Raw genomic sequence first — 64,270 nt, forward strand, 5'->3', positions numbered from 1 at the left:
ACGAGTTTCGGCATGAACGTGGTACTTCTATTGATACAAGTATTCACTGTCACTGATCCAAAAACACACCGGAATGGTCTACTGTACTGTGCTACAATATCGTAGGGGCACTGTATGTGAATTATAAGTAGACTCTCTCTCAAATGGGCATTTGGGGCCATCCGGATGGATGTCATCCGGTTTATCAATAGATTTGAGCGTCAAAGCCTTTGTAAATTCCACAAAAGGCACTCAGTTATAAAGAATCACGATAAAATAGGAAGAACTACAGTGAATTTGAGCAAATTAGCTTCATAATTAAGCGGCAAAATTGTCAACAAAATTTTTCGCCCGATTGAAAAAGAGCCGATTGAGCGAGAGGCTACTGTATGTAAAATGCCTTACAGAAAAGCTGTCATATGGAGGGGCTACTTGCATTGGGGGATAAGATAGAGTAGGAGTGGGGGAGCATAAGGGGCCAAATTGTGACTTGAGTACGTTGGTAATCCGAAATGAAGAACTAACCCCGGGAAAATCTTATCAACATCGTATTAACATTGAAAGCTGTTACAACAATTTCTATGTTTTCTATGTTTTTTTTTTAAATCGCAAATTCTCTATTGCGAAAGACTTCATTTTAAGACAAGTTTAACTTAAAACACGTGTTTTGTTTTCATTGCTTCTTTCAAGGCTTCTTTATAGAAATTAAACACTGAATATTTCTATCTTTTCTATGTTTTGATTCGATTCCTTTTAGTCTTAAATGCAATCAATTTTAAATCATAGTAATTTCTTCCGTATTACTTTTAAAATTACACAGTCATATCTTTCAATTTATAGATCAAAATAACAATTGCACAATTTATGACTTATCAAAGAGAAAAAAAACATAGAAAACTATTGTGAGTTTATTCAAATCATGCATTGACGAGCTCTGACTTATTAAAGTGTCCTACTAATGTAATCAAACTAGAGAGAGAAATCATGAATTCTATCTATGTTTTTCGATATTTATTTTTTAAAGCTGATAACATTAAATTAAACTAACTTGAAATGTTTTTTTTTAATTAAGGTCTAATGTAACTTTTTAATGAACTCTCCTTTAAAAATTAAAATGCAAAAAAAAACATCGAATAAAATGAAAGTTTTGTAGGTTAAGTTTTCAAGCTGATATGACTCAAATAACTTTCCATACCGTCTCATAAACAGCATCAAAAGCCTCCTATAAATATTTCAAAGCCCATAACTCTCATATTCTATAGAAATAGTCGATACAAATGGGTCTCCAATGAGCATTTTCTTTTGTCGCTCTGTGGAAAATTCCCGAGAGAGCGACTCTGGTGCCCGTTTCAATACCTTTCTTTGCTCACACACGCATCGTCGCTCAACTTGTTTGCTGCTTTGCACGATAAATGTGTGCTAAGACCTAAGAGGCATTTCATATGGAAGGCACATCTAAAACCTATTTCCAATTGGTCAGCTTTTCCGAGCTCACAAATTTTCACTCGGTTTTTTTTCTGCCAATTTCCATCGACAATTGACCATAAAAAAATTGAGCATACGCTGAAATTCGATTTAAATTTTAACATAGTAACACACACAAAAAGCCTTTTAAATAAATTGAATGTCACATACATTCACAGTTGTAGAGCAGTACGTATAGATTGGCTGTTGAATGGGTGAGAGTGAGATGGGATGTACTTAGAATGAACGGTTTACAACTAATTTTGTTTATTATTTAACTCCTGTTTGTGTTGCCTTCTCTGTTGTACGCATGGCACGCGCCAATCTTGCATCGCACGCACTGCGGGGTCATATTAAATCAAAGTATGCTGTTTTGGAAAATGTAAAATGATGCTGGGGGAGCATCTCTCTCGCCCTGGTAATTGGCCCCATAATCCAGAGAGAGTGAGAGTTTATGGGAGCGGATGAACATAGGAAAATTGGTGTTTCCTGGCATGCGGAGACAAAATCACATTTCCGCGCAAATTGTCACCATCGGAGTTCTAAGATATCCGATTTCCATATTCATAAAAAAAATGTCGAATTATTGGTTTATCGCTTGTGCCAAAAAAAAGACCTTCCATCAGCAGTTAATCTTGCCAATTGATCAATTTAAATGCGCAAAAATTCAACAATCGAACATCAAATGAGAAGATGCCTTTAATCGAGATCTATGCCAGTCTTCATGCTCGACTTATTCTCCAGATGCCACACTTCTGATCTTGATGTTTGTTTTCTCCCCATTTGCACCTCTTCATCAGACGTACCATCAGACGTTAAGGGAAAGGTAGCACGAAGAGGAAGACTGTAATACGCATTATCCACTCTAGGGGACTTGGGATTCTCTTGTGTCCAACCCGGTTTCGTACGATTTTGAATGCATACTAACAAAGTCGCAATACAAAAATACCGTGATAGGCTTTTGAAGACCTTGACAATTCTCAGTTGAATTTTGGCAAATTTTGAGAAAAGCTTCAAGCAAAAATTACCTTTTTTACAGAAAAATAACTTTTCAACTTGTAACTGATTGAGAGGTTTCAAGGTCAGCAATAACATACTAAAATTCCATAAAAAATAGAGTAAAATTTTGAATTCCGGGCAACGTGGGATTTTGGACCAACTACAGTAGACTCTCGCTAATTCGGCTCTGCTCCTTTAACAACAGGCTACTTTTTAATTCGGGCAGCAGTTAAATTTGAAAAAAGTTTGTTGACATTTTTCAAGTTCGATTATGAATATCGAATGAAGCAAATTTGCTTAAATTTGCCATATTTTGTCTCAGTTGTGATTGGATTTTGCATTATAAAGGGGCTTTCATAAAATTTACAATTAATATGAGTATGTAAACTTAATATGAGTATGTACAAGGGCATGACGTTTCCTATGTCTCCCATGTATTCCTAGCGCAGAGGTGTGCAAGTACCGTTAATAACCGAATAAACGTCAAAATAAGTTTGTTCTGGTAGAGTTTTGACCATTGACGTACATGTTTCATTTGACGTTTATGCGGTTTCAACGGCCCTTGCACGCCTCTATTCTAGCGTGCCGAAAAAACTTTTCAGTTTATTGGCTGTTTTCTGTTATTGTAGAATGATTTAGAAAATAATACAAATATAAAATAAAAGTCAATTTAATATAGAATAGGCAACCGAAAACCCCAAATTGGCAACCTACGTAGTTTTGGAGATATCTTGTGAAATGTGTACGAAAACAGGAAAAAATGTACACTAAAACTGATCGCATTTTACAGAGCTAATGTCACCCCCCTGAGTATGTAGGTAAACAAAAGATCGTTGGATTTCAAACAATGTGATGCTCGAATTTCTCTCTAGTTCGGGTGACATTTCGGTCCCAAATGCTCGAATTTAGAGGGAGTGTAGGGGAGACTGGGGCAAACAAATTTTAAAATTCAATATCTTCCAAGATAAATAAGATAGAGGCTTAAATTTTTTTCCATAGATAGCCTCCATAGGTCTTCTTCAATGTCGTAAGTTTGTTAGAATTTGAACAAGAAATTTAGATAATAAAAAATATCGAAATTTTTAGCCTTATTTTTAAAATATTTTTCGTGCAGAAGATATCAATTATTAACCACATTAAATTTGATGCACGGGTGAATATTTCCCAAATTATCTGGATATTCTTTGAATACGAATCCGCTATCTATTTCAGAATTTTACAAAGATTCTTTTCTCCAGAAATCCTATTATTAAAAACGACCACTTGGGGTAAAAAGTAACAAAAGCTATGGAGCAAAAAGTAACAAAAACCGAAACAATTTCTGATGTCTCACGGCGAAAAGAAACGTCAATGCTATGTGTCGCCGCTTATTGTTTGCATTGGTCAAACGATTTGCAGTTTTTTGTGTGTTTTTTGTAAAATAGCTTAAATGCGCTTTTCTCGCTCAGATAGAGAAAACGGTGTTTTACAGAGGTGTAAAAGAATAAATTTCCTAAGAAAATATGCAATCTAGGTGTTTTACTTAAATTTACAGAATCCCGTAATGAAGCGAATCAAAATGTGATAGTATCTTATGCCTGATACTATTAGCCCCAGCATTTTTGAGAATGATCACAAAATTACTTTTTACAAAACGGCTCGATAAATATATTTCCTTACAAAATAGAAGAAAATGACTTTCACAGAGTTGTAGAGCGGTAAATTTCCCATAAAACTGCGCTAATTAGAAATTTTGAAGGTGCTCGGGTAGCTTGTAAAAAAATAAAATATCCGTTTTGTTACTTTTTGCCCCAGTCTCCCCTACTGTAATATTAACCCTCTAACGGGTAAGACCGCCTCCAGGCGGTCTTCACAAATATCACATTTACAGCGACAATAAAGGTTTTATTTATTTAAAAGTGCTATAGTGTCCTCGGTAATAGTCTTATAAACATCTCTTGAAAGTTTGGACTCATTTTGACTCTTCGTTTTGTTTCTATTCCCAGTTTTGTGTGACAGGTCAGAGAAAAAGCAACAAAAAATATTAGTGCAAAAAAACTCATTTCCAATTTCCATAAAAATACCGATTTAAAGTTATCTGATTAAAATAAATTTATTTTTTACTGAAAGACATGTCATTCTACTTTGTATATTTTATTTAAAAAATTTGAAAAAACTAAAAATGTAAATTTTAGAAGCATAAAGAGTTTGAAAAAAATTTTATATTTCCTCACCTAGCGCTTAAACTAAAAGAGATAATGAAGAATGGATGGTTTTTTCGACTTTATTGGATCATAGTTATCCTAGAAAACATTGTTTTAGAACTTTTTTTCGCATATTAAAGAAAACACCGTTAGAGGGTTAAGTGTCCCGACAAATATCTCAAAACTTCATAAAGATCACTTATAAAAAATAATAATAACGTTTATGTTGCTAGAGTCCACCCCTGTCCAACAAATACAAAATGCAATTTAGATTAGATTTCAGTTTATTTCCTGCCTTTTGGATCCAACGATCCTTTCTTAAGACTATATGTATACTATACTATTCTTAAGACTATATGTAATTTAGCAAATTTTTAAAAACAAAAATTTTCCAAAATGAATATAAAAACGTGATTTTTAAACTTATCTCACATGATAAAATGGATTTCGGAAATTTTAATTCTAAAATTCGTTACGAGTTACGTTGATGAATAATTCTTCTTAGCTACGATAATATATATATTTAATAATAATTATGTTGCAAATAAAAATTTTTAAAAAATGTTGCAATTCTCTGAAATGCCATGTTTTTGAAAATATTTTTCATATTTGAGGCAATCATTAAGCTTAATCTTAAGCTTTGCATTAATCAAAGTAGTTTCTGAAGTCATTCATGAATAACTGACATAGCGATACTTACCTATAATGCCCAGAATTTATGAATACTGTATTAGAATATTCATCAATATCGGCGCTTGGATCAAGAACTATCGCAATTTACTCCTCATTTTTAAGTTAGAAATTCATTTAAAAAATGTTTGATACCCTATTAAGGTAAGACAATTGCTGATTCAAGCGACGAAATATGAAATATGAATTTTATGCCGATCACCCAATAATTCCCTTAATTTAAAAGGATTTTCAAAACTACCAATGTGTGTGAGCGAGATGACTGGATGTAAATTTAACTCCCTCTCACTCTAAAAAACAAAAGTTATGTATTGGCATTCTGACAGCCATTTTTTCTTAGAAAAAATCTTAAACATATCATTTCCCCTAAAGCGTTTTTATAGATTTTTGAGTTTGATATCATTTTGGAAAGGTCTTGCGAAGCAATTAAACGTACTAAAATATTAGAAATAATTAATTAAATGTGTTATAAATTCATTTAATTTTGGTTCACCTTCAAGAACATTTTTTGTTATAATATTAAGCTGATTACATAAGCCGTGACTATATGGAGAAATCCAAGCTTTAAACGATGGTAATCGCAGTAAAAAAAACTGCTATTGATATGCGATAACACGTAAAAAGATGAGCACGTGAACTTTGCTAAAAGAGGACATTAAAATTTGGCAAATCCACCGTGATAATTCATCACCTAAGACCTAACAAAAATAGCCTAGCAAATTTATCAAATACATTAGCATAAATTGCCTGTAACAATACCCTCGAGCCCAACAAAATTGCTTTAGCTATTGTTTTGCAATGAGACAAGTGTACGTAATTTTTTAAGAGAAATTCATAAGCACAACTCCAACTCAAACATCATTTTTGCACTTGAACAGTAAGTGAACGATGGGCATAAAGAAATTGCGTGGAAAATTGCTCGAGAACCTAACAGAATTTGTCGAGGAAATTTGAGAAAACTTAAAAGAGAAGATAATGTTTTTATGGAACATAAGGGATAATCTCACAGAAGCATAAAGCTTACTACACATTGTGAGAAATTTATGTCAATATTTTCAATCAATATTTAGTGGTAAAAATAAAAGAATCAAATTGATTCAAATTTGATCTTTTTGCAGAATATGGATCAAATTAACGTGTTTCATTATGCAAAAAGTGCATTCAAAGTTTGAAATTTGATCCATCCTTTGCAAAAGGATCAAATTTGGATCAATTTGATCCTTTTATTTTTACCAGTGTTCCATTTTTGATATAAATTACTCACATAATGACATTTAGAAGTTTTATCAATATGTTTGGCATATTGAAGCAAATTACTTAATTGAAGAAAACTGTCAAATAGCCGTCAAAATTCTAAATATTGATAGAAATTTCTTATATTACCTCTACACACTAGAGAAGTTTTTGTCCAAACTGAAGCAAATTTCCTATGCTTCTTTAGGAAAAACTCTTCAATATGGACACTGAGTGAGAGAAATCCGAAAAAGTTAAAATAACATTCCGGAAATGTTAATTTTACCCTACATTATTGATTAGTGAAAATCGGTGGTAATATTATGCTTTTTAGGTGTATTGTGGGTTAAAGTTACCCTTTTTATGTTAATTTTACACATAAAATTCTGTAAAATTAACATTAAAAATGTTGATATATTTTTACACCTGAAAAGTGTTAAAGTTGCGAGGAAAAAAAGTTAATCGCACTCTTTTTTTTCTCAGTGGACATAAATTTCTCTAGTGTGAGAGGCCAATAATAATGTATAGAAGGTACAGATCCTATAATGGCCTCTACATACTAGAGAAATTTATGTCAATATTGTCAATATTATTGCAAATGTTTGGATTATGGAAAGAATTATTTCAATATTTGAATCAATATTTCTTACTATGTAGAAATATTGAAGTATTTGGCTCAATAATTTTATTTCCATATTAAAAAGCACCTTCATTATTGAGACAAAATTTATAAATATTCTTTAACTCTGCTTTTAAATATTGTATTGATATATTAATTTCCACAGTAGTGTGTAGGCAGCTTAATGCTCAGAGTATTGAAAGAGGAGATTTGAGGTGTTATTTTTGAGTTCCAAGAAAAACCCAAAATTCTGTGGTTATACTTTGAAATTCTGTATACAAGAAAGTTTGGTGAAAAACAGAGAAAAAGTGATAAGATATTTAAATGATTGCGGAGATCACAACACATGGATTTGGCGTATTGTCATTGATTTATTGTTCACGAGAGGTGTTTTGGGTGATTCTAAAAATATACCCAAAAGTTTATCATACTTTTTTTTGCACCATTCCTGTTATTTGTTATGAAAATGTATTTAAGTATTACACAATTCGTATACTTAAAGCCAAATATAACTGTTGCTCAAGTCTTATCACTTCTGTAATGCCCCTTTTTAGTCTCCAACTTATCGACGCGACGTCAGCAATCCCAAAGCGTTTCCACCTTTTCACAAGTTAAAAATTAAACAATTTTCCCTATTTTTAGAACAATCTATTTGTAAACAAACAATTGGCGTTTTATTATTTTCTAGTATTCCAATATTTTAGACATGCAGAATAGTGTTTAAAGAAACAATACATCAAGTATATATAACAAGTTTTCTCGATTTATTTTTCTCTCCTTGTAAACAACAACAAAAAACTCACATCCATAATTTTTCCACTTTGGCATTTTATAGACAACCAGAAACTTTGGTGTGCAATTCTGGTCGTATCTCAAAATTAAGTAAGCATTTTATTACATTTGTTGAAAATATAAGCTTGATAATGACTTGTTGATAAGTTTTTTCTCAGCAGCTGCTGTCAGAAATTTAGAAGACCGATCGACTAAATTTAAATTTGAGAAATTCTACTGCGAAAGTATAATTAAAACAAGCTTATGACAAGTCACGAAGCGCTAATACGAAACATAAGTATTAATGTTTATTTAGATGCATGATGCTACTATTCCAATGAAACAATAAAAGGGAATATCTTTCTCATGAACATTTTTTTAGTACATGACTGTTCTTAAATATTTCATAATCGATCTTTCTTTGTGTTGGTTCCTATCATGTCTTAGGGGAATTCTGTAATTTTCGTGGCATTGTCACGCGTGAGTTCGAAACCTGACAATGTCATTCGAGCTTTTTTTGTCATATCATATGAGTTCGAAAATGCAATTCATTGATTTTTTTAATGAAATCCTTTTACTTGATGATTTTATGAAAATACAGTTGCGTTTTGGTTGACTTGTTTAACAAAATTCATTGTCATTTGAATTGCCAGAAATCTCAAGTATGTGGCTTCTGACAATACCACGTGAGCTGAAATGGCAATGTCACGGCTACAGAATCGCATTTTCGAAAAAACTCTCCTAAGATTCGAATCCAATTTGTCATATGGCATTGCCAGAGCATTACAGAATTCCCCTCCTGGTGAATTTGAAACTTGATCAAAATTTGAAAGCAGTCGAGATATAGGAACGGAACCAACAAAAAGAAAAATCGATTATACAGAAGCATGTGAAAACAGTCGCATATACTAAAAACATTCAGTAAAAAATGAACGGAAACTAATTAACTTTGAAATTTTAGAACAGATATCATTGGGATCACAAAGATACTTATAATGCCATTGCTAACCCTCTAAGTCGAAACCCTGGCTCAGCTATTAGCGTCTTTGAGATGTACTCGCGTCTTGTGACTATAAATTTTAACAATTTTATGTATATACTGTAGGGATTTCCCAACAAATTTGGAAATTAATGACGCAGATTTATTCCAGCAGTATCTCTAGATGATTTACTTTTTTTCAATTTTTTGTAACTTGCCATTTTAACAAAATTAATAAATAAATAAATTAACAAAAATACATTATTTATTATGTCTTTTATATTCATATTAGGCCATTGAAAATTTTGGGAATGTGTTATACGTCCATTTAGTTCTCAAATAACATAACTTCATAATATAACTGGTAACAGAATGTTGATTGCACGTTTTTGACCATTTCTTAGCCACTTTTTTCAAATTTGTCAAGAAACTTTTGGCAGATGAAAAATGATCAACTTTTAGAACAGAATTATTTTTTATATGAAATAAAATTAATTAATTTTCTTGAAATATATAAATAACATCTATGGATTAGAAGCAACTCATTTGCAAAAAGAAAAAAAAAATAAAAGATTATTTTTTCTATATTTTTTCCACTTGATTTCTCGTACAGACCTTTGTAAAGAAACTTTTGGCTGATACTGTATAATTAAAATGTCGTGCTATGATGCAAGTGTCCCAGGTTCAAATCCTTTTTACGCTTCTTTATATTAATAATTGGGTAATATTTAAAAAAAAGTATTCTCCTTTAAAAAAAAAAAGAGATGGGAAAGCGGTCCAACTTTGCAGAGCGCTTGAACTCACGAGAAAGAGCTATCCGTGTATTACCTTTTCGCATGCTTTTGGGTGCATACCGCTTTATGGTGCTATTCCAATGAAAAAGTGACCATGCTTGTTTTAGCACATTACTGTTCTCAAGTACTAAAAAAGACCATGTCTGTTCTCATACGTCATTTCAAGGAAAATAATAAGTAGAGAATTTTAATGCTGCTCGCCGACTTTTCACCCTTGAGAACTCACGGGGAAACTCATGGAAAACCTGGGAAAACCCGCGATTGAAGCTAAAGTTGCCAAATCTCGGCCATCCAACTGCATCACGCCGCCAAGCTGACATTACAGGCTACTCCACACTGACTGAATGTCGGATGGCATTGTGATCGGGTAAAAGCTTGCTCGGAGGGAATATTCGAATTCGGATTTCGGTTGAACTTTTCTTTTGTGTCGGTTCCTGTCATGACTATTTGGTGATTTTGAAACACGACGAGGACTGGGGCAAATATGAAGTTTTTGTGCAGACAGAAGAACCTTACATCTTGTCAATCATGATAAAGAAATTGTGGAAAATACTATGAAAGTGAAAACATTAAATTAATCTTTTTGATTTCCTAACCAAAATCCGAATTCGAATATTCCCGCCGAGCAAACTTTCACCCGATCACAATGCCATCTAACATTAATTGAAATGATATGTGGGAACAGTCATGGTCTTTTTAGTACTTGAGAACAGTAATGTGCTAAAAAGCATGGTCATTTTTTCATTGGAATAGCACCCTACCGATTAAGGTGATTTATAAATTAAAAATAAAACCATTACGACATAAGAAATTGCTGAAGAAAAGCAGCATAACAGCATTTTAGCATAACAAGTATACGGATAAATAAAAAAGTAAATCCAAGAAAAGTGTATCATTTATGGATACATTACTGAGTCATGACCGATTAAGTCCGATGCAGTCGGGTAGGAAATTTCAAGATCTTTCAAAAAATTCGAAATTAGAGCAAATCGGTTGAGTAATAGATCCTCCAAAGTGGTTAAACTTTGTTCTTCAAAAATTCCATATCGAAATGATTTTCGAAAATAGGTGTTTAAGGACGATTTATTCAACTTGACTACATCTGACATATCCGAAAATTAATTAAAAAGCTTGGGATAATTTTGAGAAAAACTTGGAAAACCTGGTTTTGGTTGGCTTTGTACGGTTTGTAGGGGGGGGGGACGTGAGGAGAAAAAGAAAAAACTCTGGAGATAATGTTGTTTTATTGTGGGTCACCGAAGACCAAATTTGATATCTTTTACCGTTTAAGCTCCAGACAAGGCTCCAGAGGTGTGACAAGTTGTAAAAAAAAAACATTATTTTGTGATCTTTCTTCGAGTTCGAGCAGTAAATGCATTTTTGTAAGTAATAGCAAGTCTCAAGGCCTTTCCAACGATACTACTAGGGTACAGATTAAGTAAGCCGATTTAGAGAAAATTGGAAAAATTATTTTTAGAAAAAAAAATTATGAACTTAGCTATTTATGTTGATTTTTAGGGGAGGAATATTCAAATATTCATATAACCTGAGCCATTTAATATATGCATCTTTCAATATCTTATGCAAAAAAAAATCACATAAAGAACTTAAACTTGCAAATTACCGGCAGTAAGATAATAAAGAGCATAAATTCGTGTAAAATATCACTTGAGAATTTTAATTTAAAATTGCATGAATGCGCAAAGACGTTTAATATGCGGCAGCACAATCTTATCTCTCAAAATTGAAGCAAAAGTGCTAAAGACAGCAAGGCATAGTGCGTATCTTGTGAGTGATAAAAATATCAAGTCATTGATCTCCTGCTTTTTTAGTGTTAAATAGACATGAATTTCTTCATAACAAACTGCAAGTGTATTATAAATTTTCTTATCAGGCTTTCAGCGTCACATAAGAATTAAGTTAATGGATGGTGTTTGTGTATGTTTCACTTTGCAAAAGGTTTTTGCTAAGTTTGTTTTATTTTAAGCGACAGACAACATTTCACTTTCAACTGCGAATGGCATTTTGCTGTAAATAGCCATGAATACTTTACTATACCACTAATAGGATTAATATTTAGCTTAAATAAATAATGATACATAAATTTAAGAAGATTTCGAGTAATCCGCGAAAGCTCCTGACCTTTCTCTATTTTCTTTTTTTTTTTGAGCTTCAAGGTCAAAGTTTAAAGAGTTCCAGAGAAAATGAAATGGGAATAATAGTTTAAATTGAATTAATTTTAAAATAAATTCATTGAATAATCCCGTTATCAATGAAAATGCATAATAATGAAAGTGTTTGATCAAATCGAAAACATCAAGACAATAATTCCGTTTACTCTATTGTGAGTGAGTAAACGTCTTTTGGAGTCAAAGTTGGTTTTGTGCAATCTTAAGTTGAATTTCCAGTTTGTACAGAGCATCTCTAAAAAAGAAACTGATCCCATCGAAAGAGAGGCGCGAATAGTGGAAATGCTGCAATTTTATCGTCAAACACTCCTCAAAAGGTCTTTTTTTTGCATTTTACCGCGAATCCACCGTTGATGGCCCTTCATTTTATTGGGAGACTCTCTTAGTCGGATTCGATAGGCTTCTTTGTCTATTTTGCTGAGAGAGAGAGAGGGGTACCTAATGTAGGTCAATTTTGTGAGAGAGAGCGTCACACTGCAGCGTCTCTCTCTCTTTGATAATCGCGGATTAGACGTCACAATGTGGATACTTTGGGAGAAAAAAAAGGGTTTGGAGGAAGGGGAATGTACCGCCTCCCCTCCAATGGATGGATTCTCCCTCAAAGAAAAACTCTCTCTCTGGGCGCACATGCAGTTATGCACGGTTAAAAACGGTTAACTTACACTTTTAACTCTTTCCGGACCACAACATATCCAGCGAACGAATTTCAGTCAAACTCACTTTATTGTAAGTCTTAGTGGTCAAATATGATACTTTTGTAGAGAAAGAATTTTCTCCGCCTCTGGGAAATTGGAAAACTCATGGGAACTCTCGTCCCCTACAGAACGCAAAAGATAGAAACTTGGACAAACTTCAATTTTCCAAAAGCCAATAATATCAATTTTGTGAACTATTTTTGCATGTCAAATGACTCCTTTACAATGTTGATCACTAAAACAAGAAGAATTATTGACCAGTATCTTGTGGGATGTCCAGGAAGTGCTGAAAAGGACACCCAGCTCCTGCTTGCCAACAGATTCCTCAAAATATTTCACAGAATAGCACTTTAACACACATTTCTCTCAACAGGATGTTATTGCAGACACATTAAGCTTTCTCAAGAGCCAAAAAAACACTTCCTGGACAATCAGAATTCACTAAAATCTGGAAGAATAGGAAAAACTTCCCCGAAAGCAATCTCTTTCGCTGCCAAATGTCAAAATTATCGGCCATATTGACAAAAATTTCGCTCCCGCTTGAATTTTCTTACAAGGTTGGTGTCAAAAAGCAAATGGCGGGCACTGGCGGGATAACCTTACATTTGACCTCAAGATTTTTGGGGACGAGAGTACCCATCAACTTTGAACAAGTTTTTTGAAAATTTATGAAAAAATTGTTTTTCGAATTTATGTAATCTGTAATTGTTAGTTATCATACTTATTGGCCCCGAGAGGTTTTTCCTTATTCGGGTCTAGAAATATGAAAAAAGTCACAATATGTGCAAGGAAGCAGAAAATCGAAAATTCACGATTTTTGACCAAGAATATCTTAGCTCAGGAGTTAATTGGGATGCTGCAAAAAATATCCTAGATTTGGACATCCTTATAGTTTGTAATCATCCACAAGAATCGGAATTTTATCGATTCTAAATAGTCTAAAAAAATTATTTTTTCCATGGGTACCCAGAGTCCCAAAGGAGACGAAAGAGTTAACATCTTTTAGATCGGTAAAATTTCATGAAATCAAAATTTGTTACCCTTTCTTTCTCAAACGATTTGTGTAACTCTATCCTGCTCTTTCGGTCTCAAAAGTAGATTGAACTAAATTGAATTTGTTACAACGTTCTAAAGAAGAAGAGTCCGAAAGAGTGAGACAGTCATATGCAAAGCTTTTAACTCTGCCCCCTGACCCGAGCTATAAGGGTACAAAAAAATTTCTTAAAATGGCCTTAACTCCGGTTCTAATTGTCAGAATATAAAAAGTGAGGGCGTTTTGGAAAACTCTCATGAAATGCCACTTTATTTTTGACATCAAAAGTTCGTAAAACCATCGCTAGGGCCGTTATTATTGAAGACTTTTTTTTTTAATTTTCTAAGTGGAATAACTCAAAAGCTCCATTATGCATCGGGCTCAAGTTTGAATTTGTTGAGCTGCAGATTATATCTATCCAACAAAAAAACTTTTTAATTCGATAGATAATCCCTAACCCGAGCTATAAGGGGTCAAAGTTCAAAAATTGACTGGCCTCAATCTCCGGTTCTAATTAACATTTTGACCTTTTTGGGTTTTTGGTTTCGTCTCGATGAGCACTTACAGATGAAAGATCAGAAAGTCACCACAGCTGGCGCTGCGACAGCGTAAAAATTCAAACATATTTTTCTCAAAAACTGGACATTTTGATCAAATTTAAGAGTGTTGTAGTGTAGGCAATGAAGTTTCGAAAAAGTGGTGTGGGTTCGCTGTGGTTACAATATAACCGGAGATATAAGGGGTCAAAGTTCATGAAATTCAAAACGCCATATCTCCTGTTCTATTTGACCGATTTTGACAAGTGCAATCGCAAATTAAAGGTCTCGCAAAGCGCAATACCTTTTTATAACATTTGAACTTCATAGGACCAACGATAGGGGCACCACGGTCGAAAAACCAATTTTCATATTTCGTAAACTGACATATCTAGACTCTTGCCCAACCGATTTTGATGATTATTTCGTCATAATTGTACAGTAGAGTCCCGCTATAGGCCATCGCTCTATAGTCCACAATTTATCGACTGTTGATTTCAAAACACTGATTTTAAGTTAGGTTATGTTTTTTAGTACGCGGCATGAAATTTTGTCATAATTATTTTAATATTTTTGGCAAACTTTATGGAGTAGTTGTGATAATTGTGATCCATAATGAAGAGAGCGAGGACGAGTACCACAAACGCAAAGAAAGTGGAAGTCGTCGAGCAATTTCAATACTAAAAGTCGTTGATAATTTAAAAAAAAATGACATGGACTATAGTGTGATCCAAGTGTCAAATCTGGAACCAAATATGGACTATAGCGAGACTCTACTTTAAATCAATATAATTGAAGTTTGACTTCAATTTTGGTAAAAAAAAAACAATTAAATGCCATACCAAACAAAATTACTGTTGACGTACGATAACGCTTCCAAATCTCGTAACCTCGAGAGTGATTTATTGAAGTGCTACTTGCAATTGGTTAAAATCGCATGGAAAATCGCATTTGGCATTGTTATTAATGAGTTGAAATGACAATTATTTGATGACTAATTAAATGAAATAATCTTTTTTAATGGTTCTGACCAAAACGACCGTAAAGATTCTTACACTTTTTACGTTAAAAAAAAACTCAATATATTTCCTTTTCTCATTTACGCATTCTCAAGATACTTAAAGGCTTACGTGGGCCAAGAAGACTATAAAAATATAATATTTTCTAATCTTTTTCAGCATATTAAAAAATTTATGTGATTTAAGCTCTTAGGCATATAAAAGTGCAACTAACATAAACTATATTTTCTAAATTTTTCATTCAAAAATTTTAAAAATGTAGTCCATTGCAGTCTGATTTTTGGAAACTTTTTTAAGACAAAAACATACTTTTCGGTGGAGAAGTGTTCTCGGAATTGGTTCAACTAAAATGCAAAAATCAAATATTTCCTTTTAGATGATAAGTAAAACGTATCCTTGAACGAAGGATTTTATGTTTACTTGATCAAAAATTATTCTATATCCTACAAGACGTAACGTAGTGTAAAACACGTCAAAACTGGTATTTTTGTCTATGAAATTTTCTTAAAAACTCAAATTTCAGTTTTTGAAAAATACTTCGTTCAAAGACTAGTTGAACTCATCAGGCAACAAGAATTGGTCTATGGTTTTCATTCCGAGTTTCAATTCCGAGAAATTTTGTTCACCGGAAAAGTATGTTTTTTTTTTGTTGAAAAATCTCTCCAAAAATCAAGTCCCACAGGATAAATTTTTAAATGAAAATTTCAGAAAATATAGTTTAAATGTTGTACTTTTATATGCCTAATATCTTTAATTAATTATATATTTATGTTATGTTAAAAAGAAATTAGAACAAAATATGCTATTTCTTTTGTCAGTTTTGACCCATGTAACCCTTTAAGTGTGTGTATCGAATAATCGGAATAATTTGTTTTATTTTTAAAATTTGTCTTAATTAAATTTTTTTTTGTTTTACCTCATTCACTTACATTGAATTGAAGTGGGAGTGATATCGATTAACTAAAATAGATTAATCAAAATTTTAACTAATGTCCTACCTTTAACTACTGATACCCTACCTTAAATTCAACTCTAGCTACGACTCTGATAGAGTTACAGCTAGGATTCGAAATAATACAAAAATCATTATAGATGGGATGGAGATTTTATAAGGAATGGACAATCAGGTAAGTTTTTTCAAACCTTAAGTTTAAGTTTACAGTGCTGTCTCGTTATATGCACAGTTTGGGTACTTTTTTTGACAGTTCTCTCTGCACAACTTTTTTTGAAATTCCCAACGGTTTTTTTCTTTCTTTTAAAACATTATTTTTTTATTGTTCTAGAATTCCCCGTGTTATTTTAACTATAATATAAGACAGAAAAAATAAAATTAAGATAATTAAAAACGAGAAAAATTAGTTACCAAGAAAATAATTTTCTTTATTACTTTGTCAAAATGTAAACAAATTGATTTTGAATGCAACCGACACAAAAGCTGTGCATATAGAGAGTGTGCATATAAAGAGACAGAACTGTAATTGTTTTTCTTAACGTTTTTATTTCTGATTAAATAAATTGTAAAGTAACGGTTATTATTTTCCTAAAAACCATACTAGAATATACTCTTTTGTACCCAATAAGTAGGGGAAAATACTCTCTCTTCGAACGTTCATGCCTTCGAATAATGTGAATTTTCTTTTATTTTTCCTTACAGACTTACACATAATTGTCACATAGAAATGTGTTAAGTCTCTTAGGAAAACTGAATGAAAATTCACATTATTCGAAGGCATGAACGTTCGAATGGAGAGTACTTTCCCCTACTGGTTAATAAGTTTCTTGTATTTGTTTTATTGGTCCAGTAAAATAACTAACTTAGTTGCTATCTCTACAATTTCTAACAGTGTAAAGTGCTAAAAGAAATTACACATTTCTCCCTTTCTCATACTCTGGAATTGAATTGTTCATCGTAAGGCCTTCATCATCTTTATTTCTCTTTTCCTCTTATTCAATTGGTATGGTAGCTTCTCTTTCTTTCGCGGAGAGAGTTAGGCATAGTCGGCATGGTACTAGATTGTAGTCTAAGAAATCTAAATAAAGGTAATTGTGAATGTAATTTGATCTCTTTTTCTCCACAATGGATTAAGTTCATTTTGGGCTGCGTCCAAAACTCAGGAAAATTTATGCAAATCGAGAAAATAGAGTCAACTTAATTTGAAGCACTCACGCAAATCGTCGCGTTGGGAAAGTTATCGAGTACAATTTCCCGTGCAATTACGTAATTTAATTGATATGCTGGACTTTATGTGCTCTTTTTCACTCTCTCTCTTTCGTGTTCAACGGGAAAATTGAGAGAAAATAGCGAAAGAAGAGGGAAAAATATTTTGGCGCGAAAATGATAAGTTGCCAAAAAAAATCACTCCAGACATTTTTCTAATCTTTTCATTGGCTGGGTGATCTCTGAAAAGTTGAAACAGAAGAAAAAAAAGCAACTTGAAACCATTAAAATGTGATTAAAAACATGTTAAATCTTCTGAAATATTTGAAGATATTGTGACTTCACTCTGGCTTGTTTACATTTAATCATAAACAATAATAACAAGACAGGGTCGGAAGTGGGAATGATGTTTCACTGAAATACGTCGTAGTATTCTTCATTCTTGCGTTAAACGCTTTTGGCCTGTTGAATTGTATCATAATTTCATCAAGGTTAAAGCATCACTGAGAGAAATACGGGTGTGAAATGTGCACAAATCGGGGGTTATTTTTCACACCGAATTCTAACCCCGAATCAACCAAACCTCTCCGGTAGTAAATTTGGTAATAGGCGGGGGTTAAAAAAATTGAGTAGAAAAATCAAACCCCATCGGGTGTGGATTTCACACCGACGCTCTAAAATAATTTAGAAACCCCATCAAGGGTTATTTTCACACCAATGGTATTTAAAATATTCAAACCTCGTCAAACAAAATTTTAGCACCTTTAGGTGTAAAAGTTGGTAACCCCGCCAAGGTTTACAGTAACACCATCCACAGAAGAAATATTTGTACCCCCTTCGAGTGTACATATTACCCTCTTCATAAACACCTTTTTAAATAAAAAAAACTGAAATGTTTGTTTTGAAAATTAACTTTTATTTTTCAAATTCTTTCAAATATCATATAATGAATATATAACTTTTGTTTTATAAACATGTTATCTAATATAATCTAGTCATCTCACTCACTCTTATAGGAAATTTTGAAATATGTTTACCAGCAATAATTATTGTGTGTTGGGCATTATTATTTTCCATGTAGTTATTCATTTTTGTAAATAATTGAAAAGAAAAATATTTCAAAAAAATTATAAGTAAATATTTTAAAGTACTGATCAAAAGCAAAAATCATAATATCGAAACAACTGTCTATATTACGTGCACAAACAGTGAATGAAAGCTTTATCAAGTAATACACCATATAAATCTAATGAATTGCGCCAAAAATTAAGTGAGAGTGCTTAATTTTTAAATAGTTTAACATTAATAAAGATATAATAGGTATATATGCAACGTCTGTGATTAAGTAAAAGAAAATTTACTTATCGCGAAAATTCAAACAATAATGCAAATTTTATAATTTTTCTAAAGCAGCTTTTTTGAGTAAAATCTATGTATTGAATTAAAAATCATCACGTTTAACTTTAATATGCGTTTACATATTTTTCAAAAATAATCACATTTGTAAAGTTGCATACACCTATATATAAAAAATGTGAAAATATTTTACTTTTACTTTCCGAGGTAAAAAGTTGCTCGATCTCTCCTGCCAACCTATCAATTAAAAGTAGGCTAGGACGAATGTCTCGTTCCAGAAAATACTCCGAAATGGCAGTCACCAGAAGCCCTTGAGATTTGCGATCCAGTCGTTTTTCTTCCTTGAATTTATCAATTATGACTCTTCCCGCTTTTGACTTTTCCAAAATATGTTCAAGCCCCTATATGCAATCAATCCAATGCAACATTCAATTTAAAACGCATGAACGCATAATAAATGAAAAAGAACATCTAATCCAGCATATTAGTTCCATTTTGCAATAAAAATTAATCAGAAATTTAAAAAAAATTAACATAAACTTGGCATATAGAAAATTAATACAGACTATTATTTTCAAAATATTCTAACAATGAAGGAAAAATGTTACCTCTAGCAAGGGTGGATCGGTAGTAGCAGATATTTCGTCACAAAGGTTCTTTTGAGCAAACTTTGATTGCCAAGCGCGCAGGTGTGTTCGGAAATTAATTTTTTCCTTTAATTCCTCGGGCATAAAAATGGTGTGCAGATCACTGTCCACTACATTTTTTAATTCTGCAATGGTTAGACGGAATCCTAAAAAGATATACAAAAATCAAATAATAAGAGGGAAAAAATAAATGAGCAGTAAAAATTTTAAAAGTGGTCAGCAAAAAATTAAAATTGATTAGCAAATAATTCGAAAAAATCAGTAAAAATATTCAATTTTGTCAGTAAAAAGTAAAATTTTGTCAGTGAAAAATTAAATTTTTTCAGTAAAAAGTTAAAATTGTTCAGTAAAAACTTCGAATCGATCAGTAGAAATATTAGAGTTGATCACTAAAAAATTAAAAAATGATCAGCAATAAAATTAAAAATAGGCAATAGAAAATAAGAAGTGGTCAGCAGAAAGTTAAACTTGGGATTTAGAAACTTCGTATTTTACATGTTCGTATTGCACATTTCGTATTGCGCAAACTTCGTATTCTAAGATATTTCGTATTTTATATTTAATTCTTCATACATTTTGTTCAAAAATTGAACATTTCGTCTGCCATGCATTTCACATAAGCATTTCAACCAATAAAAAATATAATTACAGTTTTATGAAGTCAAGGGCACAGAAAATTTACCTTTGCCCCAACAGGCGATACTGATAACTTCCTAAATAACCAATTTTTAATATTTACGGACCAGATTTTATTTTTTATTGCTGATTTTTAATTTTTTACTTTTTACTACTAATTTTTAATTCTTTACTGATCACTTTTTGATTTTTCACTGATTAACTCGAATATTTCTACTGCTATTTTCTAATTCTTAACTTTTTTTTTAAAGTTTTTTTACTGCTCATATTTAATTTTCTATTGATCTACTCGAAAAGTTTTACAGCTCATTTTTAATTTTTGCTGACCACTTTTTATTTTTCATTGCTCATTTTTAATTTTTTACTTTTTAGTTTTTACTGATCATCTTTTACTTTTTATTGATCATGTTTTATTTTTTACTGACCACTTTTAATAAAATACTGCTCTTTTTTAATTTTTTACTGCCTTTCTTAACTTTTTGCTGTCCTGTTTTATTTTTTACTAACCATTTTTTATTTTTTACTGATTGTTTCGAATTTTTTGCTGACCAAATTTGACTTTTTACTGCTCGTTTATTCAATGGCATAATAAGAAAGGAAATATTCACTCACAGCGATGCATTTGCAATTCATGCATATCTAATGAATTACTGTATAGAGGACTGTCAGTCCTATTAATAAAACAAAGAAAAAAATCAACAAAATTGTATCGCATGTACATACCCACAAGGATTTTCTCTGTTATATAATCAGGTGTATCCCACAATTGCAGCAGCTCCAGGGTATTTTTGTCCACATCTACTACCGCTACAATTCCAATTTCATGTTCTGCATTAGTTGTAGCTGCAGAGGTAGAAGCTTCACCGGTTTCCGACATCAAAAAATTCTCTCAAATGGCGATTTTTTCCTCAAAACTGTAAATTAAATTGTACAATAAGATAAAAAAGAACTTACAAAAAAGATTACAGAAACTGCGTAAAATTGAGATTGCTATGCTGCTTCAATGAGATTTAGTTGCTTTTTTTGTTTCCCCTTCCCTAACCCCCCCTTTTACCAAGGTCTTAGGTCATGCGACCTTTTTGACCAATTCCTATTAACAAATAGATTTAGTTACAATTTCTGCAGATTTTTAGGTAACGCAGTCACAACACATGTTTTTATATAGCCGGTTTTACTCTCCTTCTACGAAGACAATATGAAGAGCGATAGTAGATGATGATAATTGACTTTTATCTCGGAATTGAATTAAGAATATTGCGTAATGATTGCTAAAGCACACGAACAAAAAATCTGCAAAACGCATAGCATCAACACTTCCTCAGAAAACCGCAAAGAATTCCTTTTTCTTGCAAATTATTCACTTTTTTCACAACATTTTAAAGAAATTTGTAGACTTACCGTTCTTTTTACGCAGAAATATATCCTCTAGATGCTAATTTATCACTGAAAATCACCAAGAAAAGTTCACACTGGTACACGACACTTTTTCAAATGGACGCTCTTGAAAGACTGGTAGCAAAAGAGGAGGACGACAAATTAATGGCGTCTTTCTATTCTATAAACCCGAGGAAGTGTTAAAAATACACTATGTAAGTGTACTTTGCACACTCGTCTTGGATTTGCTTACTTTGGTTCCTAGTGGTGTAAATTTAGCACTCGATGGGGTTTAAATATTCTATAGCAATTCATTTCCTAAAAAAAATATATTTTATACATTTTTTTAATATCACAATGAAACGAAAGTGTATTAAATTCATCTAAGTCATATTTCTGACTATCCTGAGTGACACAAAAATACTTTTTAATGTGCTTTTTACAGATTATATGAACAGCGTAATTGTAACACTCGACAGAGTTAATTTTTATAAAGCAAAGGTGGTGTGAAATTCACTTTTTTCTCCCTATTTTTGGTGTGAATCCAAACCCCGATTGCTATGGTGCAAATTCAACCCCTCTTTCTAACCCCGGCTTCCAGATTCATTTCCCTCAGTGATGGGAATCTATTAAGATTCCGCAATTTATTGTATTGCATAAATGCTGACACTTTCACTTAAATCGGGGATTGTTCTAAAGAATTTTACAGCTTTTAAATCCTTTTAGAACAATAAGACATCTAAAGAAGCTAAAGAACCTATCTATTTATTTGTTTTTAAATAATGTTATTTGCAGATTTTTGACACAAATTTTAGAATAAATAAAAACGATTTCTTATTTTGATGAAAGTATTATAACAGAAATAGGTTTATCTTTAGGGAAATAAAATGGTTCTATTCTTTGGATAAAAAATATTTTCTGTTTTACAGTAATTTTCCGAAATTCCAAGTAAGTAAAGGTAAGTTCATGGAAATTTTCCCTTGTAGTAAATACCCGTATCAATCAATTTTTGTCTCTTCCCAAGTTACAAAATATAGTCGTTTTAACGTTATTTTTTTTCGGGTGGTCATAAATTCGAAATGGAGATGATTTTTAAGGCATAAAGATAGTTAAACACAACGAAAAACTTTTAAAAATTTTAATTTTGAAATTTAAAAAAAAAGTTTTATAATGATAGTACAGTGCCCGCTCTCTAATCCGGATCGTCGTAATCCGGACGAGTTATCGACGGTTACCTTTAAAATCATTTTGAGGTTATGTATGCATGTGTGTTCAGCAATGAGAATTTATTATCCTGTGAAGTTTTTGTTCAATAAATGAAGTATAATAGCATAGAATTCTCTAATTTTGTCTTTTTAAACTTCTTTAAAACTTTTATTCTAATTCTCGGAAAAAAACCTTGTATTATATTTTCAAGACGTTGAACAAATTCAAAAAATCCATCCGGATTACGAAGCGGACATCTGTCAAATTGTCTCCCAATCATCCGGATTACGAAGCGGGCACTGTATAACGTTAGTTTACCGTCATTTTTTGACCTTTTTTACGCATCTTGCGGGGTATGCGAGTCAATTTCTCTCGTCCACTGAAGAGCTCGTGGGTGCGAGTGAGAGTTTTAAAAATTGGCCCTCAGTTCTAATCGGTTATGAACCGGTAAAGATTCGATTAATAACCGATAATTAATTTTTAATCTGAAACCAAATTGTATTAGGGGAGGTCCGTCATGTTTTCAGACATTTTTTTTAATCATTTATCATTGAAATAATCATTTACCATTATTCATTATCTTGAAATTTCTTATAACACTTGACTCTATTGAAATAACTCGATTAGTATTTTATCATATTTATTAAAATAATCAAAAGAATAATCCACCGCGTCTCAAACTACCCGAGTCTTAAACCTGCAGGATCTTCCCTACTCCTTAGCTATTTTAGGCAAGGATTTGTGTGATTTATAAATCGGTTTAAATCGGTTTTGAACCGGTAATCAATCGTTTATGAACTGATGAGTAATTTTTGTCAGAAAATCAATTTTATTACTCTTAAAACTGTTTTGTCGGATTTTTGCCACTCCTGTAATACAATCGAAAATTAAGTGTATCGTTTTAAACCGATTATCGTTTTTTTTTTGTAAAAGCTTCTTTTCTTGAACTTTTTTTGATAAAATGTAAAAAAAATTGTTTTTTCAAAAATCCGATTCTCAAAAATTTTGATTTTTTACTATTGATTAGTAAGATTGAGTATTACATTTCCTGAAAAGATAGTTTTCCACACTTTTGCACTTATGTTTTTTTTTAATAATTTATATTTTGCAATATTTTTGAAATTGAATAAAACCGGTTAAAATGTTCAGGGAATAGACTACTCCATAATATTTATGAACAGTTAAAAAAATCAAAATTTTTTTAACTCGCGTTTTTAAATTTATTTATTTATTTTTAAATCGTTTAACCCTTTTAAGGACGATTGGGTCACCGGTGACCCAAAAATGAAATTTTTCCTACGTCCTCCTAAAGTTTTTTGCTCTAAAAACTCAGAAAAAATGATTTTTCTGACCCTCAATTTTTGACCCTCTCGTCTTTAAAGGGTTAAAGAAAAATGTTTTTGATTGACGAAGAAAAAAACAGCATGCGCAGCAAACCAATTTCACATTTTTTTGATCAAAAATATCTTCACTTAGAAATCAATCGAGGTCCTTCAAAAAATTTCTAGATTTGGGTATTCTTAAAGTTTGTAATTATCTCCAAAAGTTAGATTTTGATCTGTTCTAAATAATACAAAAAAAAAATTGTTGTCCCATTATTTATATTTTTCAGTTCTAAAAGAACAAAAGAGTTAAAACCAAAAAATTACAAAAGCGTTACGAAAGAAGCCATGTCTTCTATGTGCGATCGATGAATGTGAGTCAAGTTTGTGAATTTTCTTCCACCCACAAAAAGTGCCTCTTCAGCCGAAAAGATTTTTACACAAATCTGAACCCTAATAACCCCTCTACCCTCTGTGATAGTAGTTTTTCAGAAAATTGATATTAATTGTGCACAATCGTCTGAAGTATTGCACAGCAAAATTACAGTTTCGGACCTGTTTTTATTTTTTGCTTCCTAAATCTAGGAAAAAAGGATTAGACTCTCAATTTTTTCAGGAAAGATGGGATTTAAGGCTAGCTATTACAATATATAGCCATATGTGTGATTCATAAAGGAATATGGGAGAAATATGAAGTGTTTGAAGGTAGCGTATGTGCGAAAGATCAAAGCCTTCCCCTATTGTAATTTTGTGCACACATTTTTAAAAATCACTTTTCTTGTCCAAATATTACCGGAAAAATTGTGAAATTTTTTATTTGAGATCGTAAAACATAAAATAATTAAACAATTTTATAATAATTAATGTTCATGTAGAAAAAATATATTTTTTTATCCATCAATTGGAAGAAAAGTTGATATTACAAAGATTACAAGCATCGCTTGATCGATATTAGGAGCGTTTTGGTAATACTAGCGCCTATCCTAGTAAGGAAAGTATATCTTTTAGAATAAAGAGTGGTTTCCCCAATATTCTTTCGAAGGCAAACTATAAGATACCACTATCGCCACTATCTAATACAGTGGCCGCTCTCTAATCCGAATCGCCGTAATCCGGACGAGTTATCGACGGTTACATTTAAAATCTTTTTGAGGTTATTTAGGCACGAATATTCAGCAATGAAAATGAATTATTCTGTGATCTTTTTGTTTAATAAATGAAGTATAATAGCATCAGGGTGGAGCATTCTCATACATTTTCTGTACAAAAGTATGGTATATTTTTAAGTGATTTTTTAGTTTTGGTATAAAACCAAATTCGTCGGTTCCGAAGAAGACTATTGTAAGTCCAAAATGTAAACTTTACAGGAAAGAGGTTTAAAGTTTGACAGCTAAAATTTATTTTCATTAATTTCACTGCAATTAGTATACTTTCAGTTTTTGAAACTATTTTATTATACTTACGCATTGAATTTCTGCTAGTTAACACTACTTTTAAATTAATTATAGCAAAATTGTGGGCAAAAGACTCAATAATTGGGCACGCTGATTTTCAGTTTTTTTCTTGTAACTTTTGCAGGAATATCTTAATCAACATAAAATTTTGTGGGGATGTAGATCTAAGGTTTCTGCATCCAATGATGCCATCTTTTTATACTATTGTAAGTAGACTTACAATAGTCTTCTTCGGAACCGACGAAATGCAATCATTTTAAAACTTTGCTGCCCTGGCCTCCCCTATTATAATTTGTTTTTTTTTCAAGCTCTTAGAGTGATTTGAACTGAATATAAGGTAAGGGGCTGTATGTCGGCCACTTAAGGATGGGTTTTATGAAAAACTTATGTAAAAGGACATTTAATTTGCCTGTTTTGATCAAATTTTCACCCTAAGTTGTAGTATAGATCTTTGTCCATCTGATTGTACACTTTATTTGGAGATAAAATAATTTTAGATTATTAAAAAATTAAAATGTTTTAAAAATGTAGAGTGTTCCTCAATTCGGCCACTTCAATATAAGCGTTTCTCTACTCGGCCACCTGGGGTTCCTCTAGTCGGCCACCCATTTTTCAAATTTTAAAAGCCCGTAACGTTTTTACGGACTAGAAAAGGATATTGAGAAAGAAAGAAAGAAAACCTTTAAAGAATAGTAATTTTAAGAAAACAAAAAATTGTAAGGGAAAAATTCTTTTTATTCTTTTATTTAGCCGGCCGAATTGAGGAACATGGCTTTAAAATTTCACACCTTCACATTTAAGACAGAAAATTAATATTTTTATCAATAATGAAAATAAATTTATTGCACAGTGAGTTAGTTAAAGTTCTCAACTTGCGGTTTGACTCAAAATTTGACTGCTAAAGTAATCTCTACAGGTAATAAATCGAATAACTCTTTGTGAAAAAATGTCGTGAATATTATAAAGAACATCAAAATATGCTGAAAAATGACGAATATTGCTTAAGGTAAATTTGAATCCTCTGACTCTTAATAATTTTTTTTAATGTTTTGTGTCTAATTTCATTTGTATTCTCGGTCATTTGTGTTATTTATACAATTATTGACCTTATGATGTTATAAAACTCCTGGAATATTAGTGCAAAATTATATAATATGAATAAATAATTCCACCGGCCGACTTGAAGAACACATAGTGGCCGACTTGTTAAACGGCCGACTAGAGAGTACCTTACCTTACTAAAAGCTTTTCCAGATTTGGCGTAAGAAAAAAAAAACTATAATAATTTTAGAAAAAAAATGTTTTTATTAGTAATATTTTTTTGTGAGGTCATTCCGAATTTTCAAAAGCGCGCTAAAAATTCATGCAGCAAAATTCCGTAAGATGGCTAATGAGAATGAAGTTGGCTTCGATAAAAAATTTCCGGAGAATTTTAGCTGTCAGATCGCTGCCATTTTCGCTGCGTATTTTTGTCATTTGATTTTGTGTGTGAAAAAAATTGCAAAATTCACCCATAAATCCCCCAAATTGGCTATTTATTTGTTAAGTGTGGTGTCCCTTGGCATCTTAAGATTAGCCCTGGTGCATGAGTTAGTGGAAAAAATTGCAGATTGCGTGGAAAATCGTGTTGGCGTCTTGTAGCGGTGATTGTGTAACTGTGGTAGTGAAACCCCGTTTTCCATCAGTGAACTCCCGTGAAAAATCTCACCCAGCACTTTTCCTGCTTGGAATATGCGTAGCTGATTATCAATAAACATCGCCCAATTCATCACCCTTTGATTGTCAGTGCAAAAATTCGACCTCTGTCAATGACAAAGCCGTAATTTTGGGAGGTTTTTCTGTGGCGGATGGGGCACAAAGATTAATTGGCAGCTGTCAAAAAAATCACACTGCAAAAGCCTTCTTGACACTCCATCGCAGATTTCTGCAAATACCCCAAGATTTTCCAGGGATAGACTGCCCTTTGTCGTGGAGTAGGAACTGCAGGGGTATCTGTAGGGGTTAAGGAAGGGATTTACTGGAGATTTTGGGCGGGAAGGTTGGCAGAATCCGGGAGATTGTTGTGTCAGTGAGACTCCGCCCCAGACCGAGAAGCAAATCAACAAGAATGAGTTGCTAGCTGCGATTCCTCGCAAAAAGGCAGAAAGAGGTAATTGCGAGTTATTGATTTCCTCCGACAGTCCGTTGCATTGCGCTGCGGGAAGAGAATGAAATGAGGAAATAACAATGGGCTTGTTGGAAAAAGCTCAAAAAAACAATAGAAACAAAATACACACTTGAGTTCCCTTTCACTGGGCCCCAAACCACATTCAGAGACTTTTTCTCTGTGTTGTTGTGGGGAAAGAATGTGGGATTCTGCGGAGGTTGATCATTTTGTGCCTCTGTGGCATTTTCTTTTTCTCGGCTTCTTTTTTCACTTACACGGGACTTTTTTCTTGCTCCCCTTTCCACCCAGACTCGAGAGAACTCCCTCCCCAGAGACTTGTCAGCTTCCTCTCGCCAACGCAGCGGAAAAGCTAAGAGTGGTCATGTCATGTCAGCAAGCTGCAGAACTTCCCGATGATCCGTACACTTTCACGGAACCACCAGCAACAACCATCTTCACAACTCCGGTGAGTAACTATCTTTCAAGTCTCTTTACACGATTCCATTCCCAATTGCTTTCAATTCAGATCAGTGGCATAACTATTATTCCCTTACTGACGTTCTTCAAAGTACAGTAGACTCTCACTCAATCGGCTCTTTCTCAATCGGGCGTCAAATTTTGTTGACAGTTTTCACGCTTAATTATGAAGCTAATTCACTCAAATTCGCTGTAGTTCTTCCTATTTTATCGTGATTCTTTATAAATGAGCACTTTTTGTGGAATTTACAAAGGCTTTGACGCTCAATTCTATCGCTAAACCGGATGACATTTCGCCCCATATTGCCGATTGAGAGAGAGTCTACTGTATCAGATCACATGAATTCTGGGAAGAACCCTGGAGAATTCGTGAATGACATTGCTAGCAGTTGTCTTTGCCTAATCTCTTTAATTTCATTTAAATAAAATCCATTTGGGATTATTGAAATCGAAACTAAAAAGACTCCTTTAATCCTTTGTTAAGTTCATAAGCCCCCTTCTACAGATTCCCAGAATTTATATTTCGCTAAATATCTTTTAGAATGCAATGGATGGAAGAGAAAAGATCAATCATTCGATTTCTTTTTAGCTAAATTTATAATAAAATCAAAATTAACCCTTTAAGAACGAGAAGAAATTTAGTTAGGGTAAGTGTGCCAAATTCCGGCCAGCTTGCAATTTCGGCCACCTTTTTTGTTCCTCGAATTTCCATGAATTTTTAGTTTTTTACATACTCTAGAGATTATACAATGCAAAAGAATAACAAAAATGTAACTTTGACAAACGAGATGACGTTGAAAATTACATTCCCGAAGGGCAAGGAACTATGAGAATGAAAGTGGCCGAAATAGGGCACCAAAACTATGTCTACATTTTTATTCATTTTAAAATGTATTAAGAATGATTTTAGAGTAAATATAGACGATAAACTGTCTACAAGATTCCAAGCAACACTTATAAAAAAGTAACAAAATATTCAATTTGTATTAAAGATATTAGGGTGGAATCACCACTTCTCGCCAGTGCCCCACTTTTCGCCACTTATATTGAAATCGCTATTTTTCGCGATTTGTGAAATAAATGAGCCGCAAAATTCTTTGTATTTTTACTGCTGCTACGTATAGAGTCGAAAAATAATTGTTATTCGTTTTGGATTCACGATTTTGAGGATTTTTTAAAGTAATATTTTAAGCAAGTGCTTCGAATCCAATATTTCTTACCAAATATACTACGTGTCATCAAATTTTTATCAAGCAAAATATATCTTTTTAAATAAATAATTTGTCTATTGAATATTTAATTACACTTGTGGAATACATGAAATTTGTATTTAGTTAATTAATATTTCATTTTATATTACTTTTATATAAAAATTAGGCATGGCGAGAAGTGGTTATATTCTGGAATTGATTTTACCACCTGTCGCCATCTCTTTTCAATAGGCGACGCTAACTTCACTTCGTACATTCTCAGTTGTCAAATTTGCATTGTTTACTTTCTGAAATAGACCTATAATTTGATATCTCAAATAAAAGTGAAGAAAAATCGTTTAGTGAGTAGTAATAATGTGATCATCATGAAAAAGAAATGCTGAATGTATTCTTTTTAAAACATTACGTAAAATAATCGAGTTTGGACCTTTTCAAGTGGGTGGCGAGAAGTGGTTACAAAACTGGCGAAAAGTGGCGACGAAGTGGTTATTTTTGCATTGTTAATAAAAATCAGTTTTTTAAGTAGTCCAGCGTTAAATTCTAGGACTATTGTTTTCACGAATCTAGAGCCAATACATCTAAGTAACTTTGTGTCAAATTTGAATTATCTTGTAATAAAAGTTCAAAAGTTGTAATAAAATTAACTCCTCTTTTTCCTAAACATGGCGATAAGTGGTTACTCCACCCTACATTTCAAACTTGAGACTTTGGCGCTTGCATGCAACTATGCCGATATTTGGCACACTTACCCTAATAGCTAAAAAAGGCAATTTTCCTAGATGGCGCTTTAGTAGCCTTCACGGGGCTAGTAACCAAAAGGCCCTTGGTTTGATTCTCTTAACAAGCGTTCGAGCCTTTAGGACACTGAGAGAAAAAAAAAAGATTAAAATTTAATTTTTTCTTCATAATTTCAAGTCTTTTTAGGGCTTAAAAATATTAAGATTTTTTTATTCTTAATATTAGTCCTGTAAAGAATAAAATTAAGTCGGAATTAAAAATAAGATTTTTTCGAATAACTTTAAATCTGTTTTTTTTTAGAAGTTAGCAAATTAAATTTAAGACCGCAGAAGATTAATTTCAAGATTTATTTCAACTGATTTTAAGAATAAATATGAAAAAAGTCAGAATTTTAAGATTTTTTTTTTAATTAAAAATAAGTCTGTCACTGTTTTCAAAATTCACTTATTCTACCCAGCGAGCACAATGATATGCTGAAAATGCTAACTCTTTTACCTAACTGTGCTCGCTGAGTAACAGCTCCTGGGATATCCTTTTTGAACTTCTCACGGTCTGAGAAAATCGAAATATTCAGCAAAAGAAGCAGGATACAATTTGCGTATGAGTCTGAAACAAATAAAAAGAAATTGAATTTTAGGATAAAAGAATACAATAAAATGATCGTAGTATTACCTTCTGTTATAAGGAGATCATAGATTTTCTTCAATAGTCGCTTATTGGATTTATCTTTACTATCAATCGCCATGATGAACAGGAGCCTAGTGACAATCCAAGCAAAATTGCTTATAAATTATGCACTTTCACTGACGTTTGGGTTTTCAGTCTTAAAAAACCATCATCTGAAATGGTTGAAACTTCATTAAAAATATCTAACAAATGTGATGACTATAAAAAAGACAATTTGTAAGAAAGTATGAATTGATAAAAATATTTCTGATTGCAACAGAAAAGCGTTAAATATAGGGCAGAGTAAATATTTATCCAATAAAATAAATGGAATTTTGAAGTATCAAAAACCTATTCTATTCCATGGGAAAGTCCTATAACTGGTACTCTTAGACCTTTTAACGCATCTTGCATACATATACACAAACTGAAAGTTATTGATCTTCTTTTACTAACTAAGATAAGATAAGTAAGATACCTAAGGCCGTAGCGGTTCCTATATGCTTCTCCTCTTTGAGCTACTAAGAGGGGAGGAGATGGGAAAGAGAAGACATTACAGTACATACCTTACCTTAAAATAACTTAACAAGCCTCAGGTTCATCTTGTACCGCGAAATTTAAATCCTCCAAATATATTTATTAACTTTTTCCGGACCACAACATATCCAGCGAACGAATTTCACTAAAACTTACTTTATAAGTATAGTCCCATTTGTATAGTCCCAACTTGTTGCATTCAACCGGGGCATTAACCAAATAAATATTCTATTCTATTCTAGGGTAAGTTGCATAAATTGGAACAATTTCCAGAGGCTCGAACTTTGATACAAGATTAAAGACATTATAAATACATTTTTCCCTGATGACATACATAAATGTGCTCCTTGATTCTTCTAGAATATTACCGTTTCATGGAAATTCTTGAAAAACAGTTTGAAAAGTTCTTAAATACAAGAAAAATACGTGAGTGCAAAACAATATAATTTGGACAGGGTGGGACAAGTTGGACGTTGGAATTTGGACAATGCGTAGGGGAAGGTTGTGCAAGTTTCAAGATTTTTTACTGAATGCCATACACACTGAATCAATTGTACCACTAGGGTAAAGTGTATAATTAAAAAGTAAAAAACATTAAGGCTTAGATATATATTATTTATTAAATCTTTTTCTTGGATATTTTAATTTTCTTGCTTTGCTCCTTTTCTTCTTTTATTTTGAACCTTTCTTCCTGTTTCTGAAGTCTAATTCTTTTTTTTTTCTTGCATAGCCTCTTCTTTTAGTTTTCTTTAATCATACGAATTGTCACAAAGAACTTCAAACATGAATTTAAAAACTCCATAGAATAATAATAGATACCTGCCCACCTTTGGGCGAAAGCATTACACCCGTTTCGTCAAGATTAAAGACTCGATCAGGAGGAAGTTCCAGAAGATTTTTGGATTTTAAATATTCATGAGTTTTCTCAAACCACTCAGTGGTAATACCAGCTCTTTGGGTTGTATATGCTTCTGGTGTACGAAGTCTCAATTCTGGGTATCTGTTCAAAAAGCTCTTGAACCAAGAGTATCCTGGCCTTCCATCGGTGAACTCGTTGACAATCTTGAACTTCTTACAAATAATTTGCACAGTGTTGAGGACTTGATCTTTTGTTATAGGATGCCACTTGTCACTGCATCCTAAAATCCATTCAACGAGCTCATCTTCTATATCTTTTGGCAGCGTAGGAGGCCTTCCCCCAGAGCATTCTTCCGGACATTTCCCGGTCAGCTTATTAAAAAGTGTTGTTCTTGGCACCCCAAATAATACTGACACCTGACTTAGTGACTTTCCTTGACGAAAAGCTTCCAGTGCTTTGTTCACTTGGTCTAGAGTATAGGATTTGTACTTTTTCAATTTATTTGCCTTTTTACCCATCTGAAATAAAAAGAAAACCCCTGCAATACAATCGTATCTCCGGATGTCCAACTTGTCACTTTTGCTCACGCTTCAAATAAGCACTTTTTCTTCATACAGTTAGTAATTATATCAAATAAAACCATTACGTACCGTTAACTATCGAGATTAAACACTTTATTCCACTAAAATTTGCCAGAAATATTGAGAAATGTCAACAGAACCGAAAAACCAAAGTCACTCTTCTTGTGTTTTTATTAGGAAAAAATGGCCGATCGATGTATTTTTTCGACGGTGAAAAGTTACACTGTCAATTGAGGTGAGAATTTTATACGTTAAATCTTATTCATATGAATGGATTTTCACTTTATTTGCAGCACAAGGAACCAAATAATTAAACTATAACATAGAAAAATATACTAATTAAAATTTAGTACTGTATTTATCAAGAAAAAATTGCCTGTCCAACTTGTCCCAGCGAAATTTTCCAACTTTTGCCATTGTCCAACTTGTACCAATTTACCCTATTATTGTAAGTCTTAGTGGTCAAATATGATACTTTTACAGAGAAAGAATTTTTTCCTCCTCTGGGAAATTGGAAAACTCATGGGTACTCTCGTCCCCAAAAGAACGAAAAGGAGACAAACTTCAATTTTACCAAAGTCAATATTATCGATTTTGTAAACTATTTGTGCGTGTCAAAGGACTCCTGTACGATGGTGATAACTAAAACAAGGTGAATTATTGACCAGTATCTTGTGGGATGTCCAGGAAATGCTAAAAAAGACACCCAGCTCCTGCTTGTAAACAGATTTCTCATAATATTTTACACATAATACTTTAAAACACATTTCTTTCAACACGATGTTATTGTAGACTCATTAAGCTTTCTCAAGAGCCAAAAAAAAAACACTTCCTGGACAATCAGAATTCACCAAAATCCATAAGAATAGGAAAAACTTCCTTGAAAGCAATCTCCCTCGCTGCCAAATGTCAAAATTATTGGCCATATTGGCAAAAATGTCGCTCCCGCTTGGAATTTTCTTACAAAGTTGGTGTCAAAAAGCAAATGGCGGGTATTGGCGGGAGAACCTTACATTTGACCTCTGGATTTTTGAAGACGAGCGTACCCATAAAGTTTGAACAAGTTTTTTGAACATTTAAGAAATAATTGTTTTTTGAATTTATGCAATCTGTAATTGTTAGTTATCAATTATCATACTTATTGGCCCCGAGAGGTTTTTCCTTATTCTGGTCTAGAAATATCAAAAAAAAAAAATCACAATATCTCCAAGGAAGCAGAAAATCGAAAATTCACGATTTTTGACCAAAAATATCTAAGCTCAGGAGTTAATTGGGATCCTGCAAAAAATATCCTAGATTTGGACATCCTTATAGTTTGTAATCATCCACAAGAATCGGATTTTTATCGATTCTGAATAGTCTAAAAAAATTATTTTTTCCATGGGTACCCATAGTCCCAAAGGAGACGAAAGAGTTAAAGGACACTTTTGTAGAGAGACTAAATGGTCGCTTAGCTTAGACAATCTCTGATCCGAAAATGAAAGAAATCTTTTGATACATTTTCGAAAAATTTCCAGTAAACAGAGTTTGGGATTATGTTAATAAATGCACTGGTCGTCCTTAAGCGAGAATGTTTAAATTTTACAACTGTATGGGATTTTTCGACATTGACACTGTTGAGAAGTATTAGAAGGTGGAAAGTAGAATGAAGTGAAAAGATGTCAGACCCTTGAATCGATCTTGGAAACATATTCTATCTTTTCTAAATGGCAAAAGACAGTCGAATTATTGTTTTCAAGTTTACGGAAACAATATCATCATTAATGTTAGGGTTTATCCAAAATGGAATTGATCTTTTCCAAGAGAAAATATCACTATTGCAAAATTTTTTCAGCCAGTTTTTAATGGTCCTCCTGAGATCAAGAACCCGATTTAGATAAGCACCCAAATCGGTCTTTTACATTTCCGTAAGTAGTAGGATGCCTGAAAGTTCCCACTGTAGGGCAATTTCCGGGTATAAATACCTCAGTTTCCGAGAAGAAAAAATGGGTATTATAAATCTTGGCAAAATAAAATTGATTTAAATTTATGTATAAAATATAAAGTATTCATATTCACTGATTCATATTTGTACTGAATGATATATGATTATTGTTTTTTTTTTCTTAAATTCATTAAATTGTACAAATTATGTAACGGCCTATACGACTAATGATTCGGGATTTTCTGCCGACTTGCCCGTTGAAGTCTGTTGTGAAGTCGGCGGCAGCCGCAGATGATAAAAGAGAAATAAATTATTATTATTATTATTATTATTTCTAAATTTTTGAAAGATAAAAGAATAATTAAAAAAAAAAAATTTTACAAAATTTTATTTTCAGATTCGTAAATAAAAGTTTTGGTCATATCCTTTATAATTTACCCAATTTTAAACAAGCTTATATCATTTTGTAGGAAATTGCCCGATTATAGGCTATTAAATAATGGTGATTATAAACTAGAAAACATTTAAAGTTAATGTAATTATCAAATGTTCATTAAATATGCTTTATAAGAATACCAAACGCTTCAAAAAAAAAAAAAAACTGAAAAGTTGACTTCTGATTCCCATTGTAAAAAATCCTTCAAATAATCCTGAATGTTAAACGAATTAAAAAGAAACATCTATAAAAACAATATTCGTAATTTATTACACTGTGTTTGTTTAGTCCAATAAAACCTGCAGAAACAAAGTACATATATGATAAAAATCGCGAAAATGTGTGAAAATAAACACTGGGCTTTTTTTCTTCAATTTCACGTTCAGTGTTGCAAAAATACGCAATTTTCAGAATGGAGAACACAAAAGGCACAAAATCAGAATTGTAAATCTGAATCCTATGAAAATGCAGTTAAGTTCAAAATGCCAAATATTTATTCAAACCATTGTTGATTAGGTTGTTTTAACTCCCAGTGGGAGAGATTCTAAGCAGTTTTCGATAGAAATTCTAATGGAAACTATGCACAACCTTTAGATGAAACTAAATTGATCTGGTATTTAATAACTTAATTTCCATTTATCGCAAATTCTTGTATATTTGCATTAATTAAAAATCTTGCCGCGGGAAATGCGTGAAATTGTGATATAATTGATGACAAATTAGTATTCGTGATTCACTGAATTCACCTATTCTTTTAGCTTCGGTGTATTTAAGTATCATCGATATGGGATTGGTGACTCATCCTAATTTTAATATTACCGATTATCTGCGTCATGATTATTTGCTTATTTCAACCTTTAGGACAAAAATCGCATCTCTGATCGGCAAGAATGGAAAAATTTGTTGAGAATGATTTGCAGAATTTGCAAAATGAAGGAAAATGTCAGAGTGATACAGTACAAGTCACAAGTCTTTCTTACGAAACTGAGTGTAAAATTTACAATTTGCAATAACTTTGTTAGATCAGAGCTTTTGAATTTATTTAATTATTTAGTTGTACCATAAATTGCATTCAATCTCTAATACAAACCTAATCTACTTTTTTCTTTGAATATATTCTTATGAAATATTATTCTCTGTCATTATTTTGCCTCAGAATTCAGTTGGAAAATTGCATTGAAACCATAAAAAAATCCATTGGACTGGATTTCTAACAATTCGAAGAGGCATTTCGTATTTAGTATGATGCAGTATCACTGCTTGTACTGCCACCATTACGAGCATTTTTTGTACTTTTACAAACATTTGTTCGTAAATATTCGTAAACACACGAAAAATATTCGTAAAATTTTGTCATTTGTTCGTAAATGTTCGTAAAATGTTCGTCAGGCAAACAAAAATTTACGAACAAATGACGAATGAGTCTTCTTTTATTGCCTAATTTTATTAATTGAATACAATTAATACAAATATTATTATAGGGGAAAGTACTTTCCCTTCGAACATTCATGCCTTCAAATGATGTGAAATTTCTTTTATTTTTTATTAGTTTTTAAACTAACTAATATTTAATAAAAATGTGCATGTCTCATAGGAAAAATAAGAGAAAATTCACATTATTTGAGGGCATGAACGTTCGAAAGGAGAGTACTTTCCCCTAGTAAGTCAAATTCTAACGTGAAAACAATACATGCAATTCTGTGTTCTATCTGACTTTTACCAAAGTTAGAGGGTGGTAGATTGCGATTTGTTGCCATTTGGGGAATCCTTCCTCTTCATATTTACCATTATTATCTAACCTCTAAGAACATTTTTTTTATTTATTTTAACTTTTTTTAAATTTTGGAAATTTGGTAAACAATGATGTCCTTGAATTATTATTTTTAACTTTTTATTTAAGGTCAAATGTCAAACAAACTTTAGAGAGCGTTTTCTTATCCGATTGGGACAAGTTTGAATTTATTAAAAATTTCTTTGAATTCTTGAAGTTTGAGGCCATTGCACATTTTCCAAGTTTTCAAAAAAAAATCAGCTTTCTCAATTTGTTATCTTTGAGTTGAAATTGTAAAAACTTTTTTAACCCAATTTAATTTGAATTTAAATTCATAGAAAAATGAAAAAAAAACCAATAAAATCCTTTAATTCGACTTTAACAACTTTGAAAAAAAAAAAGAAACGTATTCGGGACAGTTTTTAGAGGGAATTCTGTTCTTTGATCCATTTCTGTAGCTAAAACTGGCTTTAAATTAGCAATAAATCGTATTTTAATCCGATTTTTGATCATTTAACGAATAACTAATAAACATTATTATTAATTTTTCAAAGAGCCAATTACTATGGTTTTTTTTTTTAATAAAAGGAGCTTTATTTTCTTTTGGATCTTCCTTTGAAAATTTTCTACAAACTTTCTGTATAAAATCCACCACAAATCCATATTCACATATATTTTTTTCTAATCTCAAAATCTTTGTAAAGACGAGATCATCTCTACTAGAAATTCTCTAAAAGTTCAATAAAGAAAAGTGTTTAAGAATGTGATTTAGACTGGATCCTAATTAATCTGTCGAATTTTGGAAGCTGAAAAAGGTTGCTTTAAGATACCAAGAAGACTTTTCTTGAAAATTCCGCTAAATTGATCAAAAAATTGAATGATGAAAAAAGCTCTTTAGGCTCTTTGTTTATAGATTCAGTTTTTTTTTTAAATCGACAAGAAAATCAATGCTAGACCGATTTTGATTATATTGGACAGATGTGGAAAGCTTGAGAAATTCTTTGAAGCTCTTCAAGCACTTTCTGTGCAATTTTTTTTGGGAAAAGTCGATGAAAATCTTCATCAGACCGTCCAAAAATCCAAAATTGAAAGGTTTTGTATTTTTTAGAAAGCTCATTCATAAACGGTCTGCACACTAGGGGTTTAGCCTAGTTCCTTAAAGTCTCAAAATGCTAAATAACAAGCGCTTTTATTGGTTTATCAGAATTTAATGTGTCATGTAGCCTCAATTAATTAATCTGAAGACAAAATTTTCCAAAAAAAAAAAAAAATCTTGATTGATAAGAAATTAAGAAGTTAAGCCTTCACTGAGAAAAAAAGAGGATGCGATCAACTTTTTTGCCTCATAACTTTAACGCTTTTTAGGTGTAAAGATATCGTCGGTTGCGGCTACCTCTGTCGTATCTGCATTTGTTTTGTATCTGCATTCGGTGCAAGCTACAATACACACATCCCCTCTTGCGTGAAATGCTGACACAAAAGAAATGCAGGTACGACAGAGGTAGACGCAACCGACGATATATCAACATTTTTTAATGTTAATTTTACACTTTTTTAAGGGTAAAATTAACATAAAAAAGGGTACCTTTAACCCCTAATACACCTAAAAAGGGTAATATTTACACTGATTTCGGATCAATACTGCAGGGTAAAATAAACATTTCCGGAAAGTTATTTTAACTTTTTCGGATTTCTCTCTGTGTTTTGGCTCCAGTTCAGATCTGAAGCCCGTGCAGTATGACTTTTCAATCCCGTAAAGGCACTTTTCTGAGTGAGCTTATTCTTAGTGTTTTTAAATTGTTTTTAGATTTATGCTCTTTTTTCTAATTTATTGATTATCTTAGTAGGGGGTGGAAAATCGACCCCTTCGTGCCTTTCCCTCCCTACATGCTTGATCGGGTGAACTTTTATTAATTTAAACGATTTAAATGATTATGAAAACTAACAAAATTGAATTTATCAGGAAATCTAATTTATTATAGATTATTAAATTTTATGAAAAAGGTTCTTTCTCAGAGCTATTTTTGAGCAATTTGAAAGGAGTTTATTGAGTGTTCAATTTTAATCATTTTGATGAAATTTTAAAGACACCATTATAGAAAGTTCGTAAATCATTTAAGAGAGAGAGAGAGGGATTCGTTGATTAATGGGATTTATGGGATTAACTTTAGCGTTGAAGGACGGTTTCCAGGGAGGGTGTGAAATCGATGAGTATAATTGTGTTGTGATGCCCCAAGGGTCTTTTTTACTGTTTTAAAAATCTTTTTCACACGGGGAAATTGTGTGGGAAATTAGGGAAAATTAACTTTTCTGTGTATTAGATTTTTGGCAATTGTGGTTGATTTCTCTTTTTCAGCTTGCGGGAAAATTCAGTAAATTGGCTTCAATCAAGCATCAGCAGCAACAAATTCGCGCAAATGGCACAAGTGTTAGCTACATGAATGGCGTCAATCACAGCACCAACAGCCACGTCCAGAAGTTGCCTGTGTCCACGGTGTATGGCAAGGCGGCGGGTGGCTTTTCTGTCGTCAATCCGGCCAAGAAGGTGACAACGAAAAAATTTCCACCGCCAGCCAATGTGGGTGTTGCTCCAGCAGCATCATCGACAACGACGACGGTTCTGGTGAAGACGCGTCCTCTACAGCCAATTAATCATTCCACTGCCGGTGCCAAGGCTCAGTCGTCACTGCCAGCACCGGGACGCACCTTTCAGTCACTCTTTCAGCAAGAAGTGCTGAGTTCCATTCGCAAGAAGGGTTCTCCGCATCGTGATGAGGCTGCAGGCGGCAGTGGTACTGCCACAGCAGCCACTGCCACTGCAAATACATTCAGGGAGCCAAAGGCCACCAATTTTCCCGCCACGAAGAAAGCCACCGTGAAGCAGCAAACGGCGTCCGCGCGCCTCAAACGCAGCTTCAGCCAATCGGCCCACCATGAGGCTCTCCAGAGGATACCTCCCACTGCTAAGGTAAGCTTTCAACTCTAAATGCTCTTTTTTTCGTGTTAGTGCAATGAAAAAAAAATGAAAAGGGGGAATTTTTCTTCTAAACATTATTTTTTTTAGCATTTTAGTGTTCTCAAGTGCTTCTATCGGCTTTTGTTTTAGTTGGTTCCTGTCACGACTGTTTCTGGATTTTTAGAACACCGCAAGGATTGAGGAAAACAGTCGAGACAGCAACCAATACAAAGAAAAGTCGATAATGCAGAATCACTTGAGAACATTCCTGTTCTACAAAAAAATGTTCAGGAGACAGATTTCTATCTTTTATTTTTCATTGGAACAGTTTCATTATCTCTAATTTTTCTTTGAAATTTTGCGAAATTTTGAAGAAACTTTGGAAATTACTACGAAATTTTTGTGACATTTTTGCATGAAAATTTATCCAATTGATCTGAAAACGAGAATCTTTGGAAATTTAAAGGAATTGTAATAAACTTGAATTTTTTTCCTAAGTTTTTTTTAATAACAAATTTTGATTTTCCATGTTTTTAGAAAGTGGTTTTCTCTCCAATTGTATTATTTAAATTTAATTTTCTAAAACTGAATTTTTTTTTAAATGAAAAGTGTTACTCGAATCTTTGTTTAGTCTAAATTTTCGTTGTTTGGAAATTTTGGAAATAATAATTTATTTTTGGAAAATTTACAATTTTTGAAGTGAAATTTGTTATGTAATGGGCTATTTCCATTGGAAAAAAGGTCACTTTTGAATCCGAATGAAAACTAGTTTTTTTTACGAGGATTCTCTTAGCTGACTACTCATTGTCATGCAAGTATCAGAAGAAAACTTCACAGATGGCGCTATCAAACTGTTCCCAAAATTTATTTTTAAGCTTTTATGCAGACAAGTTCAAGCAAATTGAACTTTTTTCCTCTAAAAACACTCTTTTTTTCATAATGGACTTGAAAATTTTGAAACAAATTTGTCAAGAAATTTATCAATGGCAAGGGACCATATCCATATCGCAATAAAATCGTTCTTCATATTCGAAATAGGGTAAATGTCCTAATTCAAAACCATTTCCAGATGCTTTAACTTTGACAAAAGATTCAACACATGAAAGTTAATTTTTTTCTAAATAAAATTACATAAATTTTCTCATTGACTCTTCTAAAATTTTACTGTTTAGTGAAAATTATTTAAATATCATTTGAAAACTTCTTAAATACAAGCAAAATACACGAGTGCAAAATGCTTCTATTGGAAACAAACTAATCCAAATGGAGACTAGGGAAATTTTCTAATTGGAGACAAACAGTGTATAAGTGAAACCGTGACGAAAGGCTTCCAAAACTTTGTTGAGTTGCTCTTGAGTGCAGGGTTTGTTCTTATTCCTGGACTTTTCTCCTTTCCCATCTAAAACAATAAGAAAATCTCTCTAAAAAAAATCATATTTCCGGGGTTTCCTATTGAAGTATTTGCAGACATTTCAGAGAAGCCATTTTTGTTCATGAAATAGATAATTATTTCATTTGAAAACTTCACGTATCGTTAACAATAAAGATTAAATATTAATTTCACATAATATTGGGCTCTATTCTGCGAATAAAGATAAAGATAAAGTTTCAAAATAAAGATTTTAAAAATTTCAAGATTTGGTATTCTGCGATCTTGGATAAAAATCCCAAGAAATGCAAATAAAGATTTCAATATCCAAAGTGTCATATCGTCGCTCTGTCATTTGCGACTTTGGTCAACGTGCCGATTGTGCTGTAAGTAACAGATGCTCCTATTCTAGTGAATTTATAGACTGTGGGCTGTGATATAATCTTCTTTTGAAACTGAGATGCACGAAGAAAACAATCCGAATGGTATGTATTGCATAATTGATGACTTCAAGAGAATTTGCGAACAAGTAGAAAATAACCTCACTTTGCACATACTTATTCGTCAGTTGTTCGAGATACAAATCCTGGAACAAAAAGAGCTCGAAAGGGATTAAACACCAAAAAGTCTCAGAGGGAATGTTTTGGGAATTTCGCTATAAAGAACCCTAGTGTTTGGGATTCCCTTGCCTCAGGGTACGATGCATCATGGGACGAACTAAATAAGATGCTGAATGATTTGGGACCTCCTCAGAAAGTCAAAGACGATTGGATCAAGGTAACGAAATCCTGACGCCCACGCAAATGTATAATTAATTTTAATGCAAGTGTATGTATGCGGTTTGCATAGAATTTCAGAGATTGGATATATCAGTTGAAGCACAAGGAGAGGTCAGGCTGCAAAAGAATTTTGAGTAACTTGGAGCAGAAATCATTGGCTGCTTTCGGGAATATATCTTACGAAGGTGATAGCACTATTAAGGCACGGGGGATACCGTCAATTTCAAGTCACTCCCAGTTGACACCATCAGCTTCTGGATCATTTTCGCCAGTATGTAATGGGTTTCCGGAAGATCTTATCGAGGAACTTCCAGACCCTCAAACTATTGCAGATGAAACTCCCAGGAACAGTGATGATCAAGGAGGTGTTGGAAGACGCAGACCGCAAAAGAAACAAACTTTGGATGTGCTCATGATCATCGAACTGAACACCTCTCAATTTCATGTAATTATAAAGTGTGAAACAAGAGTTAATAATTTTTCCAGCTGTTGTAGGATAATAGTGTAGAGTTCTGTGTTTTAGAAGACATCTAAATTTCGACTTCAAAATGCCGAATGCGCGTTCAATTACTTTCCTTCCTAGATTATGAAGTCTATTAAATTTGTGTTGAGCTCGTGTAGCAGGATTAGCATATGGCGTGAAAATAAATGGCTCGAGAGGGTATCCTCTGTCAGCTAAAAAGATAAATTCTTGACTATTTAATAGATGATTTCGAACAGGCGATTTACTCCAAAGTCCACTATCGTGAGTTGAGCCAGTAATGAAGCATTAACCCACGTAAATAACAGATTTGAATCGCATATAGCCTCGACATTTATGCTGGTATAATGTTTCCTGTTTCTATACAGTCTGGCGGGACGAACAGGATCATTTTGTGGCGGAGCAACAATAGCGATGTGTGTACAGTCGATGGAGCCTATAATATTATTCAAATCAAATTGTTCCTGGAATCCCGCAGAGATAGATCTTTTTTCGTCCTGGGATGTTGGAAATTTAATAAATTGATCTGCCAAGTGGTCATCAATGAGTCCAGAAATATATGAGATGCACCGAGAAACTGTAGCCTGACTCATGTTGCACATATTATTCCTACCGACTGAGACTTGGTAGGACCCTTTGCCATAAAAATGTAAAGTGGACAAAACCTTAAGATGAAATGGAATTACTTCTGATTCGAAATTATTCGATGAATCCCAAGATTTTAGCTGGTCAATTAAATCCAATGCCAAATTTGGAGTCAGAACAAATATTTGACGAAATGTATTCTCAGGCAATTCAAAGGGGTTCGATGCATCCCGTAATGCGCGAAGTTGAATTCTGTTCAATTGACTGAAATATGAAAAATATAAAAAAAATATTTGTTTGTCTCCGTTTAAAATTAATTTGTAAGTACTCGATCTTACTTTTCATCCAGGCGTCGTCGCAATTCACACAATTCTCTAATAATAAACAAAATAAGGACGTCTTCCATTGAAGGTTTTACTTTACACACTCTATCAACACGCAAATAAAGATTTCAAAGCACCTCGAGACCACCTTTGAAATCTTGAGAAAAAATAAAGACTTTTGAGGTTAGAATCGTCTTGAAATCTTGCTTGCAGAATACCAAATCTTGAAATATTTTTATCCAAGCGAAAAATAAAGATATTTGACAGCTTTATTTTGAAATCTTGTTTGTAGAATACCAAATCTTTATTTTTCCCTTTATTTCTTTATTTTTATCTTTATCTTTATCCGCAGAATAGAGCCCATTGTCAGAAATATTACATAAATGTAAGAAAAATGAATAAAGAATAATTACCCTATTGTGATTTTCAACAGAAAACTTTGTTGACCGATGAAAAATTCGATGGTGAAAAGGTACACTTTTAATTTTTCTGAGAATGTTAATTAAAATTTGTGAATATGACTGGATTTTCGCTTCATTTGGAGCAAAATTAACTAAATAATGAAACTGAGGTATAGAAAATAGATAAATAAAAATTTAATACTGCATTTATCATGGAAAAATTTGTTGTTTCCATTTAGAGTAGTGAAAAGTTTCCATTTGGAACAGGTTTTGAATTAGCTTAATTTACCCTACTGCAAATTTTTGGAATATTTTTTTTTTATTTCCGAAAGTAAATAGTTTTAGACATTTAGTTATTTTGATTAAGTTTCGGGGTAAAAAGAGATGGCAAAGCGCCGCTGCTTTGTAGAATACTTGAACTCACGAAAAAGAACTCTCCGTGAATTACTTTTCGCGCGTTTTTCTTGTACCTAAAAAATTATTTCAGTTTTATTCTCCAGTTATTTTCGAAATTCAAACAAATCGTTTGAGAAGTACGCCCTTCAGAATTGTAAGACTTATCTTCGAAAATTCGATGTCGAAAATTTTTTCAGTCTTAGATATCTATATCTATGGACGAAATGTCCTAGGATACCTCCAAAACGTATACGAAAATAATTCGGTTGTACCTTTTTTGAGAAAAAGAGACCGAAAAATCGGTGGTAGCCAAAATCCCGAAAATGATGTGGGAGTAGCTGTGACACTTTTAAGAATTCGAGATTTTGGCTTTCGGGATTTTGGCGTTCGGAATTTTGACCGGGACCCGTAAAAAAGTACTGAAATTTTGAAAATTCCCGATTGATTTTCTTCTTTTTTTTAGATTTTTAAATGTTTAGGGTAAGTGTGCCAAATTTCGGCATAGTTGCATACAAGCGTCAAAGCCTCAAGTTTGAAATGTAATATTTTAAATTCAAATTGATTTTTTTTATTCTTTCTTCTTAAAGAGTGTTGCTTGGAACCTTGTAAAGAGTTTACCGTCTTCATTTACTCTAAAATCATTCTGAATACATTTTAAAATGAATAAAAATATACACATAGCTTTGGTGCCCTATTTCGGCCACCTTCATTCTCATATTTTCCTGCCCTTCAGGAATTCTTCCAATGCCTTTTTCACGTAATCTCGTTTGTCAAAGCTACATTTTTTGTTATTCTTTTGCATTGTATAATCTCTAGAGTACGTAAAATCTAAAAGTTCATGGAAAATCGAGGAACAAAAAAGGTGGCCGGAATTGCAAGCTGGCCGGAATTTGGCACACTTATCCTATAATATTTTTTTTATTATTAAAATAGATATTGAAAGAATTTAAAGAACTTGAAATATATTCCGTAAATTTGTCTTTTTCTATAAGATGTTGCAATGTTTTTTTTACAAAATCTTTAAAATTTGAAACTTGTAAACATTTCGAAAGTTTTTGCTTTTTTGCGACTCGTTTTCAAGCAACAGGAAAAATGTTTTTTTTTTTAAATTCTGAAAAGACAAAATCCTGAACGGCTCGAAACCCTGAATGGGTCTCAATCCCGAATGGTCACAATTACGAAGAGCCGAAATCTCGAAAAAACAAAATTCCGAATGAGTCAAAATCTTTGAAAAGACATAATCGGGCTCCGTTCAGTAATTACCTTTCGAAGAGACAAAGCCTAGCCAAACCTATTCGAAAATCTACTGGAAGCGTAAAGTGCAAGTACACGTACTCGTCGCTTTGGCGCTGATTGTTCTGCCATTTCGAATTTCGGTATTCTTGACACTTCAATCGTTTACTATGTCAACACAGTGTGCAAAGTGTGCAAACGTTTCCTGCAAAAAGTGAATTTTTGGGTAGTTTTCTGGAATTTCAGGATGGCAGAACGTTTTAATCGCAATTTTATTAAGATAAATTCCCATTTCATGAACTTGCTCACTTTTGTGTAACTCGAGGATTTAAACTTTCGAACTTCCAACAGCTTTTTTTTAAGGTAAGTACTCTCTGATATACCTTCGAATCGGTAAAGGAAAACCCTTAACCGGAAGAGAGCTCTAAAATCGGGAAGGTTATTATTACTGAACGAGAGGAATCTGTCGAAATGACATTTTTTGGAATTCGAAATTTTGGGTTTTAGGATTTTGGCCTTTCCGGATTTTTACTGTAACCTATCGAAAATCCTTGAAAAAGGAAAGGAAATTTTGAAACTAGTCCACTAATCCACAAAAATCATTTAATTCAAATTTAATTAATTAAATAAATTAAATGATCGTTTCAATTCTGGCTTTTTACTCACTGATTCAGTCTCAGCAGAAGGGCAATTCTGTCCGAATAATTGAATCAATATTTTCGAAAATCCTACATTATAAAATCTTCAAGGAAAGTTTCTGAAAGCATTTTTTTAACCCTCAATAATTGTGTTAAGGCTGCCACTGAAATAAAGCCATTGGAAGTTGTGAATGGGACTCCGTGGCATGCTCCAGACTCATTTATCTTTGACTACGATACTCCGGGTGGATGTCCGGATCCCTCTCGAGTGGACCAGGAGCTGACGCTGTGCGCTCAGAAGCATTGGTTTGTGGAATTTCTGCCTCCGACGATGGCTCTGATGACGCGGGAGCAGCAGCTGGAGCAGAAGGCTGGACACCTGCGGCGGAAGGCTATTCAGTATGCAAGAGCTCTGGAGCAGAGGAGTCTCAGTGTGGCCAAGAAGAGGCTGATGTATGTTTCACAGGCATTGGAAAAGTCCTGCGGCAATCAGACCGATGCAAGGTAAGAAAGTATTTCTTTTCCTTCACATTCTCCTTCTACTTTGTCCCTTTGAAACTGAATCCCCTTCTGATTTCGTTTTTTTTTCCGCAAAAGGTTAAAGGTTATTTTGTGAAATATCTATAAACAGTTTTTGGGAGGGAATGCACGGGAAATTATTCATTAGGATTTCTGTTTTTGCTTTTGTTATGGATTTTTCTCATTTCGATTGTGACATCATGTTCCATTATTGGAAGAAATTAAAGTCACTTTACAATTTTATTGAAGAATGGTGAGATAAAGCCAAATTCCACGAATTGCTCATGATAATATTCGTCTTTGATTATTTTGAAGCTATGTAAATAAATAAATGGAGATAATTTAAAAGCGCTAAGAAAATGGTTGCAGATATGAATATTCAATTTCCCTCGGATTTATTTAAATGTTCATAAAATTGAAAATTATTCAGAATGAAATTAACAAAGCATTTTGAAGTATTTTTTAGACGAAAAGAACATCTAATTTATAGAAATTGATGCAATTTGTACGCTTTTATTTAAGTTCAGTTCAATTCATTTTTTTCTATAAAATGAAAAATTGGATATGATATTTCGGTTGTTAAATTAAAATCAGCATAAATTGAATATGGCAACCCTAGTCAATGAAAAGTGGCGTTTATAAAACAAACGAAAAACTCAAAAAAGAAGAAAAACGAAGAATCCTATGACATCTTCTGTTTTGTAAGGGATCCAATGACTCATTTTATCTAGAAAAATTTCTCAATTTGATTCAAATCTAGAACTTAAAAAAATGTAATTAAAACTTAAATTTTAAAATGTTAAATCGAACTTTCCAAGATTAAGATTTCAATCATTGAAAGTCAGCAGCATTAGAAATTGCAATTCTAATACTACTCGCACCTTTTATCGATTTAAGGAAACCATATTGGCCATATTAACCGAAATGGTGGAAATTGAAATTTTTTAAAAAGTTTAAAATACCATCCGGCAACCCTAATTTATAAAATATGCTCTGACATCCAAGGACAAAAAGACTTGGCTAAGCGTTGTAGGTTTGCGGAATGCTCGAACTCACGAGATAGAGTTCTCCGTGAGTTAGTTTTTCGCATAATCATGAGATCAAATTCCTTCATAAATCACAAAAGCATTTTAAAATCAAAAATTGGTAATAAGAAATGATAATTTTAGAATGTTCTGGCATGAATTACAAGCATACGAATAATCAAAAAATGTAAACACGAGTAAGATAAATCATTCTCGGATAGTCAACCGATTCGTTGCTGATTTCAAGATCAGTTAAACTTTGGCATTCAAAAATTCAAGATTGCGATTTTTTTAGGTCATGAATATGCTTAGACAAAATGTTCGCCTGGACCACCTCCAAAACATTTCCAAAAATAAAAGAAATCGTAGGAGCCATTTTCGAGAAAAACAAAACGAAAAAAAAACAAGGTTTTGGAGCGGTTGTAAGAAAAATCATTATAATAATCCTTGACTTGACTTATGGGGGGGTCCTCCGAAGACCAGAAATTCGTTTTTCTTACCGTTTGGCCTCTAGATGGGTAACAAATTTACGGACACACAAAAAAAAGAATATTTAAAAAAATATTGGTCATTTACGGGTACTAAACCGAGTGATTACCGATTGCGACCTATGCAATCGGGTTGGAAATTTTAAAAGCACCTTTGGAATTAGAAAGGATAATAGCCCTGTGTTAATCAATGAACGCATTGCACGCTGCCCGAAGATGAGACTCCGGCATGTGAGTTTTTTGAAAAACCGGTTCTAAACCAGTTGAAAACCGGTTTTTATGTTTTATGGAAATTGGCCTATGCAATTTGAACCATTTTATGTTCATGTTGTAGCGCTACTTGAGTAGAGCAATTTAAAAAAAAATTGGAGATTGCTCCATGATTTCTCGAGATATTTCAAGTTGAAGATTGCATTGGTTGTGAACTTTTTCGCGGATTTCCCCGGCTCGCGAAATTTTTCGCGGATGTTCGCGGGTCACAAAATTTTTCGCGGATTTTCGCGGCTCGCGAATTTTTTTCGCGGATTTTTGCGGCTCGCGAAGTTTCTCGCGGATTTTCGCGTCTCGCGAAATTTTTCAAAAAACCCAAAAAAAATTAATCTTATTTAGGTTTTGAAGGGACCTAAAGATAACCATTGGAACCTTTCTGGTCAAACATAGAGCAGTCGCGCCATCATGTTTGAGTGCAATTATAGACAAAAAAAGAAAAAAATTTTGAGCAAGCTGTCCCGAACGGTTTCAAAGTTATAGCGATCTAAATTTAGTTGCAGTTCAATTGTCACAGCCTGTTAGTAAACACTTTTTCCTTCAAAAATTCAAGAGGGCGATTTTTTAGGTCATAGGTATGTTTGGACGAAATGTGCGCCTGCTCCATCTTTAAGACATACCCAAAGATAAAAGAAATCGTAGGAGTCGTATTAGAAAAAATCCAAAAAAACATGTTTTTTGGAGGGGATGAAGAGAAAAAGAAAAAGTGTCTGTAGTTATTATTTTTTATTAGGGGCCACCCAAGACCGAAACTTGTTATCTTTAACCGTTTAAGCTCCAAGACGGCGACATGTTGAAAAAAATCAATTATATAACTGCTTTCTTTGAGTTCGATTAGTAAAAAGTGTTGCCAGATGGAAATTTATCTTAGCGTAGATTCAAACCAAGCTAGTACTACATTGTCGACTATAAGTTAAAAGTCTACCCTTTATTTATAAGAGCCAGTCTTAGGACTTTGTAAGAAGACCAGAAAATTACTTGATGACCTAGTGTTTGTTGTTTTTCTTTTATTTAAAAAAGTGTTACCTAGGTTGAAAGTACTGAAAACGATTTACGGTAACGCTGAGAATGATATTTATTTATAATTTTGTGGCTAGTTGAAATGTGTCTTGGCTAACTATTTTATGATTTTGAGGTTAATTCTTAAAAGGATATTAATTCATAATTTTAGATACATCCTTCAGTATGATTTCTACCTTTTACTAAGTCAGCCATACAGCTCAATATTAAGCAGATTTAGAATACTTTTTTGTTCAGGCACATAGGAAAAAAATCTTTGTAGATAGTTTAAAGATATTCGATTAGATGAGCTTCGTTTGAACTCTTCTAATTTTCCCATTTACCACCAGTAAAATGCATTTTAATTTATTGTTAACAAATGTAATAAAATTAATAAATTTCTGGGATTGCAATAAATCCAATATACATGAGATATCGCATGGAAGATAAAATAAGCAATTAATTTTTTGGTTTAAAATATTTGCCAGATTGCATTTCTTTTCCCAAAGTGCGAATGTTTTCACACACGTTTCACTCTGATACATTATTTTACTTGCACTAAAAGTGCAGAAAAATGATTGATTTACAGCATAAACTTTCATGTTGAAGGGGATTCATCAATTAAAAGTGATTAAATGGACTGAGAAAATATTTGGATATTAATAACATTTTGGCTATTTCAGAGTTTATTTTGCAATTTCTGCTTGAATTTGCAGAATGCGTGATTGATTTCAGGGATTTCGATGAAATGCACCAATAGACATGCCATAAAGAGAGGAAATATTTTGTTTTGCTTTTTTTTTAGGGAGACGCGAAAGAAATGCTGCTTGGCGAATTGCGAGAATGATTCTCTGGCCCTCACAGCGTATTGCTATCTGCACATCACGCAGAACACGGAGCAGAAACTCTTCTATCCGTGCACTGCTAAATTTGCAGATAATTCCCAATGCCGCGTTCCCGTCTTCGACATTTGCCACGAACTTCCGCTATGCAGGGAGCACGCTTGGAAGAGGGTAAGAAGTTTGGAATGTATTTTATTTGTTTTGCTTTGGTTTAATTTTTTGATTAAGTTTTGTATCAGCGTTGGAAATTTTGAATTAAGGAAATTTTCCAAACTGTATAAAATTCTTATAAAATCCTTTTGAAGCTTCAGATTTTTAAAATTGAAATAATTTTAAAAGTGGAAAGTGTAAAGTGTAAATGGCAAAGTGAAAATATTAAGTGTAACTTTGTTCTCGACGTATAAAACTCGAACATCAGATAAAGATCTTTTGAGAGTTGACATTTTCTATTTTATTGCAAAGGAAAATTTGCATTTCCATTGAATGAAGAATGAAGATTGCAAAATCATCTTATTATGCAAAATATTATAAAAAAATATTTAAAAAATGTATAAAGATCTTTCTATTACAAGATTTCGTCATTTTCTTTAAGTATGCAAAATGCAGATTTTATTAACTTAACATTTTAACTGCTCGAAATCCAAGAGAGAACATTTTTCACAATCTAATTTAATTCCACTTTTAACACTAAACCTACCGAGATTTTTATAGGGTAAAGGCTCATAATTTTGTCCAGTTTCTTATTTTGGACACTTTGAGGATAAAATTGGACACTAAAAATAAATTGATTAAAATTATGGATTTTTATTCCAATATTTGATGAACAATGAATTCTATCTAAATATTAGTCCTTTTCGGAAGATTTTAACACTAATTACGTTAAATTTGAGTTAAAATTGCTTTGTTGAAACTTCAGTGTGAGCAATTGCTTACGAGAAATATGACAGAATTTCGTGTTTACTTCAGTCTTATTTAGCTGTGGTGAAGTACTAACAATGTTTCTTCGGTTTTTTCGGTCTCCCGCGTGTGGCGCTCTCAACTAGGGATCTGCGCACGGAGTAATCTTGCGCGCTGCGCGCAAAAAAATTTTTCGACTTTTGCGCGCAAGATTCTTTTTTGTGCGCAATTTCTTTTTTTGCGCGCAAGTTCTGTTTTTGCGCGCAAACGCTTTTACGCGAAAAACATTTTATTGAAGACTGACACACATTCTTATAAAACTAGGGGAAACTGGGGCTCCACCAAACACGGGGTACCACCAAACACTAATTTTTATTTCTAAACTACTTGGACTATCTCCACCATTCCTTCAGTGGACAAACATCCCTGTAGTACCTATTAATTCCTATAGGTCTTATCCTCTGAAGTCGAATATCCGATTAAAAAATTGCAGTGTTTGGTGGTGCCCCAGTTTCCCCTATATATGAATGTTTATAAAAATATGTTCAGTTTTTGTCTCTAATAATAACATAAAATGGTTAATAGATGGCTTGATTATTTCTCGAACGTTTTCCAAATGGTCGAGTTAGTGTTTTTTAATACTTACACATACTATCTTCGTGTAATTTGGACAGTTTTTAGAAATAAGAAAACTATAATTCAGAACTTTGTAAAATACCAGCGAAAATTTTTTAACCAAAACCCTCTTGGCACGATGATTCATACGTAATAATTATCATTAGAATGAAAATTAACATTCACTGTTTTTTTTAGAAAAAAATCTTAAATTTTTAAGCTATTTTTGTCTATCGTCTGTAGAGGCACGGAAATTACTAAATCTTACGCAATTGGATTTTCTAAGATTAGCTCTAAGATGTTTCGTTGATTTTGTTTATTGCTTTCATTTTGTTGTTGATTTTTGGTCAGCTAAAAGCGTCTCGTCCTTAAAAAGTTAAGTATAAAACTAAATTGTATTTAAAACTCACAATGCTTCAGAAGAAACGTTTAAGATTGTACATACAATTCTAAAAACTTAGGCATAAAACGGTCAATGTTGTGTATAAAATTTGCTCAGCTTAAACATAAAACAGTTAAATTGTGCATAAAACTCTCACTGCTTAAGCATAAAACGGTCAATTGATTATTTTGCTAAAGCATGAAACGGCTTTTTAAACAGTCTGTGCTTGAGCAGTGCGTATTTTTGCAAAATTTTTACCATTTTGTGCTTAAGCTGTGCGTGTATTATACACAATCTTAAACATTCTATACTAAGGTTGTGTAGGTTTTGCACACAATTTAGATTTTTATAAGCAGAAACTATGCAGTTTTAGTGCGCAATTTTAACCGTTTCATATAAAAGAAGAAGAAAGATAAAAAGATTTATACATACTTTACAAAATTTGTGTTGAGGTAGTGCGGGATTTACGCACAATTTCGACTGTTTTATGCTTAAATCTATACCCCGTTTTCTGGTCGATTCTGGGAAATTTTTCAAATCAATCTAAAAATTTATAAAATAAGGTTTTCTATTTATAAAATCATCGCAGAGGGTTTCTCTAGAATTGATCATGCGGAATTTTTAAAATTAGTCCTAATGCTACTCTCACAACTTTTAAGTTTAGTGAAATTCAATCGATTAAAATTTTACCTCTTACACTTTCACACTGGTATTGTTTACACATAATTGTCTTTTTTGTCAAGTGCTATTGATTTATTTCTTTTTGAAATAGTAAGAGTTAATATTTCGATTAAGAAGAGAGTTCTAACATTTATCTTGCGCACAGACAAAATCAAGTAATATCAAAAATATTCTTTGCGCGCTGCGTCGTAAAAATCAGCTTGCGCGCATAAATGCGCGCACTCCGTGCGCAGATCTCTACTCTCAACTGTTCTCTCTTATGAATTCTCAACTTTCACTAGGTTATCTTATATGTTGTATTAGGTGAGATTCTTAACAATCTCACCTACTATAATCCTAACAAAATTTCATGTCCTCCGATCGACCTCAAACTTGGCCAAAATGTGTTTCGCCACTTCCTGATCACGAATATATATGTGGCTATTTTACGTTCCCGGCCGGCCGGCCGGCCGCTCTTTGGAGCTTAATAGCTCCTAAACTAAAAAAGATATCGACTTGCGGTTTTCGGGAAAGGTTATATATCGCATGAAAATTGCAACTTGGTGCATTGACCTCCCACCCCCACCCCTCCTTCCGCCATTTTGAAGACCCCCCTTTTTTGTTTTCTCAATAGCTCCGCCCCTATGGCATCGAGCGGGCTCAAATTTTAGTATGTTATAGCTGGACCTTATGGCTTTCAATCAATACCAAACTTAAGGTCCCCCTACCCCCCCTGACCCGAGCTATAAGGGTCCAAAAAACAATTCTTAAAATAGCCATAACTCCGGTTCTAATTATCAGAATTTAAAAATTGAATGCGTTTTGGAAAGCTCTCGTGAAATGCCACTTCCTCTTCTAACATCACAAGTTCATAAAATCACCGCTAGGGGCGCTATTTTTAAAAAGATGATTTTTCAATTTTCTAAGTCAAATAACTCAGAGATTCCTTTATACATCGAGCTGAAATTTTTGTATGTTGTAGCCGCTGATTATACCTACCAAACAAAAAAAATACTTAAGTCAATCGATAACCCCTGACCCAAGCTATAAGAGGTCAAAGTTCGAATATTGACCGGCCTCTATCTCCGGTTCTAATTAACATATCGACCTAAATTTTGGCTTTTTTATTTCGTCTCGATGAGCACTTTCAGATGGAAGTTCAAAAAGTCATCACAGGTGGCGCTGCGATAGCGCCAAAATTCATCGAAATTCAAACTCATTTTTCCCAAAAATTCCTTTGTGCAAGTTAATGAAATTTTAGAGTGATATAGTCCAGTCTAGGACGTTTCCAAAATGGGGCGTAAGTTCGCTGTGGTTTCAATAGAACCGGAGATACGAGGGGTCAAATTCACGAAATTCAAAAAATCATATCTCCGGTTCTATGTGACCGATTTTGATGAGTGAGGGCTTAAACGACCAAATGCTACAACTTTCTAGAATATTTGAACTTCGTGGGACTAAGACCAGGGGCTTTACAGTCGAAAAACCTTTTTCTATATCACATAACCTCAATTATATCGACTGTCGCTGAACCGAGTTTGATGATTACTTCGACATAATTGTAGAGGAAATTTTTCTCTTTATTTCGTTCATACATCATTTTTCGATTAGATAATGCGATCTGTCCGATTTTACCGTTTAAGTGTGAAAAAAATTGATTTTTCCTATAATAACGCTTTGAAATCACTCAGATGCCAATTTGACTGCCTCTACCCGATTAAGACACTTAAAATATGGTTTTAAATGGAAAGTCCCACAAAATACAACAATTCTTTGATATAGTTGAAGTTCAACAAATGACTACTTGGGGCACTCTGGGTGAAAAAACAAGTTAAGAAACAAAAAACCGCGCTTATCTCGGCTTCTAATTAATCGATGAGATCAAGTTCTACAGCAAAATTATAGAGAACATTCTGGTTTACGTTTCACCCATATATCACTTTTGTGCCAGTCCATCCAAATCCTTGATATTTTGGTTTTAATACAAAATTTGTATAATTTCACGAATTTGATTCAAGATAACTGAATGGCGTCTCCCAACTTCAGCTCCAAATCGAATTTGCATGCACTCCGAGTTAGCTCACGTTAAGAATCTCACCTACATAAGCCGGTTAGGATTATCTGTCCTTTTTTTTGATTATATTTCGTCCCTTGGTTCAGCAATTATCGTTATGTATTCGCTACCTTAATTAGCAGTTCCCATAGTCTGTAAATTTTTGTATTATTACAACGATTGCTGATCCAAACGACGATTTCTGACCCAAACGACGATTTAGGATTTGATTTTGGTTGAATAAAAAAAAATTGCAAAAATGTCCAAAGGTCAATGAAAAGGTAGAAATATTCACTGACTTTTCACTGATTGAAACTTGCTTTGCCATTTGTGGCCAGCAGGACAACTACAAACGCATGCTGGAAGTGCAGAAGCCGAAGAAGTTGGCAAGGAAGAAACCAAAATTGTGTGGGATGACGCGACCGCTAAAGCGGAATAAGAAGAAAAAGCGATCGCCCAGTATGCTAATGAGTGCGGGAAATGGGAAGAATCATGTGGATCTGTCAGCCATGGTGGGTGGATTCAATCAGGGAGGTCAGCAGCAAGGGCAGGCGGCTGTTGTTCAATTACCACCGATTTTGCATCAACAGCAACAGCAGCCGCAACAGCAGCCGCAGCAGCAGCAGCAGCAGCAGCAACCGCCACAGCCCAAGCAGCAATTCATCATTGCGAATCCCAATGCGCAAATGACACAAATTGCAACGGCTCAGATTACAACTCAGGAATTGCTGAATATTTGTGAGAATAGTTCAGCGTATGAGAGTTCCGAGGACACGGGAGTTGGTGGATTGTCAGAGTCTGAACTTATTGGGGCCAATGATGTTATAGGTGTGTACAGCTTTCATTAATTGATTGTTTTTCTCTCCTCCTCTATAGATCTCCTCCCACGAATGAGATTTGTCGTTGCGTTTTTATTTTTATTTTTTCTAAGTCATTCTCATTTCTTAAATTGGTGTTTACTTGCAGAGGAAATTGCACTGGGCGACACGAGATTGCTGGAGGAGAGCGAATTGAACAATGTGCTCAATCAATTTCCGGAAGACGCCTTCAATGAATTATTTTCAGGTGGGTGACTTCAATTTTTTCTTTTATTTTCTTTCTTGTCTCTTTAACACTCCATATGCCCATTTCTTTGGACACTTTGAGAGATAGTGATGTGTTCTGAGGAGATGTTTGTCTGGAATGATTGATTGAGTGACTCAGGGTGGTTCTTGATTCAGTGGCAGGGTGACCAAAATCACAAAAATATTCGCTTCAAAGGAGAGAGAGAGAGTAACTTCTCTTTAAGAATTTCCTTAATAAGATTGGGATAAAGAACTGAAAGAAAACGAATAAAACGCAATATTAAATTATTTATATAATTACAAAAAAAGTTTAGAAATATTTCTATTGCATTTTAAAATGGTTTTTTAGGCTAATGTAAATCATATGAAGCTTATGCATCATGCAATATTTTAACGACCCTGCAGTGATTTAAACCACGACTGAAAAAAAAACGGTAATATTGTTAAATTAGGAATTAAACAAAATAAAGTTTATTAGTAACTATAGGATATGCAGTTAAGCTTTTCAAGTCTTACAGGTTTTTCTTTTTGTTAAACCTTAGTAATTGCTTGATCAAATCCCAAATCAGAGTCCTAGATTTTCAATTTTCATCAAATATTTAAATTCCCTCAGGTTTAAGTTTTTATAGGAATTATTGGCTCCGTTCAGTAATAACCTTTCGAAGAGACAAAGCCACTCCAAAGCCTAGCCAAACCTATTCGAAAATCTACCGGAAGCCTAAAGTGCAAGTTCACGTATGCGCTGCTTTAACGCTGATTGTTCTGCCATTTCGAATTTCGATATTTTTGACACTTCAATCGTTAACAATGTCAACAACAGTCTGTGAACGTTTGCTGCAAAAAGTCAGTTTTTGTGTAATTTCAGTATGGCAGAACGTTTTAATCGCAATTTTATTAAGATAAATGCCCATTTCATGAACTTTCTCACCTTTTTGTAACTCGTCAGTTTAAACTTTCAAACTTCCAAGGGGTTTTAGGTAAGTTTTCTTTGATATACCGTCGTTGCGGGTGACTTTGCACGTTTTTTCGCTGTTTTTCAACTTTATCCTCTAAAAGTGGATAGTTAAAATCACGGGAGGGGGGGTTAATGGTTAAAATTATTTGTATTCAGTTGCTAATGAATAGATTTTGTGCCACTAGCATTAATTTTATAAAATTTTACTATGTTTAAAAAAATCAAGAAAAAAGGCTTGCACTTTTGATACGGTGCGGGTGACTTTGCTCTTTTTAATAAATACTAAAAAAAATCAACAATTTCCGAAAATAAACGACAATGAGGATCTTCACATCTAAGGGTAAGATGCACGAGATCTAGGGTAGAGTAAGTACTTTTCGCCACCTTAGGATTTGATACTCTTGTAATTCTTATAATTTTTGTCGAAATAAAATGATAGTTTGTGTACAGATGCTTTGCAGCATTGTGTCTGTATTGAACCAAGAGACTTCACGGGAATTTTTGGGTATCTGGTTGAAAAATTACATTTTCTGCAACAATGCACGTTTCAGTACTTTTCGACACTTTGTAAACACTTTTTCGCCATTGTGTAAGTACTTTCTCGCCACATGTTTTTAAGTGAATTTTAAGAAACAGCAGCTTTCGATAATTTTCAAAAATACATCGCACAGTACTTCTTCATATTTAACACCGATACCAGGCAATTATTAAAGTATTTCCAATGATTTTTTCGCATTTTTTATTTGAAAGAAAAGTTAATCGAAAATCACGCCTGTTTCAACTATATTCCGCGAGGTGCGCCACTTGTAATATGCTTGGAAAAAATGAGTGGCGAAAAGTACTTACACAACCGAAAAAAGTAAGCCCTATTTCACCACATCCGTATATCTTTTTTTTTTTTGGAAAACATTATTAAAAAATACTATTAGAACAAAGCTTAGTTAATAACAAATTGACTTTCAGTGAAAAAATATCAAATGCTGTACAGCAAAAACATAAAATAATGCAAGACAATTCGTCTGAGCGTTGACAGATTTCTTAAGAACTCCATACTTTTTTGGTGATTGTTCATCTTGTTGAGAATTTCTTTAAATAACTTGCAAATAATCTAGTCAGTCAGTGGAGCACCAGATATGGTTTTCTGATTCGTTAGGCTAGAGGTCACGAAATAACACTCATTTCTTAGTTCCACGAACACATAATTCTCTTAAAATGTGATTTTAACTTAGGTAGCGAAAGAGGGCTTATTGGCGAAAAAGGGCTTATTGGCGAAAAAGGGCTTATTGGCGAAAAAGTACTGACTCTACCCTACAAGATGACATGGTCGCCATCTTGATTTGATGTTTCTGTCCGCCATTTTGAATAACTGTCATAACTTGAAACTTGTCCTATTGGGCTGAAATTTTAGTATGTTATAGCTCATGTAAATACCTTTTCAAAATGTATTTTTGTTCCGATTTAGGTCGAACAATTACCTAAATACAGATGCTCAAAGTTTAAAATTTTGAAATATTCTTTTTTTTCCCATCTTTATTTTCTTATCTTGACCTAAACGAAATGCCTCAAGTAACCGTTAAATATGGTTGAGACTTTTATTTTATATATTTATTCACTCTTACATAATTAAAAAAATAAATAAACGAAATGTGAATTTATTTATTTAATTATTTTTTTTTATCTTTGCAAAATCAGTTTTTCAGGTCCTCAAAGAATATGCTTCTATAAACAAAAACATTACTTTTTTTTGTTTGTTTGTTAGATCTCATCGCTTAGGGTTAGCGCTGTCTTTTTTCCGATGGTTTCGATAAAAAAGGCTCCCCGTAATTCTGTATTTATGAAAATGTCAAAATTTTGACCTTGGTGCCCAATATCCAGACAATCGCTTGACCTACGTCGTATTTTATATATGTTCTGAAAAGGCCTTGACATCAGATAGAACATACTAAAATTTCAGCTCAATCGGATGAGATTTTTTTTGACAGTTATTCAAAATGGCGGACAGAAACGTCAAATCAAGATGGCGACCATACCATCTTGTAGATCTCGGTCATTTTATCTTAAGTTTCCAAAAAAATGGATAATTTTCAGCCAAATTCTTCTATAATAAAGCTTCAGAAAGACCATTTATGCAATTTTATAACATAAATCATGCGTTCTTAGGAAGATAATAGTGAAAAAAAGTATTTTAATAGAAATAATGAACAAAACCGAAGTAGATTATTCTAGCCAGATAAATTTAGAATAGATTTGGGCAATTTAAGGTAAATGTCCTAATTCAAAACCATTTCCAGACGCTTTAACTTTGTCAGAAGATTCAACACATTAATTTCATATTTTTTCTGAAGAGAATTACATAAATTTTCTCCTTGACTCTTCTAGAATATTACTGTTTTGTGAAAATTCTTTAGATATAATTTGAAAATTTCTTAAATACAAGAAAAACACAGAAGTGCGAAATGCTTCTATTGGAAAGAAATTAATTCAAATGGAGACGAGGAAAATTTTCTAATTGGAGACAAACAGTGTAAGTGAAACCGCGACGAAAGGCTTCCAAAACCTTGGTGAGTTGCTCTTGAGTGTAGGATTTGTTCTTATTTCTGGTCTTTTCTCCTTTCCCATCTAAAACAATAAGAAAATCTCTCAAAAAAAAACATTTCCGGGGTTTCCTATTGAAGCATTTGCAGACACTTCAGAAAAACCCTTTTTGTTCTCGAAATAGGTAATTACTTCATTTGAAAACTTCACGTACCGTTAAGAATAAAGATTAAAACTTAACTAAAATTTGTCAGAAATACGACATAAATGTTAAACAAAACAAATAAACAACAGTCACTTTATTGTGTTTTTCATTGGAAAACATGGTCGATCGATGAAAAATTCGATAGTGAAAAGAAACACTTTCAATTTTTCTGTGAAATTATCAAATTAAAATTTGTGAATATGAATGGATTTTTGCTTTATTCGGAGCAAAATTAACTAAATAGTGAAAATGTGGTATAGAAAATATATAAATATAATAATTTAGTACTGTATTTATCATGAAAACAATAACGTTTCCATTTGGAGTAGCGAAAAATTTCCATTTGGAGCAGGTTTTGAATTAGCTTAATTTACCCTAGTGTCCGATATTGCAAGCTGTCCGTAATCTTCTATCAAACATGGTCTGAAAGTTAGAGCTTTAATCTTTATTCAAATAATATACAGTATATTTTAAATAAATTTGTTTTTTAAGTTTAAATTTTTTTTCTTGCTTTTTATGCAATTATAAAAAATGTGTGTTGCAAATGTTCTGCAAAAAATCAATTTATCAGAAATAATATTTAATTATTCAATACTTCTTTTTAAGAAATTTGTTTTTAGCCAATCACGATGAAATTGGTTACCCTGTCTGTGAACGCTTTAATGAGAGTGAGAGCAAGAGTGAAACTTGTGAATTTTATTGCATGCATCTTTTTTCACAATCACTGAACTAAAATGAGAAAAAAAGAGTGTCTCGATGTGAACTAATTTGGTAATGAAATATCCGTTTAGTTCAACATCCCGATCAGGAGGTCTTCGATCGTGTGCTCGAGGCCGTGGATGAGCAAGTGAAGACTCTGGAAATGACTGGGGATTCCAATTTCCTCGGTGATTTCCTCGATGTGGATGATCAGATGCTGGAGGAGTCAGAGATGTGTGGCTCTGATGGGCTTCAGACGTCCGGGGGATCAGAAATTCGTGGTTTGGTTCATACATGAATGCACACAAATGTACTCTGACCCTTAGCCACATTTCCCTCTACCTTGCTGTTTCTTTTCGTGATGTTGTAATGTCCTAATCTTTTTCAATGTGTAACATTTCACTTGGAATAAAAAGTGGAATGGAAAAGTGGATTTTTGAGAAGGATCCTCCGAGGAGGAATTCTCTCAAAATCAACAAATATCTAATGTGAATTTCTTCTCAAAATAGTGAAAGAAAAAACAACAAATTTATGGACAAAAAATTGAACTGAATGGAATAATTTTCTTCAATTTGACGAAAAAAATGGGATAGAAATTCAGCGTTAAAAAGAAATAAATTATTTATTATACTGTAGCTTTTTTTTTGCAAGAAACTTTTTTATAATTTTTCTGTTTTTAAAATATAAGAATTTTTTTGAAGTATAAAAAAATCTCCAAAAACAACTGAGAATTTAAATGAGGATAGAAAACCAGTGAAATAGTATCTGTGAATAAAAGAAAAAGAAAAATAATTTTTTTTTCTTTGAATGTGGAACAGACTTAATGATGGTTCAGTGTGTTTCAAGTGTGCGTGAATGTAATTCAAGGAGAATTGTGAATGTAACTTTTTAGGAAGAGTTGGGAGGCAGAGGAAAAAAAATGCTGAGAAATTAGATGAGATTGCATGTGTCCAACAATTAGACGATAAAACATTTCCTTTCTATTGAAGGGATAAGCTATTGAAAATATTACTAAAAAAAAACGAGGAACGTGTGGGGAAAAATATAGATAAATCAACCTAGAAATTAATTTAATGAAAAAAAGAGTACTGCAAAAACAACTTTTATTTACTCCTGCATTTGTGATCTTTTATTATTAACTATACAACAAAATAATGTACTGAATGTCAACTTTTTATTTAGCATTAAAAAAAATTGTAAAAAAAGGAAACAAGAGAAATGATAAACAAATAAAATAGAATAATTGAAAAATTAGGAATTTAAATAAAAATTAATGAAAATAATTTGGCATTACTCTCATAACATCTTTTTTTAATGTATAGTATTTTGCAAGAAGATTATTTTGGATTTTGTAATTAAGCCCCTCCCAGAGGAAATTTTAGTCACGCCCCAGAAAAAAAATGCAATCTTTATTCTCTTGCTTTAAATGACGTTCATGCATTAAAACGTCACAGGAAGCAAGAAAATAAGATCTGTGTTTTTAAGAAGCCTTTAGAAAAGCAAAATTGAGTATATTTCGTTCCCGGACCAAAAAAATTCCTATTAAAATTTAAGCCACGCCCCCTGTAAAATACTACAGCGTTTTGCCTAACACATTTCACAAAAGATATCCAGGGTAGGTTATTCACTTGCCAGCTAGCCCTTGGCAAGTTGCCTGAAATTTGAAGCCACTTTCTCATGTTTCGATTTAAATTTATATGGGATTTTTTTTGCACTCGCGACCGTTACGCTAAATATCTAAAAATTGAGAAGTTTTTTCGTATGATAAGACACTAAGGTAAAATATTACCTTAAAAACAGCTTTTTGACGTTAATTTTTAGAAGAGAGGACAGAGGATCAACTAGCTTGAGTTAGTCTTCTATTTCACAAAAATATTATGAACGACAAATCTATTTTGTGACATGTTACTTCAAACACATCGCGCAAGCAATTAAAAAGAAGTAAAATTTTGAAAAATATTTCTAATGAAGAAATTTAGAAAATTATCAGAAATTTATTAAATATTCATTCTAACTACAGTAAACTCGCAAACAACTGTGTTGGTCCCTTGTAATTTTAAATTTTGTGCCGATTTCAGTTTTAAAAGCGCCAAGAAAATTTCTCCCTATAAAATATAAGCCACGCCCCCTAATAAACTGCCATTTAAATTAAGTATAGCACCGCTCTAATCACATCATTCCACAGGAAAGATCTTGCCCGGAAAAGAGATTTAAATAGAGAAAGCGTTGGAATGATCGACACTTAACGTCGCATTGTCATCCTAAAATAATTTTTTTTTTTGAATATTTTCCGTTTTTTTTTAACCGAATAATGGAATACATTTTCCAAAAGGTAACTTGTAAGAAGCGATAAATAATTTTTCCAAAAAAAATCATTTTATTTTATGGTCACCACGATCCGACCTGTAAGTGTCTTTTATTATAGCGCTCCCTTTACCTATTTTTTAGTAAACAAATTTTAAACAGATTCCAAATATGTCAAAAAATAATACCTATAAATGGCTTTAACGGGTTTTAGCCTAACTTATGCAGCCTGGTTACGAATTTATTAGTTGAGTCGAAAGTTAAAAGAGTGGTCCTGACAAGAACCTTTATGTATTGAGTGTGACTATAACCAGAAAAAAAGCAGGATTTTAATTGTTTCGTATTATTTGAGGATTTGCATGCAGAATGCAGGCACTCTATTTCCAGAACAATAGCAGAAGAATTAATCAATCCGTAAGATTCTCTAGGAGCACCGATTTTGTTCTAAATTAGCTTTAATTCCGCGTGGATTGCTCTTCCTTGCTCCTGGCTACAAAGTGCAAAACTTTTTAAATAAAATTGAAATTTTCCGACTTAGCTTTTGACAAAAAGATATAAAAAAATATAATTATTATCGCATAGAGAAAATTTCCGCCTAGTACAAGTACAAGAACGTATTCGAAAAGGGGGTAAATGTTGTACATTCTTTTTCTTTCCTTAGTTGATTTAAACCAAAAACCTAGTAGGACGTGACCTATTTTTTGTGTCAACTGGTTGACTATTCCAAGCCCTACCAGGAAAGACAAAAGGGGTGCGCAGCGCAGCGTTGATAGGCTGAAAAATCTGGGATGGAATGATAACTTTTCGATACTGTCGAATCGATAGTATCGATAAATCTATATCTCTTAGATTAAATCAATGACGACTTTTTACGCATCGTAAGGCAATTTACTATGACATACTTAAGAAAATATGACTGTTGCTAAGTATCTATATTAGCTACAAAAAGTAAAGCTATCGTTTAAATTTTTCAGAATCGACTGTCGATACTTTCGAAAATAAGTTGTCATGTCACCCCTGGCTAAAGGGGATTGGTAAATAAATCAAGTGCTTTACTAAAGGTTATTATACAGGAACCTTACTTTAAATAATATTCATAAGTAATGGGGTTACTTAACCTCAAATTTTGGAATCCAATTTTGTTCATTAAATAGAGAAAATTGGAAAGAATCTCAGGTCAAGACAAGAGGTAGTACGTTTTGGGGAACTCGAGCCAATCTGGTAAAGGAACCCATACATTTTTGGGAATCCGGGGAAACCATTTATTTTTCAGGAAACTCGGGGAAATTATATATTTTTTTAGGGAAGTCACGGGGAAGCCTTACAATTTTCACGGAAACAATTTTTTTCTGGGCACTTACAGGAAACCCATCACTGAGAAAAAAGAGAATGCGATTAACTTTTTTTCCTCATAATTTTAACACTTTTTAGGTATAAAAATGCATCAACATTTTTCAATGTCAATTTTACACCTTTTAAGGGTAAAATTAACATGAAAAGGATAACTTTAACCCTTAATAACCTAAAAAGTATAATATTTACACCAATTATGGATCAATAATGCAGGGTAAAATTAACATTTCCGCAATGTTATTTTAACTTTTTCGGATTTCTCTCAGTGAAGGAAGGAAGCTGTCCAAAGACCAAAAGTCGATATCTCTTACCGTTTGGCTTCTAGATCTGTAAATCGTAAAGACAACAAAAAGCAATATTCGAACAAAATTAATCAATTACCGGCATTTTACTGATTGGGGATCTCATGGAGAACTGTCCAGAGTATCAGTCAACTGTTTGATGTTGATCCCGGGAACACGGGCAGGCGCTTCTGGGTGGTCTACGATGAACTTTTTTTCTTCAGTGTCGAAAATGACTGCAAATTACGAGCAGTGATCCTAATCCAACTAGAGTGTTAACCATT

The 64,270-nt window shown here is 32.9% G+C and overlaps 1 protein-coding gene across 1 annotated transcript; it reads left to right on the plus strand.

Annotated features, from left to right (window-relative positions):
- The first annotated feature begins 26,766 nt into the window (after nt 1-26,766).
- Nucleotides 26,767-60,683, plus strand: LOC129798187 (uncharacterized). Its single transcript, XM_055841210.1, has 8 exons — nt 26,767-27,485; nt 27,792-27,948; nt 39,039-39,650; nt 46,001-46,347; nt 49,947-50,154; nt 54,932-55,418; nt 55,557-55,655; nt 60,141-60,683. Exons 2-8 carry the CDS (start codon nt 27,865-27,867, stop codon nt 60,344-60,346), a joined length of 2,043 nt encoding a protein of 680 aa, XP_055697185.1. The 5' UTR covers nt 26,767-27,485; nt 27,792-27,864; the 3' UTR covers nt 60,347-60,683.
- The last annotated feature ends 3,587 nt before the right edge of the window (nt 60,684-64,270 follow it).

This window comes from Phlebotomus papatasi, chromosome 1 (genome assembly GCF_024763615.1).
Source record: "Phlebotomus papatasi isolate M1 chromosome 1, Ppap_2.1, whole genome shotgun sequence".
In the NCBI taxonomy this organism is placed as follows: Eukaryota; Metazoa; Arthropoda; class Insecta; order Diptera; family Psychodidae; genus Phlebotomus; species Phlebotomus papatasi.

What these genes read in the sequence shown, in the direction of transcription:
- LOC129798187 (XM_055841210.1), top strand. Translation starts at nt 27,865, where the DNA reads ATGTCATGTCAGCAAGCTGCAGAACTTCCCGATGATCCGTACACTTTC. An exon ending in GGCAATCAGACCGATGCAAG is followed by an intron (nt 46,348 to 49,946) that starts GTAAGAAAGTAT and finishes CTTTTTTTTTAG; the next exon opens with GGAGACGCGAAAGAAATGCT. An exon ending in GGGAGCACGCTTGGAAGAGG is followed by an intron (nt 50,155 to 54,931) that starts GTAAGAAGTTTG and finishes TGTGGCCAGCAG; the next exon opens with GACAACTACAAACGCATGCT.